The sequence below is a fragment of the Diceros bicornis genome, chromosome 6 (genome assembly GCF_020826845.1).
Source record: "Diceros bicornis minor isolate mBicDic1 chromosome 6, mDicBic1.mat.cur, whole genome shotgun sequence".
Lineage (NCBI taxonomy): Eukaryota > Metazoa > Chordata > Mammalia > Perissodactyla > Rhinocerotidae > Diceros > Diceros bicornis.
In genome coordinates, this window is record NC_080745.1 from 92,276,390 (window position 1) to 92,334,960 (window position 58,571).

At 41.7% G+C, this 58,571-nt stretch overlaps 1 protein-coding gene across 4 annotated transcripts; it reads right to left on the reverse strand.

Moving 5' to 3' along the window:
- Nucleotides 1–8,573: 8,573 nt before the first annotated feature.
- On the reverse strand, nt 8,574–50,016 carry C6H10orf143 (chromosome 6 C10orf143 homolog). Of its 4 annotated transcripts, XR_009220517.1 has the most exons (7): nt 49,465–49,562; nt 48,910–49,096; nt 47,778–48,030; nt 21,835–21,999; nt 21,663–21,725; nt 17,235–17,452; nt 8,574–9,156 (listed from the first exon to the last, which is right to left on the reverse strand). XR_009220517.1 is itself a non-coding variant. In XM_058544303.1 (4 exons), the coding sequence occupies exons 1-4, from the start codon at nt 49,865–49,867 to the stop codon at nt 9,127–9,129; spliced, it is 327 nt and encodes a 108-aa protein (XP_058400286.1). In that variant the 5' UTR covers nt 49,868–49,945; the 3' UTR covers nt 8,574–9,126. The 4 variants fall into 4 exon arrangements, 1 of the variants encoding a protein (XP_058400286.1); XR_009220516.1 differs by lacking the exons at nt 47,778–48,030; nt 48,910–49,096; nt 49,465–49,562 and adding an exon at nt 49,799–50,016; XR_009220518.1 differs by lacking the exons at nt 8,574–9,156; nt 17,235–17,452; nt 21,663–21,725; nt 49,465–49,562 and adding exons at nt 46,950–47,012; nt 49,799–49,884 and having other exon boundaries at nt 21,971–21,999.
- Between the last annotated feature and the right edge of the window lie 8,555 nt (nt 50,017–58,571).

Here is a 58,571-nt window from a genome sequence, read left to right on the forward strand (position 1 = left end):
GAACATGGGAGTGCTAATACCCTGATTTTTTGGTAATAGCCATCATAACAAGTATGAGGTGATATCTCACTGTGGTTTTGATTTGCATTTCTCTCATGATTAGTGATGTTGAGCATCTTTTCATATGCCTGTTGAAAGCATACTTCCTGATTTCAAAATATATTACAAAGCTACAGTAATCAAAAAAGTACATACTGGTGTGAAGACAGACATATAGACAAATGGAACAGAATAGAGAGCCCAGAAATAAATCCATGCATATACAGTCAAGAGATCTTCGACAAGGATGCCGAGAATACATAATGTGGAAAGGACAGTCTCTTCAAATGGTGCTAAGAAAACTGGATATTCACACACAAAAGAATGAAATTGGACCCATATCTTACACCACACACAAAAATCAACTCAAAATGGATTAAAGATTTAAATGTAAGACCTAAAACTCTAAAACTCCTAGAAGAAACCATAGGAGAAAACCTTTATGACACTGGTCTTGGCATGGATATGACAACAAAAGCACAGGCAACAAAAGCACAAACAGGTGGGATCACATCAAACTGCAAAGCTTCTGCACAGCAAAGGAAACCATCAACAGAGTGAAAAGTCAACCGACGGAATGGGAGAAAATATTTGCAAACCATGTAACTGATAAGAGATCAATTTCCAAAATATATAAGGAACTCCTATGACTCAACAGCAAAAAAACTAATAACTTGTTTTAAAAAATGGGCTAAGGACTTGAATAGACACTTCTCCAGAGGCACACACATGGCCACAGGTCATTTTTGATGATGAACAACTTTTAGGGATTGGAAAAGGCATTTATGACCCCTCAGATTAAATTACTTCTGCTAACTCAAATTAATTATTAAGAGGCTCATCAAGAATGTTTGAAAAAATTAAGTGATTTAGATCATTGAACTGGCTTTCCTGAAACATGAATAAGTGAGCTTTACCAGCAAAGTGGCAAAAATGATCACTTTAATCAAGACACACATTTGTGGCTGATGGTTACCTCTTTTCTTGTAATTTTATTCTCTTTAATAAAGGTCATAACTAAGTAAGAGTTGTATGTTTTGTGTAATTATCTTCACATAAGTAAATTTAGATGTCAGTAAAGAAACCTGTCTGTCCTGAATTTGGGCTAAAAGTCAGTGTGTATTTAGTAAAAGTGCAATTAGCCCTGACTGAACTGAGCAGGAAATCCGAGGGCTGGGGCTCCTGTGCCAGAAGGAAGAGCTGCTCCCCAGACCTCCAAAGCTTCGGGGCTCTCGTCTCTACATGAGATAAGAAGTGGGAGCACTGTCTCGAGCAGGACGAGACCACCTTGAGAAGCACGCACAGGCCCGGAAGCGGCAGTCACCCCATGAGGAGCATTGACTACGGGCACACCAGGCATGTCACCTAAGGTGGCTAGTAATCGTCACAATGACTCTACAAGGAGATGTTAGCCCCAAAATACAGCAGAGGAAACTGACGGTCAGACAGAAACCCCAGCTGAGTCTGGGAGAGCCGGGAAACACAAACCCACACTCTGCATTCTGTCCCATCAGTCACTGTAGAACCCACTTACCTGTCACCTGGCTATGGGATGTGCCTGGCCTCTTTTTACCCAACTAACCCAGCATTCCAATGGCTTGGAGCCAGCAGAGGAGATCACACCTACTTGCCATCCTGGACCCGCACCACGCTGCTTGTCCACAGAGGAACTGGACACAAAGGAACCTGATTTTTGACTGATGCTGACCAGCCCCCTTCCCGATGGTCAGCTGGAGGGCATTACTGCTGAGTTCTTGAGACAGAGGGTTATTTATATTAGATATAAGCTGCAGCAGGATCCAGGGGGGTCTAAGATGAAAGGACACCAGGTGGCTGAGGAAGACTCTCGGCAGAAGTTTACAGTAGAGCTCAGAGCTTCAGAGTAGTTTTCTTTCTTTTCATCTTCCATTATTTTCTTGATCAGCTTTGCCAACCCCGCATGTGATGGAGGGAAAGGCTGATAAAACCTACGCAGGTTGCTGCTGCTGAGACCCTCCCCTGCAACGCCGACTAATTAAATTGACTGAACAGTCGTCACCCTGTCGCTGTCCACTGCCTCTGCCCTCCAGTAATTACAGCAGGAGGCCCGGGAGCGCCGCCAACCCCCAGGAGCTCTCAGCAGGCCAGGAGGAACAGAGCCCATCCAGATGCTTGTCAGCATGTGTTCCCCAAACATGGGGGTCGAAGGGTCATCCCCAGCTCTCTGTGACCATTTGCCCATAGAAACCAGGGCGGGTGGGGGGGCTCGTCTGTGTCCCCAAATTATCCCACAGTCTCTGGTGGCTGGAGGAAGAGGAAGAGGAGGAACACGAGCGACTAGCATGGGGACCGTCCACAGTTGGTGAGTTATGGGGAACGAGAACAAGAAATATCACTGTTTCCCACAGAGAAAGGGAAGGACTGAGTCGTAAGTCTTGATTTGCTTTGATTTTCTTATTGTGGTAAATACACGTGACATAATATCTACCATTTTAACCATTTTTAAGTGTACCTTTCACTGGCATTCAGCACGCTCACAGTGTTGTACCACCATCGCCACCATCCATCTCCAGAACTTCTCCATCCTCCCCGACTGAAATCCTATCCCCAATAAACAATGTCCCCCACTTCTTTTTTTGAGGCCTTCTAAGTTTGCAGGAGACAGCCCCGCCTTCCCACCAGGTTGCAGGAGACTAACAGGGACCGTGTGAGACGACAGCCAGAAATCCTCATCACATGTGTGTACATGTCTGTAAGTAACTGATGGCCAGCAGTTTCTAATGGTGCTCTAAAATATGCATAAAAACCAAGAATACTAGTCATGAGCTGAGGGGCAGCAAGCTGCGGGACGAGGTCTGGGATGGTGCTCTCCATGCAGCCTGTGATTGTGGGGACAGGGCTTCATGACAGGGTCAGTGTCAGTGTCAGAGAGCCCGGCATTAACCTCCCCTGTCACTGACACCCTGTGACCTGGGCATTGGGCTGGATGGGCTCTAAGGCCTTGTGCACATATGTGCAATAATAATGACCGTCACTATCGTCAGGCTCCATTCTCAGCACCCTAAATACATCGTTCCATCATTCCACTCACAGCAAGTCACGAGGTGGGCACTGTTGTTATCCTCATTTTACAGACGGGGAAATCGAGACACAGGTCAGAGTGAGTAAGTGGCAGAGGAGTCCCAGGCAGGCGCCGACCCCAGGCCCTTCGATCCACCAGGCGTCACTACTTCAGTGGGTGGACGCCAAGTTTAGGGGCTTCCTAGATTGGCAAAGCAGACTGTTCACATTATTCTAGAAAACCGGAAATGCTCTCTACACTAGAACCCAGGGATTGCCTGCGCCTCTGCAAAGGTCCCGTTTTATAGAACCCTAAATGACTCCAGCACACCCCAATTCTCAGAGTGTGGTTAGCGGCATCTTATTCAAAGTGCAGAATCCCGGGCCCTTCCCCAGACCTAGCGAGTCTGCATTTTAGCAAGACCCTCTGCCCGTGACCCAGGTGCGGTTTGAGGAGTGCGGGTCTGGAGGCGCAGATGCCAGGGTTTAAGAGGCCTAGTTTGGCCCTGTGGTCTGGCTGTGGACAAGGGACCTTGCTGAGCCTCCATCCTTATTAGTACAGTGAGGATAATTCTTCTCTCAAAGGGCTTCTGAGGGTTTAATGTGATAATTCAGTACAGTGTCTGACATAGAGAGTTGCTCAGTAAAGAGCAGCTTCCTTCCCTTTGCATTTTGGGAAAAAATTCACAATTGCGTTTTAAACAGCAAATTTTCAGGAAATGATCTGGTATAACAGTTTTAATCAGAAATGTAATGGAAAAAAGATTACCTATGATTGAGTTTCAAGTGCAAGATCTATACTAACAAAACAAAGACCAAAGAAGAAAAGGAAACCCTCAGATACACACATAAAGTATTTGTCATAGTAAAATGGACCGTGTCTCTCGGTGACAAGTCTCAATATTGTAAAACTACTGCTTATCCTGCAATTAATCAGTAAATTCAGCACAAATCCAATCCATATTTTATGTGGTGTTTACTTTTGAAATTTGACAAAATGATCTTAAAGTTGGTCTGGAAGAACGCGTGTGAGAAGAGCCAGGAACATTCTGATACACAGGGGGAGATGGAGAAGTAGCCCCTCCACGCAAGCACGTGCACTGGGCCTGGACACTTATTTCTTCACAGTTCCGCACGTTCTATTTTAATAAAAAAGCCACACACGCACACACAGACACCAAATACACACAGCGTTACAGCCACCAGCTGAGAAAGACAGATCAAAGAACAGGAGAGAAAGTCAGAAGCACTCCCATACACGGTGGAAGTGGAGTTTACAATCAGCGCAGAAAGATGTGGTTAGAATCACCGGTTAATGTTTGGGGAAAAAATTAAGTTAGATAAATGGCCTTTTATGCCTCAAAAATTTGTAGCTAGAGCAAAGTTTTAAATGTTAAAAATGAAATCAGAATCATGCAAAAATGTAGATGTATAATTTACACATCAGTTCATATAATGTACATAATTTTGGGAAAGGAAGGCCTTTTTTGAATGATTCTAAGACTAGAAACCAGCAAAAATGAGGCCAACAGATATGACAGATAAAAATTTCTGCATAGTGAAGGCTACCATAAACATCATTGAAAAGAAAGCGAAAAATCATAAACTGGAAAAATATTTACAACATATGAGAGAAAAACAAACTTAATAGCCTTAATATACAAAGAAATCTTAAAAATAAATAATGAAGAGACATATGCCCCAAGAGAAAAGGGGGTAAAGATGGGAAGTTCACGAAAGATGGGCATACAGCCAATAAATGTATCAGAAATGCGATGCAGGACACACAAATCAAAACAACCAAGTCAGCAGCAAAGATCTGACTGGCAGGGATCAAAACAGAACTTGTGCCGAAAAGTCAAAATGGAAGCTGATCAAGCCTCTGGGTCAACTACCAACTTACAGGAAGTGCAGAGGGGAGGGGGTAGGTAACACACCAGAGAGACAATTAGCAAAATCGCAACACAAACTCGACGGACAAACCAGCTTCTTGAAAATCCACTGCAAGGGGGAAAAGACAAGGAAGGGAAACCCTGGATCAAGAGAGGCAGGAGCATCAACCAGGCAGGTCTGTGGACCTTATCTGGTCCCAACTCAAACAAGTGGTAAAAAACAAAATGACATAAACACAATCATTTATGAAATTGAAGTTTGATCAAAGACCAGAGATTTTATAAGGAATTATTGTAAATCGTGCTTGAGGAGCAACAACCGTGATGTGATTGTGCTTTCTGAATGTCTCTTTGAGAGGGACACACTGAAATAATTACAGATGAACTAGTGTTACATCTGAGATCTGCTGCCAGTGCACAGGGAGGGGGGGGCTGTGCAGGAATAGCCACAGGCTGACTGTTGCTGGAGCTGGAATTAGGATTAACGGGTTCCTTGTACTGTTTGTTCTGCTGCCTATTTTGCGTGTGTTCAAAATGCTCCAAGTTAAAAATTAAAAAAAGAATTGGCTCTATCCACTGTTGGTAAAATGGAAGGGACACGGGCTCTTTCTAGAGGGTAGAAAATTCTGACCAAGCAATACAACTTCTAAGATGTTTTCTTACGAATGTAATTGGAAAACTTTTATAAAAATGTGTAAGAATGTTCATCCAGCAATTTTTGTAACAGAAAGTAGACGAATGAATGAATAAAAATAACGTAAATGCACATTATGAAGAGATTTGACAAACACACTATAGCGTTTCCATTCAATGGAATACTATGCAGCCATTTAAAATGACAATCTAACACACATTTACTGACACGAAAAGATGTACATAATGTTAACATTAAAAGTATATGTTTATGAGTTCATAGAGAAAAAGTTTTATAAGGATACACATCAAAATGTTAACATTAGTTACCTTCGAATAATGTGATCATGGATGACTTTTATATTTACATTTCATTTTTACTTATCTACAATTTAAAATTTCTTTAATAATATAGATTTGAGGTATACCATAAATTTTAAAAAATAACTTTGAAATAAACCATATTTTAAAAGCAGGCAAAACATTTCAAATGATGTTAATATCTCTTCGTTAACCATTTACCATGCTCTTGGATTTTCTGAGAGTTTCATAATTTGTTGGTTTAGAAACCACTATAAACTTATTTTGTGAAATGATAAAAGGTATGTGTTGATATTTTTGTCCCTACTCAAAAACCACAACAGATCATGATGAAAGAATCAATTGAAAATTTATCTAATGGAAATACACATACATAAATGCCTAATCTGTTTCCTCGGGGTGTAAGAAAATGTCTTTTTCCTCCTCTTTTGACGAGAAAACAAAGATAAAGCCCTTTAAAGGGATAATCTCATTTCATGCTCGTCATGGGTGTGAAAACCCAGTCCGCTGGAACCTGCACGGGTTTTGCCTGTTGGCTCATCTGTTTGGGGACTGCGGTGCTGACAGATTAACCTGGCCAGGAGAGACGGTCTCCGCGTAGGGAGAGCGAACCCGGGCCGCTGCGGGCGTTCCTCCCTGCGAGTCCGGCAGGACCCGTGGCCGTGCCTCCCGCCGGTCACACCCCACCTGGCCTTTACTGCGCAGATGAAGAGGCTCCCCACACTTACTACAGGCTCTAAAAACAGCCTTTTCCAACACGATGGGCATACCTAGTGTCACAGCTGTCACAGCGATGGCCTGTTCCAAAGTGGAATCTCCTGCCACCTTTTAAAATGCAGTTTTCCTACAATGACTTGGGAGAATGTTCACTATATAACATTCAGTTAAAAGTGAAAAGGAAGTCCACCTCTGGATGGCAGTACACCAGCAGGTCAATGGTGCCAATCTGGGGTGAGTGGTTTTTGTTTTCCTTTCTCTGTTTTCCACATTCTTCTTCAATGAACAAGTATTATTTTTATAATCATAAAAAGCCCAATTAAACCAAAAATGTTTTACCAAAACGTTCATTTCCCTCATATGTTTCAGGCCACCAGGCCCAAAAGGAGGTGGGTTGGGCAGGGGAGTAGAGGCCATCCTTGCGGCTAGAGAAAATTCTGGAGCCGGAGGTGCAGCCAAAAGCCAGGGTCGGGGGCGGGCTGTGACTGCCGGTCAGTGGGCTGGAGGATGCGCTGTCCAGCCGTGCCGTGCTCGAGGACCTCTGCTGGGGAAGCAGGCGGGCTAGGATGGGCTCCGCAGTGTGCACCAAGATGGTTCTGGAAGCATAGAATCTCAGAGTGTTCTACTTTATGACCTGTACTGACTGAAAACGTTGAGGACATGCTGAGGCCACACCTCCCAGGTGCCCTGTGACAAGCCTGTCCACGTTGAGTACTCTGTTCACGGATCTCAGACTTGCAGGAATTTATGATAAAACTGCTGGTTCCCCAAAGTCTGGCCGGCTTCGCTTCCCCTTTTGTCATCTTCACGCTGCTATAAACTTACACGTCCTTTTGCTGTTCCAGAAAAGAATGCCTGCTTTGGTTTTAAGGGGCTGTGGAATGAGGGCAAGGGAAGGGACACTGCGTAGTCACCAAGGCCCTCTGTGTCTGCTCCTGTATGTCACGCCAACAAGCCCTGTGGTCATCACCCCATCTCACAGATGGGGAGAGTGAGGCTCAAAGATGCTAACAACGACTCATCAAGGCCGCACAGCTAGACGCTGTGGGGGAGGAGACCTGAACCCACGTCTGTCCGACTCTGAAGTAGGGGCGTTTTCCATCAGGCAGGATGACACATGGGGGCCTATTCTCTACAAAAAAGCTTTCAACTCATGTAAACAGCCATGGTGATTTGTGTGCTGCTTCAATTACCAAAACACCTAGCTGTAAGTATGTGGACATCTCCTCTCCCCAAGAATCTCAGGGAAAAGGAACAACTTACACACAAAAAGAAAATGTTGTCCATCTAAGAATTTTCATTTTTTCCATAAAAATTCAGATGTGTATTTCATTTTGAAAAGAGAAAAGCAAACTAAAGCTCTTTAAAAACATATATTTTAAGGCCGCAAATCTCAATCCTCTCTCTCTCACCCGTGGTTGTTTCGGCAGGACTGAGGCTTCCTCATCAAGCCCCAGCTCTGTGATCTTACTCGGGGTTAAATGTCTCGTGACCTCCAAAGATGCTGGGGTAGGAGAGTCTGCTTTCTTTCCTGCCACGAGGCAGTGTGTCCTGAGATTCTGGATAATCCGTATCACTAATGGTACTGTACCAGTTTCCTTTCCACACCTGTCTTCTTCTGTCCCGTCTTTCCAACAGGCAAGTCCCTCCATGACTACATACCATTGATTGTTTATGGACTGGGCTCTTCAGAACGTCAATGCTGAGGGACGCTCGCCGGCACAGAACAGGGCCATGTGGATAACACAGTGCGAGCACAGAGCACAGGGACATTGTCCTGCCTCTGGTTTTGGAAGGGTGAAGAGCCTGAGAGCAACCCAGTGGTTCTGTTGGGACCTTGTCTATTATGTGAACAGGACATCTCAGGAAGCCTTTAGACTGGGGAAAAGGATGCCAGTCTCCAGTCAGACGATACATTGAAAACCCAAGAGAAAATGAGAAATTTCCATTTTAATATAAAAAAGGTCCCATACCCGATAACTTCAGTTGGAGAATTACACAGAACAGATTGGATACGAACATTCAGTAAAATTCAGTTTAAGATTATAGAACATTTTTAAATATAAAAATAAGTCTTTTAAGTAAAAAGCGTACAGAAGCAGCCCTGGATGCTCCACATAACAGTAGAGAAGTACAAAAGCGGGGCTATGCCTGGACACGGTTCCGGAGGCCACAGGGCTCTCAACCTCACAGGAGGCTCGATACTGAGTCTTTTATAACTTCTAAATAACGCAGTTGATCTCCATCTCAGCGGGATTCATCTGAAAGGAGGCTGTAGCGAGTGCTAGCAATCTGCAGGCTCCTGTGAAGTGACGGGGATCCTGGGGCTCTGGTGCGGAGGACGGTGGGATAACCTGACTGAGGGAACAGCGGGCTGCTGTCTGAACAGGTGGACACCCACATCCATCCATGAGAGACGGGCGTTCGCTGTCACAGGGAGGGTTTGAAACCAAAACTGGTATCTTCCTTTTCCAACTTGCATCTTCTAATGATTCTCAGTATGGTTAAAATGTCCCTAAAATGACAAAGAAGCACATTGTGGGAATTAATTGACCTTGGGTAAATTCATAAACCTCGGCTGTATATTCACCAACACAAAGCACTGCATTTAAAATGACTGGGCTAACACTTGTAAATAATGTATTATTTCTGAGGTAAGTATGTATTCACAGAATATACATATCTGTACAACATTAAAATTGCGATATTTAAAGCACTTCCTACAGTGCCTGGTACATAGAATGCTCTCAATAAACGTTATTTCTCTTGTCACCTATGAGGGAAAAAAAGAGAATGAACATATCATTTATATATTTATGAAACAGAATTTTTTTAAACGATGTTGTCTAAACACTGAATCAGGATTCACACAAAAGCAATGGAGCGGGCTCCTCCCAAGGGGACTGGGGTCTGGAGGTAACCCAGGTTCATACAACTCCACCAGGGCCTCTACTCTTCCCGTCTCCTAGAACAGGCCTTGTGTCTCCTCACTTCACCTGTAGAAATAACTCAGAGAACCAGATGGCTGGGGGCGGACAGGTGGCCAGACACTCTGCCACCGTGAAATGCGAGGTCTCGTCTAGCATCTAGAAACCTTTGTCACACTTGGCCACTACACCAGTGAAAGGCAGCGTGGCTCCGTGGCCCACTAGCAGAGGCCAGCAGGACAGCCCTGCTCTCCAAGACTGCACTGTGACGGCAGTGGGCTCCCTGGGCGGGCTGAGGCTGGGAAGGGTGGGGTGGGCCAAGTGGTGGGGGGAACAAAGCAGACCAGTCCATGATGGCGTCCCTGTTTCCTAGAAGGCAGGTGCTGCCCTGAGCCACAGGGGCCAACAGGAGAGACTGAGGCCTTGCAGACAGCAGGGGAAGTGGCACCCAAGCTCACGAGCATCTGTTTCACACGGATGGCTCATTCAGGTAACTGGAAGGAGATGCTACGATGGCCACTGATTCTATCTCACGAGGGTCGAGGAAAGCGTCACACAAGGAGAGGTATCTTGAGTGGACCATGAGGAGGAGCAGAGTCTTACAAGGTGGGAGAGGGCATCCCAGACCGTGAGAGCAGGAGGAGGTCAGAACGTTCCAGGACAAGAGAAGCTGTCTGTCATGATGGTGCACGTGGGCAGGGATGGGAGATCTGTCTGAAAGGTCTGGCTGCACCCAGGCTGTGAAGGGCCCCGAGTGCCATGAACATAGGTGCTTAGTTTATTCAACGGGCCTGTTATTTGTTTCCCAAAACAGTCTTGGAAGTAAATGCGTTAAGAGGCATTCCTTTCTGGAAGGACGTTTTGGAAACACTAGACTGAGCAAAATTAAACAAGTTTCTTTATTGTGAGTCTCAGGGTCTTGAATAGTGTAATCTCCAAAGAGTGGGGAAAGGATACAGCATTTCCCAAACTTCCTTGGCCAGGAAACTCTTGTCATGAGACCCTCAGCAGCAGGAGCCAGGTGCAGAAGTGCTGCTCTGGGCGCAGGGAGTTGTAGAGACGAGGTCAGATGCACTCAGGTGCTGCTGGGGAGGGAGCGGAGTGGACAAGGTCAGGAGGCAAGACCCCAGAGAAGACGGGGCCTCTCTCAGGAGAGACGGTGGGGCTGGAGTGGGGAGTACGGGCAATGCTTTTTAACTAACTTCATCATCTTCTTCTTTATCATCGTTGTCAACACCACCACCACCACACAACTCAAAAAACAAAGTGACTTTTTTAAGAAGGTCTTCACAGAGATGTCTCACTCCTGCCCCCATCCCCACCTCCCTGGTGCACAGGATACACCTGAAGACATGTTGGAGGTAGAATGAATAAGACTTGGGGACAATTACATAGACAGCCACGTCAACATGAGGACTGAGATCTAGAATCTTAAACACAAAAGAACTTGTAGAAATTGCTCATTTAAACCTTTCAACTTATTCACTCTTCTCGACACATTCCAGTTTGTTAGTGTCCCTCTCAAAGCACAGAGTCACAGTGACACGCAAAGAGGAGCCTGTCCTACCCCTGATCTAGACAAGGGGTGGCACAGGGAGGTCACAAGTCCTTGGACTCTGAGATGCCCAATGGCACGGACCAGCCATCAGAGGCACATCTGACGGTGATGTCCAGGCAGTGAGTCTCTGATTTGATTTGATGACGTCAGGAAGGAGGAGAAGGTTGGTTTATGCCTCGACTGTAAGTTTTATTGCTGACAACTGAAATGCCTTGCTGGCTGTCTAATTAGGCTTGAAAAGTGATCTGATAAGCAATCGTGGGAAATAATACACTACTTTTGAGAAAACACAATTCCAATATTTGTCCACCGAGCGAGAAAGACTTTTTTTTTCGGTGAGGAAGATTGTCCCTGAGCTAACATCTGTGCCAATCTCCCTCTACTTTTTGTATGTGGGATGCCACCACAGCATGGCTTGATGAGCAGTGCGTAGGTCTGTGCCCAGGATGCGAACCTGCGAACCTGGGCTGCCAAAGTGGAGCACGTGAACTTAACTACTACACCACTGGGCCGGCCCCAGAAAGATGCTTTTTGAAGAGAGTTTTAATTTGTTTCTAATATTGGGATCAAAGGGACTCAGGTCTCACCACTTCCAGCTGCTTCCACTGCTGGGCATCTTCTTTCACTGTTCCCTCGTGGGCCACCTCTGTATGCACAGCCTTCCGTTTCTTTCATCTCTCTCACTGTGATGATTCCCTCATGGAGTGCTTGCCACAATTCACGAACCCTTTCGAAACTTCCCATTTTACTAAAAACTTCCTGCCTGGGATCTCCTCACCTGCCTGGGGGCTGGCAGGTACAGCAAGGCCAACAGGTACACATCTCACTCTATGAGCGTGTGACGTCACTCCATCTGGGGAGCACATTAACACCCAGACCGGTACCTCTGTCTATAGTAAACCTAGTTGACAATTCAACCCATGCACACCAGGTGAAGAGAGAATGTTGCCACCTTCCATTTCCCTTTTGCTAAAACCACTTTTCATTGACATGCAGAGCCTTAGCTTTGTGGCCAGCTCTCTCTCCCTGAGCAACTGTGTGACTTGTGACAGCAGCCCTCTGTGATTCAGTGATTTCTACTATTCCTACCACCACCACTTGCCTGAGGAGTCATTTTTCTTCTTTCCTTAATGGCATATTCATCTTTATGGCCACAAAGCAGTAACCTTTCTCAAGAGAATTCTTCAAAGGCCTACAATAAAAGCTCAGACTGCTACAACAGTCATCCTTATTTAGCTGGCATGAGTCTTTGTGTAATGAAATATCTTTATAACAAAGACCTATGTACACCCCATGCAGATTTCACAAAATTGCATACTTACTTCATCTTCCTCCCCTCCTCCTTGGAGGTGACCAGTAGTCTATGGCAGGTGTGCATTCTTCTGTATCAGTCAGAGTCCCAACACAAAACAGATGGTATGAGCAAACAGGAAAATTCACGAAGAGTAATTTATGAAAGGACAAGTCACAAAGCTTTAGAGGGGAGCTGCAAGGGACAGTACAGGGGCTAGACAAAGGGACAGGGGAGGAAGCAGTTACCAGAACCTAGAAGGAGAGTGTGTTACGTATTGCTGGCTTCTTGAGAGGAACAGCAAGGTTTACCAAGGGACATAGCCAAGTCTCCTGCCGTTTCCCCCAAACCCCCCTGGTATCCAAACCCAAAAGGAAGCCGGAAGGCACAGATGCAATCATACTGGTTGACCTCTTGGGCAGAATGCAGAGAAGAATGGGAAGTAGATCTGCAGGGGCAAAGAGATGAGGACACCCAGACTTCTTCATCTGTTTGCTATCCAAAGAACTCAAGAAAACCATGATTAAGAACTAAAGGAAAGTATTCCCACCAAACAGAAAATACCAATAAAGAGACAAAACTTATAACAAAGACCTATAGAGAGATTTTAAAGTTGAGAAATATAATGAACGAAATGAAAAATTCACTCTAAAGGTTAAACAGCAGGTTTAAGCAGGCAAAAGAATTGAACTTGAAGTCAATAGAGATTATTCAGTTTGAAGAACAGAAAGAAAAAAAATTGAAGAAAAATGAACAGAGCCTCAGAGACCTGCAGAACACCATTAAGTGTACCAACATACACTTAACAGGAGTCTCAGAGGGAGAAGGGAGAAAGGGGCAGAAAGAATATATGAAGAAACAATGGCCAAAAACGTCTCAAATTTGATGAAAAACATAAATTTACACATCCTAGAAGCTCAATGAACTACAACTAGGATAAACCCAAAGAGATCCACACCTAGACACATCATAACAAAAATATCGAAAACCAAAGAATCTTGAAAGCACAAAGAGAAAAGTGACATATCATGTACAAGGGATCCTCAATAAGGTTAACAGCTGATTTCTCATCAAAAATATGGAAGTCCAAAGGCAGTGAGATGACACATTCAAAGCGCTGAAAGAAAGACTGTCAATCAAGAATTCTATATCCAACAAAACTATCCTTCAAAAATGGGGGAGAGTTTAAGACATCCCCAGACAAACAAAAAGAGAAAATTTGTCGCTAGTAGACCTACCCTACAAGAAATACCACAGGGAGTCTTTCAGGTTGAAACTAAAGGACATTATAAGTAACTCAAGCCACATGAAGAAATAATGTCACGGATTTTTTTTTCTAGTTATTACCAATGAATAAGAGTCTGTTTTTAAATGTTCATCTTATATTCGGCAATCTTGATAAATATTAGTTCTACTAGTTTATCTGCACATTTCTTGGATTTTCTATGTAGATAATTACATCATCTGGAAATAATTTGGTTTTTTTCTTTCCAGTACTTATACCTATTGTTTCTTTTTTACTTGTTTTATTGTGTTAGCTAGGAATCATAGTACACTAAGCAGAAGTGGTGACAGCAAGCAAGTTTGCCTTTTTTCCTTCATCAATGGAAATGTTTCCACTAAGTATGATGCTCCTTAACCCTTATCAGGATAAACCTTTCTTTTTTGGTTTGCTGAGTTCTCATCATGAATGGGATGTGGAGCTAACCAAACACTGTTTCTGCATCTATTAAGAGTATCCTTTGTTTTTTCTCTTTTGATCAGACAATATAGTAGTTTTTCTTTTTCTTTTTTTTTTTTTGTGAGGAAGATCAGCCCTGAGCTAACATCCAATGCCAATCCTCCTCTTTTTCCCGAGGAAGATTGGCCCTGGGCTAACATCCATGCCCATCTTCCTCTACTTCATATGGGACACCGCCACAGCATGGCTTGACAAGCGGTGCATCAGTGAGGGCCCGGGATCTGAACCTGCGAACCCTCGGGCCGCCGAAGCGGAGCATGCGCACTTAACTGCTACGCCACCGGGCCGGCTCCTATAGTAGTTTTTCTAATGTTAAGTTATCCATGTGTTCCTTCATGTAGGATTTTTTTTTAACCTGTAAAACCACCTGAGATGGTAGCTTTTTGATAACTTTCCCCTTGTTATTTCTTCCATTGTTACTGGTTTATGTTCTCTCTTCTGAAGTCAAATTTGGTAACTGAATTTCCTGTGGAGGGAGGTGGAAGAAATCCCCATTGCAATGGCCATCCCAGCTCTGTGCCTAGTATAGCTAGCCCACATGTCCACACAGGCACAGTCTCCTTAGTATTTCAAACATGTTATACCAAGGTCTTCTAGTGTCTATTCTCACTAATAAGAGGTCTGTTGTCAGTCAAATTACCGTTCCTTCACGGATAATCTCTCTCTCTAGCAACTCTACAGATTTTTCTCTGTCTGTAATGTTTTTCAGTTTCACCACAATGGATATGCGCATACATCATGCCCAAGACTCACCATTATTCTTCAGGCACACAAAAAAAGTACAGACAACATTATAACAAACACTCATGAACCATCACATAGCTTAAGAGACAAAACATTACAGATATAACTGAAATGCCCTCTGTATCTGGAGCCCTCATTCCCTCAGTAGAAATAATCTCATTATCCTGAACTTGACGTTTATCATCCTCAGGAATCTTATTATTCTTCTAGTTAATACGTACCAATGTTTCACATGTTTAAAATTGTTTCTAAATAGTATTCTTCTATACATATCCTTCTGTAATTTCCTTTTTTTAGTTCATCCATTTTCACTGCTGTGTATGATATCTCATATTCCTTCCTTCTGGATTTCCTACTGGACCTCCCATTCTTTCCTCTATGACTCTGAATCACACTTTTACACTTTCTATCTCTTTATCTCTATTGCTGTGTTTTAGATGATTTCCCCAGATCTATCTTCTAACTCACTAATTCTGTCCGTAACTGTGTCTAACTTGATGATTTCTTTTGGTGAGGAAGACTGTCCCTGAGCTAACATCTGTGCCAATCTTTCTCTATTTTGTATGTGGGATGCCACCACAGCATGGCTTGATGAGGGATGTGTAGGTCCATGCCTGGGATCCAAACCCACGAACTCCGTGCCACTGAAGCAGAGTGCGTGAACTTAACCACTACACAACCCAGCCAGCCTGATGATCTTTTGTCTTTAACTTCAATGACCATATCATTCACTTTTACAAGTTTGGTTTTCTTTTACCTTCCAGTACTTTTTTCATTCTGTCGTCTTCTTTCATTATGGCTCTATTTCTTCTTAAATCATTTAAAAAATTTTACAATACTTATATTTCTAGTGAACTTCAGTTTTCTTTTATTATTTCAGATTCTTGGAGGTCTGCATTCTGTTTGTTATAGTTCCTGACTCCCCCACCCTCCATCACAGTAGATTTGTTTATGTAGTTTATACTGTTCTACTGTGATCTCATCCTCTGTGCGGGCTGTTTCATCTCTGAATCCTGTGCGCTCTGGATGGTAGAACCACGCCTATAGGATGATTCTGCATTCATCACTACCCAAGACCTAAGGACTTCAATAGTCTGCACCTATTTTTATGTTAATGCTTTGGCTTTTGCTTCTTGTACCACTGAGATGGAATAAACTTAAGAGCCCACACCCATGCATGGCCTGATATTTTAATTTCTAATCCTCTTTTAAGGTATAGGCAGATCTTCAAGGCTCAGAACTTTACACAATGGTCCAAATTCTAGCTCCCACACCTCCACTGGCCAAAGTCACACATATCTCTGGACACTGGAATTCTAGCCCCCAGCCCCCGGGCTCAACCCAGGACCAAACCCAACAAAGGCCAAGAACAGCCACAAGAGACGTGTTTACATCTGCTGCTCTGCTTTTGTCTCCTTCTCTTATCATATGATTAACTATGTATTTAACGCTTTTATCTATAGCAGGAGGGGATACACTTGCATTAGCTTAGTCCAACATGCTTATAGGAAGTCTAAATTGCATTTTTCTTAAAGTGCTAACTTTTCTTTTAATCCATTTCACCATCTCTTCATAGTTTAACATATTTCATTCCTAGAGAAAGAAGTTTTTGTTTTGTTCTTCTAGTCATCTGAACTCTCTCTGTCCCTTCAGAGCCTGGAAATGATCTAAATAACACAGTTAAAGTTTTTAAATGAAACTATTTGTCTGGTATCCATATTCCAGAGAAAACGTTTACTGTCAGAAGCTAAATCTGAAGATTTTGTCAGTGAGTCTATTCAAACTCATCTATTTTCGGATTCGCATTTGGCTACACCGACACAGCCCAACTCTTCTCTTGGCCAGCTGCTTACTCCACAGTTTGAATAATTCAGCCCTGTGTCTTAGCCAAGAAACTCTCATTGTGTCTGGGAACGCCGTCCACAAAGACCCACAAGGTCACTGCCACGCTTCTCAGAGGGTGTTAGAGCGAGCATGGGGATGCTGGCACATGGGCTGCGAGCACAGAGACCAGCCAAGAAGAGCAGAAAGAGGAGAGGGTGTCGTGCGAGCTGGGGTCCAGCCTGCCCATCACCACGGGGCATGGCAGGCCCACCACTTAACCCCTGTGGACCTCACTTCTTCATCTGTAAACGGATGGGGTTAGACCGATGAACTCTAGGACCCTCTCCAAACTGAGGGGAACAACGCATGCAGCACAATTTGATTCTTACAGAATGATCAATGAAACTCCTGTTGACCGCTCCATGGTTTGTGTTTTCCTCTCTCAGGACATAAGAATAAAGGACTGACAAGAACTAGCAGGTGCTGAAACAGGATGCAAAGAGCGAACCTCTGCACATCGGTCTTTCTTCATCTATGTCAGAACGTCGCATTTTCATCCATGGCCTCTGTCCCCGGCTCGACGCCTGGGCCTGCAGCATCAAGCATAGGTGGTACTGCTGCTGTCGCCACAGGTGCGGGAGAAGGCAGAAATCTTGTTTACACCAGGTTCCGGGTCCCTTCCTGCTTCAGTGCAGTATTTATAGGTGCTACAGACATGGGAAGCAACTACCAATAACACAGATAGGGAAATAAAATAAATATTTTAAAGGTCACCATATGAAGATAAAAAGAAGTACCAAGAAAAAAGTGTATCTATTTAGAATCAGAATAATAATCATACTTGGGCTCCTCCTGCTGTCCCTATAGGAGAAAACTGAGCCCACACAACAGCCTTGGACCCAACACCCCCTCGCTCGCCCTCTATCTACTCCTGCACTGCCAGCCTCTCTGCCCTGCCACATACACCCCCTGTTGTCAGGCAATGGATTTCAATGTCAAAAAGTGAATGACACAGAGCCTCACTAAGCTTACCCCCTTAGTATTTGCCCTCAACACTAATGAACAGGCTGGTATCCAAAATCAGTGCTGCGGAGCCGGGGGACTAGTCCACAACACCAAACAGTCATGTCTGCATGTTGGCTTTTAGGTAGGAACTCACTACTAGTTTGGGTAATACAACCCAATAACCCCAGATAAAAGAAACCAAAGGAACACCAGTGATGGGCAACATTCAATCCCACCTGTGATCTGCAATTTAACCGCAGGCTCTCCACACCACCCGTGGGACTCACAGTGGGGACTGGCTCCGCAAGCACTCCAAACGCTGAGGCTGCTGGACTAAGAGCCCGAGCCCTGAGCCCTGAGCCCTGAGCGCGGGTCAAGACCCAGGGCCCCGAGGCCTATGTTTACAACAGCAACCTTTTTTCTTTTTTCTTTCAGGAGAATCTGTCCACTCATCAGCTGATGAGACCAGGTAGGGTCCCGTCAGAAAACAGAAACCAATCTAGGTATTTCAAACAGAGGGAATTTAACGTGGGATTTGACTACACAAATGATGGAAGAGAAGAGAAGCCACACAAGGGCAGGCGAGACACAGTGGGAAGCCTCACCTTCAGGCTGAGAGGACAGGGAGGAGGACGGTGACCACAGAGCCCAGGCACCACCCAAGAGTTGGGACCATGGGGGGACATCTCTGCAGGAGCTGGGACCCTGAGAGGCTGCCCTGGGGAAGGGATGGAGAAATGCCCTGGCTTCCTCCCCACCCTCCCACCATGCTCCAGTGGCTAGAAATGCAGTCCCCACAACAGGGAGCAGGGGAGATGAAGGTGGGGACACAGCTGAGAGAAAGGCAACTGACTGTCACACTGACTCAATAAAACCTGAGGGTGGCCCCTTCCCTGATGGACTCCAGCGCTGAGGAGCTACAGAGTGTCAGAGACCAGATGCCCCTCGGAAAACACAAGGCGAGGAAACAGCACCTTCCACCTCAATGAACATCCTAAATCTGTCCTTCCTATAGTTTTCTGTCTTATATATTACAATGGCCCCGCTTTTCATGTATCTTCTTTTGATTATTTTAGAGAACTTTGGCAGTCTTGTTAGGTTTCATTTAATGGATTTGAATTTGCAAAGAATACTGTGATTTCCACGTTACACTTGGCTACCACGGACCCCTGTGCCAAGCAAGCTGAGCTGACCCGAGAAAGGAAGCCTGCTCTGAGCTCACAGTCCAGCTTTGCAACCATTTGTGGAGGAAAGGAAGTCTGCCAGTTACAGCGACCATTGGCACTGCCTCCAGACTTGCACACTGGACGGCACACAGCAGAGAGGGCAGCCTGACCCTGGGACATGGGGGGACACCCTGCATGACATAACACCAAGACCTACCACAAGAACAGAGAGGATGGTTTCATTCCAGTTGTCAGTAACATGAGCAGGGTGACTCAGGGCAAAGAGGAGATGTTCCTAAATAGTAACCAGTACCAGGAGCTGATCCTTAATAGTGATCACTGTAAGAAACTATGTCAGCAACTACTGAAACTGTAATCACTGTAACTTGAAAAATGAATTTGAGAAGGTCTACAGAAAAAGTCCTTGCATATGTGAGAAGTCAAGTCCTTGCATACGTGAGAAATGACTCATGGTAAAAATAAGGAAGAGCTCAGGAACAGAAGGACAACAGGAACTCAGGTGCCGAGGCAGCCACGCTGAGAATTCAGAGCAGAACTGAGGGGACCAGCTGATACCCTACTGTGACAGGTCAGAATACACCAGAGAACTAGGATACGAAGCTTATTGGGGAAAAGCACCAGATAAGCTGAGAATCATATGCAAGTTTCCTGTTAGGAATCCCACACAAACTACTCCGACATAACCTTTGCTTCTCTTTGACCCCAGGTTGCCACCCTGGGTCAGCTACGGGAACTATGGGCCAGGACAGGGGGTGCGCTCGTGTGTAAATGGGTACGCATTTGTGAATGGAGCTGTATTTAATAAAGTCTTCTGAAATTTGGAATTGCTGCCCATCGGTGAATTACTGTGAAGCACTGCTCCCTGGGATCATGCATTCCTAAAAATACTATTTGCTTTTTATTTAACACTGAACCTTTTGACGTTCTAGAATACAAAAATAGTGTCTTATTATTTTAAAAGCTTAGGAGGGAAACTAGCCATATTATTAGAAAAAGAAGATATATGCAGCTATAGTCTGTTCAAATATCAAGAGGTGTGACTTTTCAAATTCACATTTCAATCTTTATTTACATAAGACTTTTAGAAATAGTGGGTGTAAATATTAAATCACCCAAGCCTGGGTGAAATTTTATTGAGAATAACTACAAATAAAGGGAAACTGATTTTTTTAAAAGTTGGTTTCTGAAATTTAGATGAAAAGAATATCAAGCATTAACGAAAAAATGATATATTTACATATCAACATAGGTTTTCTGCTCATAGATTCATTTCCAGAGGCAAGCTTGGGGAATTACAAAGGAAGGAAAAACCCTAATCAAACAGGTACTGTTGTTCAAACAGAATATTAGCCAAAATGATCCAATCAGTTGCTTGAGCCAAATTTTTTTCCTTTAAGCCATTCATGCCAGAACACAACCTCTCAGAGAATTAAGAATCCATATTACATTCCAAGTGTTTGCCCAACAGATAAGGGGATTTGAAAGATACATTCCATGGAAAGAGGAAGAGAATAAGGATGGTTACTAGTCACCAGCATTAAAGCAATTTACCCATAATGGGGTCAGATTTCTCAAGGTAAATATTTATTTGCATTCTGGGGAATGTCTGGCAATTGTATGAATCAACCTAAATATAGTAAGTTCAAATTGCTGAATTTTTTATTTCACCATTGTTCAGAATTACCCCATGGAATGCAACACAAACTGTGGAAATTTTCCTGAAAAGAGAGCACAAAAAGCACACCTTCACGGCACGAGTTTGACAGTAAGCTTTGTTTTCATATTTATCCAATGACTTTAGATAATCAGAGGTTCACGTGGGTGACAGCTGACACGGTTTTAGATCTTGGTTTAAAACAAAAATCATTGACTTTCACTGTAAAACACAGTAGCCTTCAGTGTGTCAACTGAAGATCTCTATACTTTATTGACTCAATCTTTCACTTACCAAAAACAGAGCAATATGTTTCTCTAAAAATCTTTAGGGGGCAATCGCAGAAATACACAGACACCCACACACAGACACAGACACACACACACACACACACACTCCTGGTTTCTGTGTGGAAATTAAACACAATTCTATTTTATTGCAATATTAAGATTCCAAATTTAAAATTAAAAAAAAACCCCAGGAATTACAGAGGTTATCAAAGACATATTAACTTGTTCTTAGAATAAGCTCAAAATTAATAACAGAGGTATTATTATGCTAATGTATCCTTTATGATATTCCACCCCATCGGAAAGATTGAGCATCCACTCAGGCAGTGTTAGACCTCCCTTTACTTTGAATTAATGGTGTGAATACTGTGTTTCTCCTTCTGAAATCTGCAGTTTATGTGAAGTTTATGGAAACATGAAAGAAAAGCTTAAACAGGGAAAAGAAAAAACAACACTGATTCCCATTTGGATAATTATATGAGGGTAGATCTTTTCTCTAAGATGTTTTCAAATGATCTCTATTTCAGTGATATCCAGCCGCCTGTTCCCTTCCCTGAACACTGCTTTTAGAAAGAATTTTAAATGTATTTTCAATTTCTATTTCTAATTTGAAGCTGGATATAAATTAGTTTGCACCTCAGTAGAATGCTAAGAAAAGCTTAAATCAATCTGCACCTTTTTATTTACATCCCTCATTCCTTAGAAACGTAATTGCCATTTTTATTAACTTTGTTTTATGGATCTAATATTTAAAAACAAGTCTATCTTTTATGTCACAGCAAGAAGGTTAATGCACTTACAGATTCTCCCGCAATACATCTCAGGCAAGGCTGTGCCGAGCTCCTTCCACCATTCTGAGCAATCTATTTAACAAATCACAGCCACAGATGTTATCAGAACAATGATTATTTACACTTTTTATTAAAATATTTAAATGGGTTCACAGCTGGTTTGGTGGGAACAGGAACCTACCCCCGTACTTGGTCGCCCCTGGCCGCTCTCTAGCCTTGGTGCAGGGGGCGGGCCTCTGGGCTGTGACTCCAGCTTCTCAATGCTCCAGAATGCCAGGGGGCCCGCCTTCACCTGGGGGCAGCCCCACTCCTGTGCAGCTGCTTCTAATCTCCTGCACACCCGTTTCTGCAACAAACAAAATTTCACTTGAGAGGGCCTCATAAAGCACACAACACTCTAATTGAATTTGCTTTCTGAAAACTTCAGCTGCAAATACAGACCCCTGTGGAGCTGGGAAAGTTTATAGGACGTTTGAGGAGACAACTTTAAACTTTATCTTTCAGGAATAACCACCATCAATTACATTTAACCTCATTATTTCTAGCATTGTCTGATATTTACTTAGCTTTATAGATTTAAAATAGTCATTTTAACAATTTTGGCCAAAACTCTTATAATAAACTATTGTGACTGGTTTACTGATATTGAAAATGTACAAAAACCTATAAATTCTGTTCAAGAAACTAGCTATATGCTTCAACACATTTTGCCTAGTATTAAGTTACAAACTTTCTTAATACAATCTGAATAATTCACATGTGAATAATTCTTTCTCTTACTGACACTGAAGAACAAATTAATGTTATTTATTTCAAAAGTTGCACACACAGTCCATAACAGATAACCTCCGGGAAAGTTAGCATTTAGTTTTTGCTTCCCCGTGAACTAAAGAAGATAAATTACCAAAGCAATCTTCTAACGCTAAAGGCAAAATTATTCACTCTCAAAGTCCCAAGACTTTGTGTATTTTGCGGGGTAACAATATTTTCACTGCCACAGAGGTGCAGAGGTGGGGGGACCTTGGCAAATGGCCATGGAGTCGCCCTTCGCCGGATGCCAGTGCTTGTCTCGGGGTTACGGGGCCAGACAACAGGCCCGGACGCTGGACAGCTCCCGTCCGAAGCAGAAGACACTTCCTGTTAAACCAGCAGTTCCTCAATTTCCTCAGTCACTTGCAAACCATCATCATTTTCTGTGTCAAATTTGTTTATTATCTGTACTAGTATTTGCTTAGTATTTTCCAAACTGACTTTTTTAAATTTAATGGATTTATTCAATAGAGAAACCTTATATCAAGGGTTTAGACTGCTAATTTTACTGTTCTCTAACACGTCTTAAAAGAGATACTTAAAGATTAAAATGAAAAATGTTGAACTCTGGCCCCTTAAACCAGGCAGAATAATCTTTTGGGGTAAGTGCTTGACCTCCAGGTGGCTGAAGACAAGGGAGACCATGTAGCTCACCTACTTCCCTACAGTTCTTCCCAAACGAAATGAAACTACAGAAAGGGCAAAAGTAAATTCTACATCAAACTATATCCCTGGCATAACTTAAAGACAGAGAGTGCCGAAATTTGAAAATAATGCTAGTAAAAAGAGAAAAGCCACCAAACCCCAGTGTGGGGTCCCCTCGTGCTGCCAGCCCATACCCACAAGGTGGGCTCTGTGGGGAGCAAGGCAGAAGGAAAAACCACGAACAACAGCAGAGGGGCACCAGCATGGGGTGAGCGTGATCTGCCTCCCTGGGAAGCCCACTACAAACACGGAAGAGCTCAGCAAGTCCCTGAGCAGACCAGAGCATGGACTCAGGGAAGGGATTCCACAGTCCACACAGTTTAAATGGACAGACACCATCTGAAGAGGGATCCTTCAACTCATAGTTTCTGGGGAAGAAAAAATGCAAAAGAGGAAGGGAGAAGTGCCCTTTGGCAACTGGGTAGTGAAGATAAAAAGAACCAGGGAAAGTTTAGGGTCCTGCAAGGAAGGAGGACCATAATATCAGGAGACTCACACTCTCCCCATCAGTCACCAAAACAAGTGTGCAGCACCTGGACTTGGTCAAACCAACACAAGAGGCGCCACTGGACTAGCAATCTTGTAAAAACACCGCAATACCATAAAAATGTCCTCCTGAAAAACAACCATGAAGCAAAAGAAAACTGTAATCCAACACCCTAGAAACATAATAAACAAATTCAAACAAACATCTGAGGATACAAAAAACCACCTTGAATTAGAAATGTAAAATTAAAGACAGAAAGGGACAAAACAGGGAGAAAGGAAGAGAGTTGAATGAGCTCAGGAAAGTGATGGAAGGGAAAGACAAAGTCATCGCAGAAACGAGGCGTACATCACAAAGCGCCCAAAGAGAATAGATTCAAATGAAGATTAATAAGCGGTACCGAGGAAAGACAGGAGCACGACCAAGAGGAGGAAAATGACATAAAGAAAGTAAAGAGGGCAAGGTGAAAGCAGCAGGCATGGGAGACAAAGAAGGAATAATGCCCATAAATCAGAGCTCCCGGAAGAGGAAAACAAAACAACAGAGCAAAGCTGATACTCAGAACTATCATTTAAGAAAACTTCCAGAAACAGAAAAAGAACAGGATCTGAAAATGTGAGGGCTCACAGGGTGCCTGGGAAAATTAACGCAGAATGATCAACTCTGAGACACATCCTAATGAAACTATCAGATTTCAAAGATAAAATCCTCAAAGCCCCTGGGAGAAAACATCAATGAACTTGCAAAAAACTGGACCAGCAATCAGGCTTTTCAAAACCAACACATAAGTAAGACGACAACGGAGTGACATTTTTTAGAAACTCAATGAAAGAAAGTATGAACCAAGAATTTTAAATCCACAAGCTGTCCTTCAAATATCAAGACTACAGAAAAACAGTTCTCAACATACATGAATTTAGAGAATACCTCACTCATCAGCCCTTCTGGAGGATTCTATGTGAGGGTAAGTTTTATCTAACCAAGTGATGGCTGGGAAAATTCCAGCAAAAGGATTCATGGTAAGCATTTAAAAGTATTTAGATGTACCTCTAGGACTAAAATAAAAGTGGGGTTAGGCTGAAAGACTAATACGCAAATACTACACACTGTGACAAAGCAGAAATGGGAGATGAAGGAAGAAGAGGAAAAATTCTGATTATGTATATGCCAATATTGTATAAGCAATAGGTGCATGTTAAACAGTACCAGAAAAAACTGATAAATCAGACAGTAAAGACTTAAATAACAGATTACTAAGGATATTAAAATAGGTTTAAATACAAAAGTAATCACTAGAAAATACACATCCTCCAAAATTCAAAATTAAAAATCCCAATAAAAGATCAAAGAATACAGATCTCATGGAGAAAGAAACAATATAACAAAATATACATAATTATAAAATATTATGATAGAGTGGCAAGCAAACAAATCAGTCATATGAATAAATATTAATGGACTTAATTTACCTATTAAAAGAAAAAGGTTTCTAATTTGACTCACAGAACAAGACCCAACTGTATGCTGTATATAAGAGGCACATCTAAGAAAAAGTGATTCTGAAAGGCTAAAAATTAAAAGGTGGACAAAGTTATACCTGACAAATGAAAACAAAAAGAGAGCAGGAGTAGACCAAATAGAATTCAAGCCCCAAAGTGTTAAACACAACAGAGGACATACTTAATGCTAAAAGCCACAGTTTACAGTGAAGACACAATGTTTGTGAACATCTATGCACCAAATAATACAACCACCACCTCCTTTATGAAGCAAACACTACAGGAGATGAAGGAGATAGTTAGAAACATACCAATCCTAGGAGATTTAATACATCATTCTCAGTACAAGGCAGAGCAAGTGTGCAAAAAATAAGTAAGGAGATAGAAGATCTAAACAACGTTATCAATCAAGGTAGATCTTATGAATATGCACTGAACTCCACACCTGATAATAGAGAATATACATTCTTCTCAAGAACCTAAGGCACATTCACAACAACTGACCATATATTAGGTCACAAAGAAAACATGAACAACTTCCATAAGGTAGAAATACTGAAAACAACACTTGCTGATCATAATGCAATAAAACTATATCTTATTAACAAAAACAAAAAACAGAAAGGCATTTCCACCCGGATATTTAAAAATTCTATTATTGACTCTTAGGTGAAAGAGGAAATACAATCTGAGAGTACAGAATTTTAAAAAAATAATTATCAGAACACTACATATCAGAATCTATGGAATGCATTTAAAGCAGTAATCAGAGAAGAATTCATTATACTAACACTTTTATAAATAACAGTGAAAGAATAAAATTAACTAATAAACATTAGCTCACAAAAATTAGGAAAAGAACAACACAGTAACCCAAAAGAAAACATGAGGAAGGAAACAGGGAGGGAAAAGCAAATTCATGAGGTAGAGGTTTTCCTACTGAAAAACAGTAGATCTACCTAATAAATCTAAATCCTGTTTTTGGGGGGGGCTGCTGGTGGTGAATTAACCAAATAGACAAACCACTAACTAACCTGATCAAGAGAAAAGGCGAGAAAGCACAAATATAGACGGTAAGAAATGACACGGGGGAAATTATCAACGAAACAGAAGAAATTTTAAAAATTGTTGAGAGACTACTTTGCAGATCTCTATGCAAATAAATTAGAAAATGTAGATGAAATGGACAACTTCCTAAGGAAATTCAGATGACCAAAACTGACCCCATTAGAGTTGGAAATCTTAGGCAGATGATTCCCAAAGAAGAAATAGAGAGGGTTATTAAGCAAGTACCCCACAAGAAGCACCAGGACCAGACGGCTTCACTGGTGAATTCTACCGAAGCTTCAGAGACCAGATAGTCCCAACACTCTACATAAGTTATTCCAGAGCACTGAGAACAAAGGAAAACATTCCAACTCCTTTTATGGAGCAAATATAACACTGATAAACCAGATAAAGAGAACAAAGAAAGAAAACTACAGACCAGCATCACTCATGAATATCAATGCAAAAATATTAAATTAAATACTAAACAGAATCCAACAACACATTAAGAAAACTACATACCGTGACCAAGGAGGACTTTTTCCAGAAGTGAAAGATGTATTCAATATTAGGATATCTACCAGTATCACTCACCATATTAATAAACCTAAGGAAAAAATAATAGGATCTCCATAGAAACTGAAAAAGACTTTGATAAAATTTAAAACCCATTTATAAAAATTAAAGAAAATAGGAATTGAGGGTTATACTCTTAACATGATAAAATATACACACTTTAAACCTAAAGCCAGTGACTTATTCAAGGGGAAAGACTAGCAGCATTTCCACTAAGATCAGCAACAAGGCAAGGATGCCCACTCTCCATTTCTGTTCACCATTGTCCTAGAGGTTTTATGTTACCCCGTATCACTACAAAAGAGAAAGCAATCAGAGGAATAAGAATGGGCAAAGAAGTCAAACTATCCATTTGCAGATGATATTATAATGTATATCTGGAGACCCCCAGAGAATCAATGATAAAACTAACTCAAACAATAAAAGAACCCATTGAATAGCAGATACAAAATTAACATAAAAAATCAACAGCCTTCAAATATAAAACAATAAGAAAACTCCATTTAAAATGATGGCAACAAAGATTAAATGTTTTAGAATAAATTTATTAAGAATTGCACAAAACCTATACAAGGAGAATTTAAAACATTCTTGAACGACACAAAAGTAGATATGAACAAATGAAAAGGTATCCCCTATTCTTGCACAGGATAACTCTACATTGTAAGCTGACAGTTCTCCCTAATTTATAAACTCAACGTAAAAATACCAATAAACTATTGCATAGACTTACACCAGTTGAATCTAAAGGTCACATGGAAAAACAAACATGCAAGAACAGCCAGGAAATCCCTGAAAAAAACCACAACTACTGGACGTTAAAACATACCATAAAGACTATAATTAAACATAGTGGTCCTGGTGATAAGCAGACAAGTAGGCTAGTGGGATAGAATAAAAAGTCCAGAAATAAATCAGAATGCATATGGAAATGCAGCAGCGCCAGTCACTAGGATAAAGATGGGCTCTTTAACATATGGTGGTAGGACAAGTTGGCAGCCATTTGGAAAAAGGTAAAATTAGATCTGTATCTCACACCATATACAAAAATAAACCTCAAGTGGATTAGGGATCTAAATGTAAAACACTGAAACTATGTCATTCCTAGAAGAACAGGTGGGTGAAGAATCAAAACTTGGTGTAGGGAAAGACCCTTTAACTATGAGTCAAATCCAGAAGCAATAAAACAAAAATTGAGAAATTTAACTACACAGAAATAAAAAAATATCTGCAGGGCAAAGCAAAACACACCCCACACAAAGTCAAAAGATAACTGACAAATTGGAGGAAAATATTTACAACGTATACCATGGAAAAAGTGCTAATAACCCTAATATATGAAACTCTCACAAAAACCAAGGGACAAAGAACCAAAAACCCAAAAGAAAAATTGGAAAAAAGACATGAACAGACAATTGATGAAAAAAGTTATAAAAACGGTCCCCAAACAGAGGAAAAAATGTTCAAACCCACTCATATTTAAAGAAGTGCAAATTAAGACAGTAACAAGACACCATTTGTCACCTATCAGACTGGCAAAAATTTTAAAGTGTGATGCAGACACTGCTGGTGAGGCCGTGGGAAACAGACATTTCCCACACTGCTGGTGGAATACAAATTCTGCAGGGAAATTTGGAGATAGCTAACAAAGCTACATACACACTTTTTAACCCAGAACTTATAGCTCCAGGAATCCACCCTACAGGTATACCTACAACAATGTGAAAAAAAATGCACAAGGTTATTCACTGCAGCGTTGGTTAAACTGCAAAACACTGGAAACAACCCAAATGCCCATCTGCAGGAGAGTGGCTGCATAAACACGGTGCGTCCAGGCCATGGAGCACTACGCAGCTGTAATGAGGAGGAGGAAGAGCTCTGCCAGCTGGTGTGCAGTGATCTCCAGGATACACTGCTAAGTGAAAAAAACAAAGTGCAAGAATATCTATAATATGCTATCTTTATTCTGTCAACTGCTGCAGTAATCATATTAACCATCTTCATGACTTTTGTAAATAGCCCTCTGTCTTCACTTAAGTCAGATGAAAGTATTGAAGAAGATAAGACAAGGACCTAGATCTCTGGTTACTCAGGATCTGCTCAATCTCTGTACTGTAAAACGAGGCATGGTGCGTTAAAATCGGTCTACTGACAACTTTCAATATCTGGGCTAAAGGCAAAAAGTGGAAATATTAAATATGCCCGGTGTCATTTTATACATATGTTTCAACTCCTCCCCCAGTAACATCATAGTCGGTGAATAGCAATATTATTATTTCCCTTGCTCTCTCTGAATAACATCAGACCTGCCAAAAAGGAAAGCAAAGGGACACGGATGGATGACGATGAACTGGAACCCATACTTTCTGGGTGAAATCTAAAACATTCTGGAACTACATTCTAAACCATCTCTGTGTGGGGCCAAACGACACTTGGCACATTAAGGTCAGCAGACTGTGTGATCCATGCTAACGAGCTGACATTCTTCGAGTGGCTCAGGTGGCTGGGGGATGGGGTCCCTACACCCTGAGGCGAAATGGGGAGCCATGCTGGCACCTAGGTGGTCAGTGAGGGCTGGGCACCTCGAGGGAATGTGGGAATTACCTGCTTGGTGGCCCTCAGCCAGCTGAGTGGATTAAATTACTCATATTTTCTGTTATTTACTGTGGATTATTGAGATAATAATTGCAATTGAGATAACTGCATGTGATATTGACCTGCAAACCTACTTGGTAAATAGTCCAGTTATCATGGATTGGCCTGGACCAAAGGAGAATGAGGGCTGCAGAGGCCTTTAACTCCGGGATGCATGTGTGCTTACATGATTCACTCTCTTTTACTCCCTTCTAGAGAGGATCTGTCAGCCTTCACAAAGGCAGATGAAGATTTGCTGCTCAACTAAGAAGACACTTGCACTATATAAACAAAATTAAAATCCTGAGTATAGACAAAGACCCCATTACTTAACAATAATTGAAGATCAATTGAACAGCAACCTCACCAAAGAACAGCTGAAACAGGAACATGCTTGGACAAGAGAAGACACTTGAGAAGATGCATGAACTAAAATATAAAATATGGATCATGGTGCCTCAACGATGGAGCAAGGCTGGCGCAGGTCTTGGAAGCATGAGCTGTCCTCCACTGACGAGGCGTAACCATGCCCTTGTTGCCATGGACTTGTTCCTTTACTGGAAGAGATGGGGCCCAGTGGGCGTCACGGGTGAGGCGCAGGAGAGGAAGGGGTGTTAAGGGCTTCACAGTTGGGCAGAAAGGAAACTCAGAGCCTCAGCTTCTGTGCGATGCGAGCGAGCCCTCTAGTTTCAGGACGCCCCTGGGAACACAGTGGCGAGCCAGTGCACGGTGGGGGCGAGCAGAGAGAGCACAGGCTGGGCCGGCCCGGCTGTCGGCTGAACTTGGGCACGCGGCCACCTCTGGAAACCCATTTCTCCACTTTCTGTGCTTGAGAAGAATGTGGAGGACAAAGAAAAAAGATGCCAGCTTCTTGGAACTCTTCGACAGAAAAGCACGTATAAGAAAATGGTGCATTCTTAAAAATTAAACACCTTGAATCCAGCATATATATGCTAATATATGAGTTAAGCATATATAATCCAAATTAGAATACCAATGTAAATCATTAGAACTCAGTAATGCAATTAATGGTACGTCTTCTTCCTGTCTCCACACACACAGCCCCTAATCTTTCATTTTGAAGGTATTTTGAGAATTTTTATTGACAATGGCCTTTACTCTATTTTTGCTTTTTTTTTTTTGTGAGGAGATCAGCCCTGTGCTAACATCTGCCAATCCTCCTCTTTTTTTTTTTTGCTGAGGAAGACTGGCCCTGGGCTAACATTCGTGCCCATCTTCCTCCACTTTATATGGGATGCCACCACAGCACGGCTTGCCAAGCAGCGCGTCAGTGCGCACCCAGGATCCAAACCAGTGAACCGCGGGCCACTGCAGCGGAGCGCGCGCACTTAACCGCTTGCGCCACCTGGCCGGCCCCGGGGCCTTTATTCTAAAGATCATTTGTATTATAAATGTGTAATGCTGGCTAACTGAGTCCTAGTTATCAGAAACAGTTTGCTGAGTGAGGTTTTTTACTTTAGTTTAGTTTTAATTCTACCACAGATGAGAAAGTTTACTTTTGCTGGAGTAGCTGAAACGGACGTCCACCAGGCCTGAACACAGAAGCGTTAAGCTGGATGGAGGGAGATTAATAAGACCCTAAAGAAGATGTGGTATATATACACAATGGAATACTACTCAGCCATAAGAAATGATGAAATCCAGCCATTTGTGACAACATGCATGGACATTGAGGGTATAATGCAAAGTGAAATAAGTCAGAGGGAGAAGGTCAAATACCGTATGATTTCCTTCATTAGGTGGTAGATAATAACAACAATAAACAAACACATAGAGACAGAGATTGGATTGGTGGTTACCAGAGGGGAAGGGGGGAGGGAGGAGGGTGAAAGGGATAATTCGGTACATGTGTGTGGTGATGGGCTGTAATCAGTATTTTGGTGGTGAACATGATATAATCTTTGCAGAAATAGAAGTATAATGACGTACACCTGAAATTTTTACGATGTTATAAACCAATGTTACTGCAATAAACAAAAAATAAAAAAAAAAAAGAACATGTACACAGATTTACATATCCCACCCAGGTCTCTCTCATGCTTTCCCTGACAAGGTGGGATCTCACTATTACAAATATATGTTATCTCCTCTTTGTAGCAACTGCCACAATAGCAGTTTTACGTTTGCTCCCGTTGATTGTTGATTGTCTCTATAAACTGTAAGCTCTGTATGGCTCAGAGTTTGTATCCTAATACCTAGTATAGCAGATGCTCAATAAATATCTTTGAATAAATGTTAAATGCAAAAAAAAAAAAAAAAAAGACCCTACAGACCTCCGTTGAGAAAGAAAGTATGGTTTCCATCAAGCAAAGATTTCTCCTCGATGACACTTTCATTTGGAAAGCGAGCTTGCGCTCTTCGAGGTTTGCTTTCCACAGCACAATGAAATCCGGCGCCATGTCAACTACAGAGCAGACCACGAGTCACGATGCCTGCCCTCCAGCCCCGTGCTACCAGGGTACATGAGGACTTGAACCCAATGGATCATGACATCTCGGTGCTGCACCTTATTCAGCGCTGGCCATGTTTTAGAAGACTCCTCGACTCACTGTGCACGGGCTTTCAGTCCACTCGTGACCACGTCTAGTTTGGCAAAGAGAAGGCCATTTATGAGGGATGAGCAAGGTAAGGCAGCGGTCAGAAGAAAGGGTGCCAACCTACTTCTATGAGAGCTAGTTATCTCAAGGAAGACATCAGAGAAGAGCCAAGAAAACCACTCTTACTTCTAACTAAAATAAAAAGACATAAATGCACATACTAGACTTGGTGAGGATTAATATTAGGCTTCAAGATTTACCAAGTGCACTATAAACCTAAGTTATACTCCCTATGAAAATTAAGGATCTTATTTACTTACGACAGGTGAAACATAACAAATGTCCCTTGCAATTATAAAAACGACAGTTTAGAGTGTTTCCACATTTATTTCATTTGATCCTCACAGTAATCCTGTGACATAGGAAGGGCAGGGAATTAATTTCTATTTGTAGATGAGGAAAGTGAAGTCCAAAACCCTAACTAACTTGCCTGAAGTCTGGTGATGTGAAACGACAGAGCTGGGTCTTCATGCACTTTCAGTCTAACTGGGGAGATGAGACTGAAAAATACAACTAAAGTACCAAAAACTAAACAATGTACAAAAAAGTTTTCAAAATATAATGTAATATAAACTTAATATTAAATCTACAGTAATCAAGATAGTGTGGTACTGTCATAAGGATAAACATACAGATCAATGAACAGAACTGAGAATCCAGAAATAAACCCTTACATTTATGGTCAATTCACTTTTGACAAGGGTGCCAAGACTATTCAATGGAGAAAGAACAGCCTTTACAAGAACTGGTGCTGGCATGATTCAATAGCCACGTGCAAAGAAGGAACTTAGGGCCCTACCACACACCATACACAAAAATTAACTCAAAATGGATCAGAGACCTAAATGTAAGGGCTAAAAGTATAACATTTTTAGAGGAAAACATGGAGAAAATTTCTGTGATATTGGGTTACGCAAAGATTTCTTAGATATGACACCGGAAGCATGATCCATAAAAGAAACAAATTGATAAATTGGACTTCATCAATATTCAAAACTTTTGGGCTTCAAAAGACACCATTAAGAAAGTGAAAAGACAAGCCACATTTTTGGAGAAAATGTTTACACATCATATATATGATAAAGGACTGGTATCTAGAATACATAAAGAAGTCTTTCAACTCAACAAGAAAACAACATAATTTTTTAAATGGGTAAAGGATTTGAATAGTAATTTCTCCAACAAAGAGATACAAAAGGCCAATAAGTACACGAAAAGATGTTCAATATCATTAGTCATTAGAAAAACGCAAATCAAAACCACAATGGGATACCACTTCCCACCCACTAGAACGGCTATAATCAAAAAGACAGACAATAACAAGCATTGGCAAGAATGTGGAGAAATTGGAACCCTTATTCATTGCTAGTAGGAATTTAAATGGTGCAGTTGCTTTGCAAAACAGCTTGGTGATTCCTCAAACTGTTAAGCCTGGAGTTACCATATGACCCAGCAATTTCACAACTAGGTATCTACCCAAGAGAAATGAAAACAAATGTCTATGCAAAAACCTGTACATGAATGTTCACAGCAGCACTACTTATAAAATTCCAAAAGTGCAAACAACTCAAATGTCCATCAACTGATATGTGGATAAACAAGATGTGGTATATCCATAAAATTTAACATTATGTAGCAACAAAAAGGAATAAGATACTGATATATATGCTTCAACATGGATGAATCTCAAAAACATTATTATGCTAGGTGAAAGAAGCCAGTCACAAAAGACTACATATTGTATGATTCCATTTATATGAATTGTCCAGAATGGGCAAATCGATAGAGACAGAAAGTAGATTGGTGGTTGCTTAGGGCTGGAGGAGGAGGATAGGGAGTAACTGCTAATGGGTACCAGGTTTTTTCTGGGGTGATGAAAATGTTTCGGGATTAGATTATGGTGATGTTCACACAACTCTGTATATATACTAAAAACCATTGTTCTGCACACTTTAAAAGAGTGAACTTTATGGTATGTAAATTATACATAAACAAAGCTGTTTTTAAAAATGGGCAAGATTTGAATAGACAGTGCACACAAAAAAGACATGAAAGAAAAATAAGCACATGAAAAGACATCCAACATCATTAGTTATTAGGAAAAAATGCAAATTAAAATTGCTGTGAGATAACTAACTTCATATCTACTAGAAAGACTATAATCAAAGAGACAGACAATACAAGGATGTAGACAAACTGGAACCCTTACAGGTTGCTGGTGGGGACGCAAAATGGTGCTGCCATTTTGGAAAATAGTTTTGCAGTTTCTTAGAAAGTTAAACATAAACTTACCATAGGAACCAGGAATTTCAGTCCTAGATGTCTATCTAAGGGAAATTACAACATATTTCCACACAATGATCTGTATATGAATTTTCCGAATTTTCAGCACTATTCATAATAGCAAAAGAAACACACCCAGACATAATGACTATCAACTGATGAACGGATAAACAAATTGTGGTATATTCCTAAGATGGAATATTATTCAGCAATATAAAAGAACAAGTTACTGATACATGCTTCATCATGGATGGGCCTCAAAAACATTATGCTAAGTGCAAGAGGCCAGCAGCAAAAGCACACATTGCATGATTCCGTCAGAAGAAATGTCCAGAAAAGGCAAATCGAGACAGAGAGAAATTACATTAGCGATTGCCTGGAGCTAGGGGTGGGAATGGGAGTGACTATAGATGGACACAAGAGATCTTTATGAGGTGATGGAAATGTTCTAAAACTGGGTGGTGATGGTTGCACAACCATAAATTTACGAAAAATCACTTCATTGTACACTTTTACAAAAAGCATAAACAATGTGGTCTTGATAGTACAAGAAAGAAAGCTAAGAAGACGTGAGCCACAGTCATGGTCATGAAGGGCAATGATGAGGCACACTGCTGGGGATTTACCAGTTGAATTATAATTTTCTCTAAATAAATGATACTTTGAAAATACCAACAATTTTATGCATTAGTATAATCCTCCCTTCATTGCTTTTCAGTTAAATCACAGACACACACGTGTTAGTCAACCAAAAAGTATTTGCTGCACACCTATTCTGTGCCTCCTTCGCTCTGGGCACCTCGTAATTAAAGAAGCAGACGCCAAGTCATGGTCCTTCCAGTGTCTCTGCTGGAGCACAACAGACAGAGCACAACAGACACCTGAAAGAGCCCCTCGACCATGGAAAACTACCTCCTAACTTACCCTAACCTCATTTTGACTTTCTGGGTCATATACAAAGAAATCTGCCAAAAACTAGAAATGATCGATGCTATGTGTACCTGGCAGAGTGAACACCTGTATTAGAGTTATAACTAAAGATGAATTATTATTGATAAATTTCCTTTAGCTAGATGGGAGGACAGCTGAATACAATTAAACTTAGTAAAAAAGACAATAAGAGCAGCTCAACAGATTATTTCTAAAATAAAAAATAGGTGAAAGAATTAAATCACTTGTTTCTTGAGGAGTGGGTTACAATTATTTAGAATGACAAGAGTGACCACAGAAGGCAAAATAAAAGGGTTTTGTCAGGGGTCTGCACCATCAGCTAGTATTCATTAGGTTCTCACAGTGGGGATCTCACAATAGCCGTAAAATTGTAAAATCTACATCCCACAGGGTGAAACAAGCAAATTTAACTCTGAATTTTCTCACTTTATAAGGTAGACCCCGTGGGGTTAATTGAATGCAGTTCAAGTCATCAATATGTTTAAGTGGTTTTGCTGACAAGGACTACTAGCTTTACTGGATAATTTTCAAATGTTAGCAAAGGTAGGTCTAAAAGTTATCCACAGAGCAGAGTGGATCTAAAACATCCTCAGCTCTTTAATTTGGGGGCAGCTATGCATAATACCAAGAATTGGTGAAAACGGCAGATTGGAACTTTACAATTTACTCACATCTAAGTTTCCACAGTTGCATAAAAAACATTCCAGATTGCAACTCACAATTACCTGCCTTTTTGAAAAGCTCAAGCTTGTTCTTCTCTTGACTGAAGGCATGACCTGTGTGTGGGTGTAAAGGAAAGGAAAAACATGTCTGCTACTAGAATGTGCGCCAGACTGCTGTCCAACCAGCAGAAGAACACACACAGCACAGCTAAAACAAGTCACACTAATGGCTGACAAACTAAACTCTGCACAGAAAACATTCACATTGTTAGTGGTTTTTGTTAGCGGTGATGCTGCTGCTGCAGTGCACAAGTTACATGAACTTAAAAATACTCTACACCAAAACAGGATAGAAAACAATTACAATGAACATTCTTGAACTTCTTAAAGAGTTCCTCAAACTTAACTTTATTGAGTATATATGCATGTGTGTGTGTGTTTCAACTTCTGTTTAAACTTTGAATCAATAATCCAACCAGCTTGTTGGGCCAAGATGGAGGAACAGGGAATGGGTTCACCTTCCTGCATGAAAAAACCAAAAATGGACAAAATAAATGAAACAATGGATTTCAAGACACTGACCAACAAGTAACAAAGAACAGTGACCCCTGAGATACGGCACAAAGAAGGTGAGCCTTATATCTGCCCTACCTCACTGTCTTGAGAGTTTCCAGGCTGCAGCACAGGGAAGAGAAACCAAGGCAGAGCCTGGTGGACTCCTTGAGTTGAGAATACGATGCTGAGAGTGTGGGGAGGCTCACAGGACAGAGCACTGGAGAGAAGACAGCAGCACAGAGAGAGAAATACAAAGTTCTGCACGTATTCAGCTGTGCTGATCAGCATACATACGTGAGGAAATTACCCAAGGCAGGGAAGGAAACACCTGAAAGAATTACAAATAGCAGTGCCTGGCGTTCACACATGGCTGGGAATCCTGCCTGACCCTACCAGCTAAACTGGAAACTTCATGAAGCCAACAAAGGAAATAACATGAAATCATAAAAAAAGATCCCACTTAGCCAAAAAACAGATAAAGCAGAAGAAGTAAATAAAGAATAGATAGGACAAATAGAAAACAAATAGCAAGATGATAGATTTTAATCTAACTTTATCAATAGTCACATTAAATGTAAATAGACTAAGTATTCCAATGAAAAGGCAGAGATTGTCAGACTGAAAAAAAAAAAGAAAAACCCAAGACTCAATTATAGGCTGCCTATAAGAAACTCACTTTAAGTATAACGATATAAATAGATTAAAAGTAAAAGGATGCAAAAAGATATACAATGCTAACATTAATCAAAAGAAAGCTGGATTTGCTCTATTAAATATCAGACAAAATAAATTATACCAGGGATATAAAAGGTGATTTAATAATGATAGAGGAGTCAATTTATCAAAAGGACAAACAATTCAGAAACACATTTGCACCTAATAAAAGAGCTTCAAAATACACGAAGGAACAACTAATAGAACTGCAAGGAGAAAAGACAAATCTACAATTATATTCAGAGGTTTCAATACCTTCTCACAAAAATTGATAGAACATGAAGAAAACTGCTAAGGATATAGAAGATTTAAACCAAACTATCAACTGACTTGACTGAATTGAAATTTATAGAACACTTCACAACAACAGCAGAATACACATTTCCCAAGACTGACCATATTTTGGGTCATAAAAGAAGTCTCATATGTAAAATAGTACAAAGGCTCCTCAAAAAATTAAAAATAGGACTACCACATGATCCAGCAATCCTACTTCTGGGTATTTAACCAAAAAAATTAAAATCGGGATCTCAAAGAAATATAAACACTCCCACGTTCAGAGCAGCACTATTCACAATAGCTAGGATGTTGAAACAACCTACATGTCCAACGACAGATTAATGGATAAAGAAAATGTGGTGTATATACACAATGGAATACCATTCAGCCTTAAAAAAAAGAAGGAAATTTTGCAATACGTGACAACATGGATAGACACTGAAGACATTAGGCTAAGTGAAATACACCAAACACAAAAGACAAGTACTGCATGATTCCACTCACATGAAGTATCTCAAATAGTCAAATTCATAAAATCAAAGACTGGAATGCTAGTTACCAGGGGCTGTAGGGAGGGGAAAATGCAGAGTTATGAATCAACAAGCATAAAATTTCAATTAAGTAAGATAAATAAGCTCTAGAGATCTGCTGTACAACACTGTATCTATAGTCAACATTAAGGTATTATTGTACACTTAAAATTTGTTAACAGGATAGATATATTAAGTGTTCTTACCATAATAAAATAAAAATATTAAATTTTAGAAAAAGAAAAAAGAAATCTAAGTAAATGTAAAAGGATTCAAGTCATACAAAGTATGTTCTCTGACCACAGTGGGACTAAATTAGAAAGCAATAACAGAAAGATCTCTAGAAAATCCCCAATTGTTTGGAAACTAATTAACATATTTCTAAATAACAAAGTCATCAAAGAAAAAATCAAATGGAAAATTATAAAGCATTTTGAAATTTAAAAAATGAAAACAAAACATAATCAAAATTTGCACTAAAGAAGAACTTAGGGGGAATGTATAGCACTAAATGCCTACATCAGAAATGAAAGGTATCCACCCAATGACTTCAGCTTCCATCTCAAGTAACTAGAAACAAAAGAACAGATGAACTTAATGTAAGTAGAAGAAAGAAAATAACAAAGATCAGAGTGAAAACTGATGACATAGCAAACAGAAAAGCAACAGAGAAAAACCAGTGAAACTTAGAAAGATATCCCATGTTCATTGACCAGAGGCTTAATTTTAAGATAGCAGTATTCCTCAAATGAATCTACAGACTCAACCCAATCCTTATCAATCCTTATCAAAATTCCAGTGGATCTCCTTGCAGAAACTGACAAGCTGATTCTAAAATTCATATGGAAATTCAAGGGACCTAGAATAGCCAAACCAAGGTTGAAAAAAGAACAAAGTTGGGGGGACTGGCCCAGTGGTCTAGTGGGTAAGTTCAGCGTGCTCCGCTTTGGTGGCCCAGGTTCAGTTCCCGGGAGCAGACCTACACTACCATCAGCGGTCATGCTGTGGTGGCGACCCACATACAAAACAGAGAAAGACTGGCACAGATGTTAGCTCAGGGCGAATCTTCCTCAAACAAAAAGAGGAAGATTGGCAAAAGATTAACTCACGGAAAATCTTTCTCAGCAAATAATAAAAAACAACAAAGTTGGAGGACTCACTATTCCAGGTTCCAAAACTTACTACAAAGCTACAGTAATCAAGACAGTGTGGTACTAATGACAGACATATAGATCAATGGAATAGAACTGAGAATCCAGAAAAAATCCTCACATTTACAGTGGATTGATTTTCAACAAAGGTGCCAAGGCAATTAAACCGGGACAAAGAATAGTCTTTTCAACAAATGGTGCTTGGACAACTTAATATTTACACCCAAAAGAATGAAGTTGGAACCTTATCCAACACCATATACAAAAATTAACTCAAAATAGAACAAAGATCTAAATGTAAGAGCTATGAAAGGCCAACAGGTACATGAAAAGATGCTCCAAGTCCCTAATCATCAGGGAAATGCAAATTAAAACCACAATGACCTTCTTAACCTCACAGCTCTTAAGAATGGCCATCATCAAAAAGACAAGAAATAAGTGTTGGTGAGGTTGTGGAGAAAAGGGAATCCTTGTTCACTGCTGGTAGGTTTGTAAATTGGTACAGTCACTATGAAAAACAGTATGAAGGATCCTCAAAAACTTAAAAATAGAACTACCATGTGATCTAGCAATTCCACTTCTGGGAATATATCCAAATGAAACAAAACACAAACTGGAAAAGATATCTGCACCCCTACGTTCACAGCAGCGTTATTTATAATAGCCAAGACATGGAAACAACCTAGGTGTCCATCAATGAATGAATGGATAAAGAAGTTGTGGCAGAAGAGTGATATTAGCAACATGGCAGAGTGAGCTGTTCCCTTTCTCTCTCCTCCTTCGAACTACAACTAAATGGACATTCACTGATCAACGGATGATACCCACACAGCACAACAGGATGCCTGAGAGATCCACACAGCTACCCATCTGAAGGTGGATGGACTACCCTCAGGAAGGTGGTGGAGACAAGTGAGCACTCTCCAGCCCCCCAGCAGCCCTGTGCATGCATGCAACTGCTCCCCCATCTGGAGTACCCATAGTACAGCTGCTGCCCTGAGGGTAGGAGCATGCCTCAGCATGGCTGCGGGAACAGGTGACAGCAGCCCTGAGCCCCTGCATGATTGCTTTTCTGTCCGATGGGAGAGCCCACAGTGCCGCCACAGTCCCAGCAAGTGATCCAGGCACAGACCCAGTGGGGAGGCCCTGCCCACCAAGCACAACGGCCGGTGTGACTTAGGAAGAGGTGGCGGCAGAACTGTGCACCTGGTCAAATGAGTTCCCAGCTGCCGCGAATGCCCATAGTACTGCTGCGGCCCCGAAGGTGGGAGCACACCTCGGTAGGACTACAGGAGCAGGCGGCAGCAGCCCTGATCCCCCACATGGTCACTTCCCCATTTGCTGGTAGAGCCCACAGGGCAGCTATGGTCCCAAGGAGTGGCCCAGGCTCAGACAAGCATGGCTGCCAGGGATCATGGTGGGCTCAGAATACACAGCTCCTGCCCACCCCAGTGGTGGCAGGTGGAATCTGCAACCAGATACTATCACTATGCGAAGGCACAAATCCACCCCATCAAATAGTATGAAAAGATATATTAATACTCCAGATCAGAAGGAAAAAGACAAACACCCAGAAATCAATCCTGAAGACACAGAAATTTACAATCTGAATGACAGAGAATTCAAAATAGCTATCGTAAAAAAACTCAATGAGTTACAAGACAACTCAGAAAGACAGTTCAATGAAATCAGGAGTAAAATTAATGAACAGAGGAAAGTCTTCACAAAAGAGATTGAAACTATAAAGAAAAACCAATCAGAAATGTTGGAGATGAAAAACACAATGAATGAGATAAAGAAAAATCTGAAGTCCTTAAATAACAGAGCTGATATTATGGAGGACAGAACTGGCAATTTAGAGGACAGAAATAAAGAGATGCTTCAGATGGAGGAGGAGAGAGAACTAAGACTAAAATGACATGAAGAAATTATCCGAGAAATATATGACTCAATTAGGAAATGCAACATAAGGATTATAGGTATTCCAGAGGGAGAAGAAAGGGAAAAAGGAGCAGAGAGCTTGTTCAAATAAATAATAGCTGAGAAATTCTCAAACCTGGGGAAGGAGCTAGAATTACAAGTGAAAGAAGCTAATAGAATCCCCAATTACATTAATGTAAAAAGACTTCTCCAAGGCATCTATTAGTAAAACTGGCAAAAGTCAATGACAAAGAAAAATATTAAGGGCAGCAAGGCAGCAGAAAATAACCTACAAAGGAACCCCTATCAGGCTTTCTCTGGATTTCTCAGCAGAAACCCTACAGGCTAAGTGAGAGTGGAATGACATATTCAAAATTCTGAAAGACAAAAACCTTCAGCCAAGAATACTCTATCCAGCAAAAATATCCTTCAGATATGATGGAGAAATAAAAACTTTCACAGATAAACAAAAGCTGAGGGAGTTCATTGCCACAAGACATCCCCTACAAGAAATGATCAAGAAAGCCTTTATACCTGAAAAAAAAAGAAAGGGTTTACAAAGCCTTGAGCAAGGAGATAAACAGGCAGACAAAATCATAAAATTGCAGCTCTCTATCAGAACAGGTTAGCAAACACTTAATTACAACATTAAAGAAAAGGGAAGGAAAACATCAAGAATAACTACAATTAATTCATTTTAACCACAAACTCACCACACAAAATGGAATAAGTTGTGACAACAATAACTTAGAGGAGGAAGAGGAAAGGGATGGAACCTGCTTAGACTAAGGAAATAAGAGGTTATCAGAAAATGGACTATCTCATCTATGAGATCTTTTATACAAACCTCACAGTAACCACTAAACAAAAAATCAGAGACACAAATGATAAATAAAGAGAAAACTATCACAGAGAACCAGCAAACTGAATTGGCGGTCCAAAATACACAGGACGAGAAACAAAGAAAATACAGAACAACTGTAAAACAAGTGATAAAATGGCAGCATTAAGCCTTCATATATCAATAATCACTCTGAATGTAAATGGATTGAATTTACTAATCAAAAGACAGAGTGGCAGGATGGATTAAAAAACAAGATCCAACAATATGCTGCCTCCAGGAAACACATCTCAGCTTTAAAGACAAACAAAGGCTCAGAGTGAAGGGACGGAAAACAACACTTCAAGCTAATGGCAAACAAAAGAAAGCATATGTTGCCATACTTCTATCAGACAAAGTAGACTTCAAGATAAAACAGGCAATGAGAGACAAAGAGGGGCACTATATAATGACAAAAGGGACACTCCACCAAGAAGACATAACACGTATAAATATATATGCACCCAAAACAGGAGCACCAAAGTACATAAAGCAACTATTAACAAACCTAAAAGGAGATATTAACAACAACACAATAATAGTAGGGGACCTTAACACCCCACTTACATCAATGCATAGATCATCCAGACAGAAAGTCAACAAGGAAATAGTGGATTTAAATGAAAAACTAGACTAGATGGACTTAATAGATATATATGGAACACTCCATCCCAAAACAGCAGAATACACATTCTTCTCAAGTGCACATGGAAAATTCTCAAGGATAGACCACGTGTTGAGAAACAAGGCAAGCCTCAATAAATTTAAGATTGAAATTATATCAAGCATCTTTTCCAACCATAATACTATGAAACTAGAAATCAACTGCAAGAAAAAAGCTGGGAAAGTGACAAATATGTGGAAACTAAACAACATGCTACTGAACAACCAATGGATCACTGAAGACATTAAAGAAGAAATCAAAAAATATCTAGAGACAAATGAGAATTTAAATAAACCATACCAACTCATACGGGAGGCAGCAAAAGCAGTCCTAAGAGGGAAATGCATAGCAATACAGGTCCACCTTAACAAACAAGAAAAATCTCAAATAAGCAATCTTAAACTATACCTAACAGAACTAGAAAAAGAAGAAACAAAGCCCAAAGTCAGCAGAAGGAGAGAATAATAAAAATCAGAGCTGAAATAAATGAAATTGAAACCAAAAAAAACAGTAGAAAGGATCAATGAAACAAAGAGCTGGTTCCTTGAGAGGATAAACAAAATTGACAAACCCTTAGCCAGACTTACTAAGAAAAAAAGAGAGAAGGCTCAAATAAATAAAATTAGAAATGAAAGAGGAGATATTACAATGGATACTACAGAAATACAAAGGATTATAAGAGGATACTATGAAAAACTATATGCCAACAAATGGAACAATCTAGAAGAAATGGATAAATTCTTAGACTCATACAACTTCCCAAAACTGAATCAAGAAGAAATAGAGAATCTGAATAGATCAATCACAAGAGATTGAAACAGTAATCAAAAACCTCCCAAAAAATAAAAGTCCAGGACAAGATGGCTTCTGTGGAGAATTCTGCCAAACATTCAAAGAAGATTTAATACCTATCCTTCTCAAACTATTCCAAAAAGTTCAAGAAGATGGAACACTTCCTAACACATTTTATGAGGCCAACATCACCCTGATCCCAAAGCCAGACAAGGACAACACAAAGAAGGAAAATTACAGGCCAATATCACTGATGAATATAGATGCAAAAATCCTCAACAAAATATTGGCAAACTGAATACAGCAATACATTAAAAAGATCATACACCATGATCAAGCAGGATTTATACCAGGGACGCAGGGATAGTTCAACATCCACAAATCAATCAATGTGATACACCACATTAACAAAATGAGTAATAAAAACCACATGATCATCTCAATAGATGCAGAAAAAGCATTTGACAAGATCCAACATCCATTCACGATAAAAACTCTCTATAAAATGGGTATAGAAGGAAAGTACCTCAACATAATAAAGACCATATATGCCAAAACCACAGCCAACATCATACTCAATGGGGAAAAACTAAAAGCCATCCCTCTGAGAACAGGAACAAGACAAGGGTACCCACTCTTGCCACTCTTATTCAACATAGTACTGGAGGTTTTGGCCAGAGCAATTAGGCAAGAAAAAGAAATAAAAGGAATCCAAATTGGCAAGAGAAGTGCAACTCTCACTGTTTGCAGATGACATGAATTTATACATAGAAATCCCTAAAGAATCCATCGGAAAACTATTAGAAATAATCAAAAACTACAGCAAAGTTGCAGGGTACAAAATCAACTTACAAAAATCAGTGCAATTTCTATACTCTAACAACAAACTAACAGAAAAAGAACTCAAGAATACAATCTGATTTACAATTTCAACAAAAAGAATAAAATATCTAGGAATAAATTTAACTAAGAAGGTGAAAGATCTATATAATGAAAACTACAAGACATTATTGAAAGAAATCAATGATGACATAAAGAAATGGAAAGATATTCCATGCACATGGATTGGAAGAATAAATATAATTAAAATGTCCAGACTACCTAAAGCAATCTACAGATTCAGTGCAATCCCAATTAGAATCCCAATGACATTTCTCATGGAAATAGAACAAAGAATCCTAAAATTCATATGGAGTAACAAAAGACCCCGAATAGCTAAAGCAATCCTGAGAAAAAAGAACAAAGCTGGATGCATCACAATCCCTGACTTCAAAATATACTACAAAGCAATAGTAATCAAAACAGCAGGGTACCGGTACAAAAACAGACACACAGATCAATGGAACAGAACTGAACGGCCAGAAATAAAACCACACATCTATGGACAGATAATCTTTGACAAAGAAGCTAAGAACATACAATGGAGAAAGGAAAGTCTCTTCAATAAATGGCGTTGGAAAAACTGGACAGCCACATGCAAAAGAATGAAAGTAGACCATTATATTTCACCATACAAGAAAATTAACTCAAAATGGATCAAAGACAAAGGTAAGACCTGAAACCATAAAACTCCTAGAAGAAAATATAGGAAGTACACTCTTTGATATCGGTCTTAGAAGGATCTTTTCGAATACCATGTCTACTCGGGCAAGAGAAAAAAAAGAAAGAAGAAACGAATGGGACTTCATCGACTAAACAGCTTCTACAAGGCAAAGGAAACTAGGAACAAAATGGAAAGACAACCCACCAACTGGGAGAAAATTATTTGCAAATCATATATCCGACAAGGGGTTAATCTCCAAAATATATAAAGACTCACACAACTCAAGAAAAAAAAACAAATCTATACGAGAAGATAAATGTCAGCTGCACCTACTGCGGTAATCATTTGACAATATATGTAAATCAAACCATCATGCTGTATGCCTTAAACTCATACAGTGATGGATGTCAACTATTTTTTAATAAACTGGAAAAAAATAAACATCAGACCTAAAACTATGACTTTTAGAAGAAAACGAGGGTACTGAATGGGAGAAAAAATTTGCAAATCAAATATCTGATAAGAGACTTGTATTTAGAATATACAAAGAATTATTACAACTCAACAAAAGAAAGAAAAATAACCCAATTAAAAAATGGGCAAAGGATCCAATAGACATTTCTTCAAAGATATACAAATGACCACAAAGCACATGAAAAGATGCTCAACATCATTAGTTATCAGAAAAACGCAAATCAAAACCACAAAGAGATAACACTTCACAGCCACTTAGGATGGCTGTAATTAAAATACACGTAACAAGTGCTGGTGAGGAATGGAGAAACTGGAATCCTCATACATGTGGTGGGAGTGTACATAGTGCAGCCACTTTGAAAATAATCTAGCAGTTCCTCAAATGGTTAAAAATAGTTACCATATCCCCCAGAAATTCCACAACTAGGTATACACCCAAGAGAAATGAAAACATATGTCCATACAAAACCTGTACATCAATGTTCATAAAAGCATTATTTATAATAGCCAAAAAGCCAAACTATACATTTTATATATGTGCAGTTTGTTATACCTCAATAACGGTATAAAAAATAAAAAGAAACAAAAATGATAAGCAAAAAAGCCTGCAACAGGCAATGAATTAAGGCATCCTTATTATTTTATTTCTCAAGGACAGTGACAAAGAATGGAAAGAAATTACAACGGAAGAAATGGCTGCTTATCCCTAGGAATCAAAAGCTGAGAAAAGGGATCTAGCATCAACTCAGATGAAACTAGAAAAGACATCAACTCGGTGTTGAGCCAGGTGTCCCAGGTGTTGCTGCACCCAGAGAACGGGACTTCACGGAGCTCTTCTGGAAGGAGAGTTTTCCCAGACATGAAAGGCTGAGTGGACATGAACCTTCAGGGTTCTGGGCAGACACTTTGATTCTGAAACACGTGGTGTGGTGAGTGTGTGGTTGGCAGGGGGACTGAAAAGAGCCGGGCACTGGATGCCTCCGAGTCATAGAGTCAACCCAACAAAGGACTTCACTTCACTTTTATTATTCCAGAGCCTAGAACTGTGCTTGGTGTACAATAGGCGCTCAAAAAAATGTTTGCCCAATGCAAATGAGAAACACGACTGATACTTGACTGCTACACGTTACCATGTTAGCTCACCCTACAGCGATCAGACACACACAGGATTACACGGGAGGCGCCTGACTCGGCCTCTGCATGAGAATCACTTTCAAAGCTCTTACAGAGGTGGGTCCTGGCGGCTGCTGTTTCTAAAACTCCACTGGTGGTTATAATGCACACGGCATAGAGCCACTAGGCCATCAACAGAGGTAAGACACAAGTTGCACTTTCCAAGTAACCAAATTCTGGCAGGTGTGCATGCATGAGAAAGACCAGAAAACGTGGGACAAGAACTTGGATACTTGATTGAACTTCATCTGGACTATTAGATCAAAGACTAGGACACAATACAACATAAAGAAGAACTTTATCAAATTAGGAGGCCATACACACCATGGCAATAAGACACCCAACTCACTCTTCTTTGCTAACAGGAAGTGTTGCAACCTCACGCTGGGCACTTATTTTCAGCCATTCCAATCTGAAAGATCATTCAAGGTTTCTTTCATGAAGCCTCTCCTGTTCTCCCTGATCAATGATGACCTCTGGCTCCACATCCCTGACAGCCATGGCATCTCACTTTTCATCATTTTATGGCCAGTTTAGGACTTTGTTGCAAAGTCTCGTGTTTTAGTTCCACAAGCCCCACATGGGAAGCTGTGCAGCCCAGTGGTTAAGAGGGCAGGCTCTGGAGGCAGAGGGTGGGGCTTAAGGCCTAGTTCCAACACTTACTAGCTGTGTATCCTCAGTCCAGTTGATTAACCTCTCTGTACCTCAGTTTCCTCATGGGTATTATAACAGGTTGTTATGAAATCCAGATAATCCACACGGTAACCACTCACCGACTAGGAGTACCTGCCACACCTCCGCGAAATGCCTCAAAGACATAAAACTCAGTATGGCCTAACTGGAACTCTTCGTTTTTCTCCTGCAGTTGCACACCAATTTTCTCCTCTCAATAACGGCACCACTACCCACCCAGGTGCTTGTCACAACCCTGGGAGTCATCCTGGACCCCTGCCCTGACATTACCTTCCACATCCACTGCACCAAGACCTGTCAGTTCTTCTTGCAAAATATATAGCCAGGTCTGTCTACTTTCACCATCTCACCAGCCTCTCTGTCACCTCTCATGATCTACATACTCCTTGCCTCCTTGCCTTCACTCTGACCACCTGTTGGTTCACAAACTGGCCCCCGAACACGGAGGGCAAGGAGAGACCAAAGAAAGAGGCAGACCACTCACCCCAGATTGGTAGGTAGCAGATTTAATAAGCAATGGAACTTCCATCCAAGGTTTGTCTCGGGCGGCTGCAAATCGACTTACGATTTTTCAATTTAACGATGGTGCGAAAGCAATATGCATTCAGTAGAAACCGGACTTCACATTTCGAATTTTGATCTTTTCCTGGGCTAGCGATATGAAGAATGATACTCTCTCGTGATGCTGGGCAGCAGCAGCAGCGAGCCAGGGCTCCATCAGCCACACAATCAGGAGGCTAAATAACCAATACACTTGTAACTAGTTTGTACCCAGACAACCATTCTGTTTGTCACTTTCAGTACAGTATTCAATAAATTACATGAGATATTCAACACTTCATTATAAAATAGGCTTTGTGTTAGATGATTTTGCCCAACTGTAGGCTAATGTAAGTGTTCTGAGCGTGTTTAAGGTAAGCTAGGCTAAGCTATATTTGGTAAGTTAGGTGTATTAAATGCATTTTCAACTTATGATATTTTCAACTTCTGATGGGTTTATCAGGACATAACCCCATCGGAAGTCGAGGAAGATCTGTAAATAGAGGCCTTAACTGGGTTCAGGCATGTATTCAGTCCAAATGGTCTCAACACCACCTTACTCTCTCAAGGCTATGTCCTTGAAACTGGTCCCTAGTGTGGGAACAGTGGGTGGAACATACATTCCAAGGACAGAGTAGGGGGTGAGGAGCCTCTGATTGCCTAAGTCCAGTTCAAGGGTCAACCAGCTGTCACATCCTCTTGATGACCTCTTCCAACACCACCATCCCTTCATTTTCCACCGAGCTGCCAGAGTAAGCTCTTAGAATGTCAGTGTGATCATGTCACTTTATTATTTACTCCCCCTCTCCAAATGTGAACACTAGTGATAAGCTAGCATTGACTTTGTAGATGAGGACAACACCCAGGGGGTGCCAGAGCCACAAGACAGAAGGAATCTGCGTCCCTGAAAGTCCTTGATCTGGGTACTACCAGCCCCATACGTATATTTAGGATCCTGTGTTCCACTGCCCTGGACTGCTCACCTCCATAATGTCATGTGTGGGAGAATCAAACTTCCACCTTGTTTGAAGTTTCTTTGTTACAGAAGTTTAACCTATGCCCTAGTAATATGGTACCTGGAAGTGGGGTGCTGCTGTGACAGAACATAAGTGACACTGTCTCCGTGGTCAGGCAGTGGGTGGTGAGGAAACAGATGCTGCAGGGTAGAAAGCTAGTCACTCCTTATGCTGTGCAAAACACTTGAGAAACACGATGCCTGCATTAACTTGGAAGACAGATCCTGTGATTATCGAGCCTGTAGGTCTAGAAGAAGCAGACAGAAAAAATTCAGATGCTGGGTATGCTGGCTGCTCATCACTGCTCTTAGCAAAGAAGCATGAAATAAACGAGATGGAGTAAGAACCGGCAATTCGCAAGCAAAGGTGGAAGATGACAGCGCTGCTCAGAGGCTCTGCCTTCCTGCTCCAATCCCACAGGACTTCTTCCACTTCCCTACAAGGCTAAGCGCTTTCCTACCTCCTCTACATACTGTTTTCCCTTCCAGTCTCACACAGACCTGATTACCCACCCACCCCGATCTTCATTAGGGCCCCCATCACCAATCACCTCCCCTTACCCTGTTCTCTCCCGTCAAAGCGCTCAACCGACACCCGATTGGCGTGTCTGCTCACCTGGCACCCCTGCCACACCCAGCCCAGCGCCTGCACGTGGAGGTGTGACTCAAGGACACCACCTGACCTAGACGCCGAGTCCCCCAGGCCTTGCATGGGGCCCCGCGCACGTTTGAGGGACCTGGGTCTCCAGTCCCCGGAGTCCCGCATCTCCGCGCAGGCGCGGCCGGAGGGACGGGCCCCGCCCACCCAGGGCCCCGCCCCCGCAAGGGAGCGCGGGCAGCTCCCACCAGGCCTCCTCCCAGACAAGGCCGACGTGAGGCGAGGGGCCCGTTGGGGGACCGCCTAGCGGCACCGCTTCCCCGTTCCTAACGCCGAGGCCCCGGGGGCTCACCGCGTCCCCCGGAACCTGCAGGTCCTCCGGCCTCTGCCGTCGCAACCGGCCTGGCGCCTGGGTGTCCATGCAGCCCCAGGCCCGAGCCCGCCGGGCCTCTGATCCCCACCCGAGGCGGGCGCCCCGCCCACGCCGCCGTGTCCACGGCCCCTTCCCTCACGTGTCCGGGGGGGCCAATGAGAGGCGGGGGCGGGGTGCCGCGACGGCCGCAGGCAGGAGTAGCGGAGACCAGAGTCTTCTGGGCATAAGGGGACGTCTGCCCCAGGTCATTAATTCGCACAGAGGGCCGACCTGTCACTTCTCCGATCACCGAATCGGCCGTGGGGCTCCGAAAAACCTACTCTTCTAGGGTCCCGCCATGCTTCGACTACACACCTTGGATAGCCTGGAGGAGCGCCCGCCTCCTCTCTCTTGTGATTGGCGCTGAGCCCAGTGTGCGGCTGTCTTCCTGTGGCTGGTTGGCTGATATATAGCGCAGCGGGCCAATCAGTATGGGCGAGCCTATGGGGTTCTCTGGGAGTTGTAGTCCCGGGGAGGGGGGCTTCATCGTGGTCTCCAGCCCGGTCTTGTCCAGTGCGCGGTGGCTTGTTGTCCGCGGGCCCCGGGGGTGCTCCGCTTCCCTACAGGCTGGAGGGCTGAGCAGGTAGTTGTGGGTTCCCGTCCTGTCTCTGTTATATGAGTCGTGAGTTTACCATTCTCCTGCGGTTGAAGGCATCCTTTGTTAAAAAGCCCTGTTCTTAAGCATTATGGTGAAATTCATGACACCCTACTCAGTTGGGCTACTTGCTGCATAATCTTCAGCAAATTAAGTAGCTAATGAACTCAGTTTTCTCAAGTATAAAAGATAAGGATGACTCATAGGGTATAATGAGGATTAAATGAGGTATTTACATAGAAAGTAGTTAGAACAATGCCTGACAGGAGTGAAGTACTCAATAAATGGTATATCACTCTTACTAGTCCTCCTGGAACTAATACCGCCACTACCAGTTCCCAATCCTATATCCAAAACCCTTGAGGTCTTCCACTTATAAGATGAATAAGTTCTAGATGTAATGTACAGCCTGGTGACTATAGTTAACAGTACTGTATTATGTATTTGAAAGTTGCTCAGAGAGTAGTTTTAAAAGTTGTCACCACAAAAAAAGAGTTAACTATGTGAGGTGATGGATGTGTTAACCTTACTGTGGTAATCATTTTGCAATATATACATATATCAAGTGATTATGTTGTACACCTTAAACTTACACAATGTTATATGTCTATTGTACCTCAATAAAGATGGGGGGGATCTTTGGGGCCAGATGTGTTTTTGGAATTCAGAATTTTTTAGGATTTTTTTTTTTTAAAGATACTGTATAAAACACCTCCAGCGGCAGCTGGGACAACACCCTATAATCAAACACAATATTTTTGTAGCAAAAGTGTGTGAATATTCACAAATAGTCACCCTAAGTGGGATATATAAAGGCGATAACTACTCATATTCGTTCAAATGAGTTTGCTCCAAACTTAGGAAAAAACTTGTAATTTTTAGAACTTCTTGCATTTCAGAATTGAAGATAAGATACTAGTGTACACCTGTACTATCACCTCTACTCTAACAAATTTTTTTGTCTTGAAGTTTAGATTAAATGATGTGCCTTGTCATCCAGTTTCAAAATCATTGGTCTTTGTCCTTAGGGCTGGTTTTTCAGATGCTGGAGCCAACCCTTGAGTAATGGAGGGGAAAGCTTAGCCCATGAACTGCGGTCAGAGTCCTTCACCAGACTCCACTCAGGCTCCTCTGACTCTCTCATCAACTATGAAACTCATCAGCCATGACTTTTGGGCTTTCGTGTTACTCTCTGCATTGTCCAATTTTAGTAAGAATCCCGCTAAGTTTAGCCCAAATCCCCCACCCTCAATATCTGATCACCCTTGATATCTGATGGGGTTCCTCATCCTCCACCGTCCCTCATGTGATGTCTGATCATGCTGGGCTTCCTTCAGCAAGAATCCTGTGAGGTGGGCTTAGCCAGAACCCTCTTACCCCTGATGTTTCCTCTTAGTGGTTTTCCATCCACTGACCTCCCTCGTTGGCTATAAATCCCCGCTTTTGCTTGTTTTCAGAGTTGAGCCTAATCTCTCTCCCCTACTGCAAAACCCCATTGCAGTGGTCCCTATAACTGTCACAATGGTCTCCCTGAATAAGGTTGCCTTACTGTTCTTTAACAAGTGTCATGGATACTTCTTCCTTTACCACTGCATACAGCAGGAGATATATTTAATAGGATGCAGTTTAGCTTAGCACACTATGTACCAAACACCAGTCATGTGGGTACCAACTGCGTGATATATACTAAACCTCTCCTGTTATCTACCTGGTATGTTTATTTAAATTCTTAATATCCTAAATTTAAAAAAAAACTTTAAAATAATATCAAATATCTGTAAAATGATAAGTTCAAGTGCTCATTATGTTAGTATATTAGAATAAGTATGTTAACTATTAGAAAAAGGGGAAAAGCTTTATGACATTGGATTCTTGTATATGATGCCAAAAGCACAATCAACAAAAGAAAAAGCCGATGAATGGGACTACATTGAAATTAAAAACATTTGTGCAACAAAGGACACTATTAATACAGTGAAGAGGCAACCCACTAAATGGAGTAAATATTTGTAAGTCATAATATGATAAGGAGTTAATATCCAGAATACATAAAGACGCCTACAACTCAACAACCTGAAAAAACAAGAAAAACAACCTGAAAACTGGACAAAGGACTTGAATAGACAATTCTCCACAGATACAGTAATATACAAACGGCCAATAAGCACATGAAGAGATGCTCGACATCACTAATCATTAGAGAAATGCAAATCAAAACTGCAGTGAAATATCACTTCATGCCCACTAGGAGGATTACTATAAAAAAAAAAGTAATAATAACAAGTGTTAGCAAGGATATGGAGAAATTGGAACCCTTGTGCATTACTGGTGAGAATGTAAAATGGGGCAGCCATTATTAAAAACAGTATGGTGTTTCCTCAAAAAATTAAAAATAAAATTATTGTGTGATCCCTCGATTCCACTTGTGGGTACATACACAAAAGAATTAAAAGCAGGGACTCAAACAGATATTTGTACACCCATGTTCATAGCAGCATTATCCACAATCACCAAAAGGTAGAAGCAAATCAAGTGTCCGTAGATGGAGGAAAGGATAAACAAAATGTGGTATATACATACATTGGGATAATATTCAATCTTAAAAAGGAAGGAAATTCTAACACATGCTGCAACATGGATGAACCTTGAAGACATTATGCTAAGTGAAATAAACCAGACACAAAAGGAGAAGTACTATATGATTCCACTTATATGAGGTTCCTATAGAAGTCAAATTCATAGAGACAGAAAGTAGAGTGGTGGTTGCCAGGGGCGGGAGAGGGAAAGGAGTTCTTATTTAATGGTGCAGAGTTACAGTTTTGCAAGATAAAAAGAGTTCTGGAGCTGGATAGTGGTGATGGTTGCACAACAAGGTGAATGTGCGTAATGCCACTGAACTGTACACTTCAAAATGGTTAAAATAGTCAACTTTATGTTATGTATATTTTACCAAAATAAAAAAACAAAAGAAATATGTTAAATATTAAGAGAAAATTTGTTTCTCTGTGCACCACTTACGGTCATCTTTCACACCTCCTTCGGGGGAAGTGGCTCTCAGGAGGACGGTGACAGCAGTCCCAATTTCACTCTGCCGACTTCCAGCACCTGGGCAAGCTGCTTTAACCTCTCAGGCCCCACCCCTTTTTGGTGTATGGAATTGGGATGCCCACCTCAACAAGTGCTCCAAGTTTTCAGTGAGATGCTGTCTGTAGAGTAGTGAGCATGAGGTCTGCTACATAGTAAGCTCGAGTTCATCGTAGTGTGACTGCCTTTAGCCTTTTCCCAGCTGAGCACGGGACCATTCCAAGTCCAGGCAGTTTCTGGAGGGGTTTGGTTTGCCTATGGCTGCAGCACTTAGCTAGAGATGTATGCTGGGGCAAGCGTCCATTTGTGAGCCTCAGTTTCCTTGTCTGTAAAATAGGAATAAAGCAGCCTGCTCCTGTTGCCTGCCTTCCAGGGAAGTCAGAGCTTCAAAGGGCAGCTGCAGGTGCCTCTATTACCACTCTCAGCTCAGCCTCGCCAAGGGTGATCTGTGTGTGTGTGTGTGCGTGTGGTGGGGAGGAAGTTGGGTAACAGATTTGATTCAACTGTTGCAAAGCTATTACTTCCATTTTCCCATTGGCTTAACCTTCCCCCTTTCACACTCCAATGACCCCTTTTAAAAATTGCTACCTCTGCTCATCTTGTTGGGATGTAAAAGAGATAATATATATAAAGCCTCTAGCAGAGAGCCTGGCACATGGTAGGTGTTTAATAAATGCTCCTTTCTTTGCTTCAGAAAATTTCCCAGCATTTCCTTGGGCACTAGTATCAGGTTATTTTTTCTTTGAAATTCGCACTTTCTTTAGATGGTATAACAATAACTGTTATCATCTTTGCGTGGAAACTGGAAGGCTGGCTCCTTCTTGTTTTTCAGAAGTTGACAGAGCAGTCCCCTCCTCAGAGAAGCCGTGCTGACCCCCTGATGTAAAGCAGGCACCCCGCGCTCGCCCCGCCCTGTTCCAGTTCTAGTGCGTTCAGCAGGAGGTGGGAGCTCTCTTTTTCACCGAGGGATGTTCAGTGTCCCCCTCCATGGCCCTTGTTCTCCACTGGACAGAGCCAGGCCCGCAGTCGGCTCTCAGGAAATGACTGTCGGTCGGGCATCAGAGACTTTAGCAGTCAATTTGCATCCTTGATTTCATCAAACCCTCACAGCAATGCTGCAGCATTGTCTTCATGTTCAGATAAAGAAGCAGGCTCAGAGATGTCACCTTTCGTGCCTAGGGCTGCAGAAGGATGACGTGGCAGACCTGAATTCACACACAACTCTGTCTGGATTTCCCACCCTTCCCCTGCCCTGTAACCTTTGGTTCCCGTGGAAAGCCCCTCCTTATTAAGCTGCAGGTGATCCTGAAAACCAGATGAGTTCCCTCAAACAAAGGACAGCAGCTCTAGCTTGGCCCAGTGTCCCGGCCTTAATTTCACGGGGCAGGTTTCCGGCGCCCGGCTGCAGAGTGCAGAGCCCCACCAGGCGCGGCTTTCTCAAGGTGAGCCTCCGTTGTACAAGATCACGAATCATCTTCATCCTGAACACCCACCTCTGCATTTGAAGTGGCTTGTGCAGGGGAGTGTGCGGTCAACGGCTTTCTCCTCCCTAAGAATCTGGCAGGTCACTGCCTCCCCACCTACCTCGTCACCTACCAGCCTGTCTCTGGCCTGGTCCTTCACTGACAGGGGACCCTGTGCATGCCAGGCCTCACTCTTCCCGCCTTTCTCTTTCTCCTCATTGCTCGAGGTCCAGCCAGAGTCCATCTCTCCCATGGGACCTTCCCTCCATGGCTCAGGTTTTCTCCTCTGACCACTGTTGGCACTTGGACCTCCAAAGAATCTATCGCCTTCTATCATGCTGTCCACACTTCCTCATCTGTGTCGGTCTGGACTTGCCGAGGGATCTCAAGTAACCTGTGACAAGGGACCATGACTCAGATGTTTTCTGCATAGAGCTGGCATGTGACAAATGTTCTTTATTGGTGGGTTAACACAGAATATTTGCTGCGTATGGAAGCCTTGGTATAATGCTTTCCTCTGAGTCCATGACAAGAAGCTATCTTACAGATGAGACCACCTTCTGACACATCACAAAGTCATCCGGTGTCAGATCTAGAAGGGCAACAGCTTCGTGTACTGATGAGGGAACTGAACTCCCTCACTCATTCATTCATTAACAGACATTTCATTGTGAGCCTAGGATGCAGAAGGCTCCCTGAGCATGTGTCGTCTGTCGTCCATGAACTCAGTGGCTGACCCTCCACTCTCTGGAAGCTCCAAGAGTGTATTTATCCCTGCGTCCCCAGCGCCCAGCACAGGCGGGGCCCGGATGGATACAGCACAAGGCCCATGAATGAGTGAGTTCAGCAGCGTTAGCTGTGTGGCGTCTGCTCCAGCCACAGCCCAGGGAGGCCTCCAAGAGAAGTGTCCCCACCCTCTGGCCTCCCCGGGGCTGCTGTTGGTCACAGCGTCTAACATCTCTGGGCTGTTAAGTGGGACGACCAGCTTTACTGTCTCTCGGCCTTATCTTTTGCCTGGGTCTTCAGCTCTACAGCCCGCAGGCAGCTTGTCAGGGCCTCTCACTGTGGATGGGTGGTTCTATCCCAAGAGGATTAGAATCTGAAGGATGCCCCTCTCTCTGGAAGGTCAGCACATGTTTGTTTTGCTGAGGGTCATGGTTTTGTTCCAATATCATTTTAGCTCAGGTTGTATTTTCATTTATGACAAGACAGTATAAGATTTTTCTAAATATAATCCTTATAACGGACCAGGCATACTTCATTAAGGCAAAAAAATAAAATAATAATCCACCGCTTTTCGACTTTCAAAATAATATCTCTACATGAAGACTTTTGTGATTGAAGTCAGTTCCCTAAATTGTTTTCTGACATTGTAAATATGCTCTTCAGGGAGGACCAAACATAGACAATTATTTAATATTGAAAGACTTTATGACCAGTGCAAATTAGAGATTTATATGATACTGTGTAACATATGCGCCCCAATCCGTCTCATGATGTCGCTGTAAACACTTGCTAGATACAGAAGGCAAGGATTTTATAGTCTGTCATTTTGCATTTTCTTCATAGGTGCTATAGATAAATAAAAATATTCGTAAACCACAAATGTGCCTTCTAAAATCAATAGCTTTAGGTTTGATCACAAAGTCTTAATTTGTATCTCATTTTCACCTGTTCCCTTGTCTAATCACTTGGTAATGTTTTTTAAATGCCAGACACTAGTGTACTTTCTATGCCACCCTATATTTCAACAAGAGATTGAAATTTTAGCATGATGTTTTATATTCCATCCTAAAATTTTTTTATTTGCAAGTGTATGAAGTCACATTGGTTATGTTTGATAATCCATTTTTGGCATGTATTTTCATATAAATTATAGGATGTTTTTGCCTCTCAGCTCTCAGAACATAGTAAGGAGAAGCCCCCAGCATGTGGAAATATGACTGATGCCACAATAGTGTGTGGGTTGGAAATAATAAGGATTATAAATGACTCACTAGGTGTAGAAAATAAGGGGAGAAGACTTATTGGGGAGAAGTAAAAAGCTTGCTTTCTTGATGCACAGCTGAAAGAAGGTACCATGCAAGATATATCACTATGCACCTGCTTTTTATTTCTAAGGGGGTTTTTATTAACTCCTTTTTATCAATCACAATAAATTGATTGCCAGTGAATGCAATATTTTCTGACTATTTGAAATTATAAAACAGAAGCAAAGATACTCAAACTCATGAACTACATTTTCTGGTAAATAAGAGACAAACCCCTGCCGAAGAGTTTGCTAAATATTGTTAAAGATTTTCATAGCTGTCCCTTAAAATAGAACATTTCATTTAAGGCTAGGAGTGGGCCCTGGGATTCGTTTGGAATTTGGCTTTATCCTGCCGTGTTAGTGACCAGATATTCCAGAACACTGTTGTTTAATATTTATGTCCCATCATAAAAGGACATATTTCTGTGGGGTAAATACAGTGATGGCCAATAATAACTTGGTCCTGGGTAAGGCAGGATATAATAACCTGACTCAACCTGACTCCTGGGTGGCCAGGAGTCCATTGTGAAGTGCATCCTGAAGAGGGGTCTAGTCACTTCTAGCTGGGATGCAGTGATAGAGAATTTGCGGAAACTGGAAAATAAAGACATCACCCAAATGGGTGAGGGCATCCCTCCTGGTCCTCAGCAGCCTGGGAAGAAGGTCTGAGAATCTGGGGCAATAGGAATAAACATGGCAGTTTAGAACATGGGGCCGAGTGGGGCCTCCCACGTGGAGGGGCTGAGGATGCGAGGGCAGCAAGCTATGATTGCAGACCTCCTTGACGCCCTGGGAGCTCATGCCTCTTCCATCTCAGCCCTTAGGGCAGCTGCAGCCTGACTTCTGATGGGCTGGGCGCCGGTAGAGCTGTCAGGTCACGTCTGTGCAGAATCGGCCAGACGTGGCTGAGCCCCGCCCCTCCCTCAGATCCGTAGCATAAAGGGCTACGCATTTTAGGGTCCCACACATCTGTCACTTATCATAGGAAGAAGACTTTTTGTTCTTATATCTCCTATTACTCATTTCTTAGTTCAGCAGATGTAAACTGGAAAAAAGAATGTATGTCATAGTTGAAAAGTCTAAAGGTAATGTTGTCATTGAAGTTTCTTAATGAGATATTTCTTCTGATTAAAATAAAGCATATTTCATATGAATGAGTGAATAATAGATACTAACTTAAACTTAGGCTAATAATGGAGTCACCACCAAGTTTATGCTTTACTCTGGCGAGAGGACACAACCATGGAGGTTTAAACTTGAGCTTCTTTATCGTGAGAACATGAAATACGGGTCCATTTATTTCATATACGTACTACGGGGCAATAGAGCCTATGCATCACTTAAAAGTCAGTGGTTTCCTTTTTACCTTTCTTTTTTGTTTCTTTGGTTGTAGAGGAAGGAATTTAAAGTCAGCAATCGTTTTACAGAAAAATCATCCCAGCCATTGAAATCCAAGGTGGGCAAGCCAGTTTGGAGACATCCAAACGGGGAATCCTTTCAGAATTTGAAGCAAATCCAAATCCACTCACATCGTTCAGG

Coding starts and splice junctions, on each gene's coding strand:
- C6H10orf143 (XM_058544303.1), bottom strand. CDS start 49,867: ATGGACACCCAGGCGCCAGGCCGGTTGCGACGGCAGAGGCCGGAGGAC. Junction 21,726..21,834: donor AGGGGCGACCAAGTACGGGG/GTAGGTTCCTGT, acceptor TTTGTTAAATAG/ATTGCTCAGAATGGTGGAAG. Junction 9,157..21,662: donor GATGTATTGCGGGAGAATCT/GTAAGTGCATTA, acceptor TTGTCATTTTAG/GGACATTTTAACCATACTGA.